General features: G+C 40.1%; 3 protein-coding genes across 3 annotated transcripts in view; 1 reads left to right on the forward strand and 2 right to left on the reverse strand.

The window, feature by feature from the left end:
• CNIH1 (cornichon family AMPA receptor auxiliary protein 1) overlaps window positions 1-4,938 on the reverse strand; it is a 14,227-nt gene extending 9,289 nt beyond the window's left edge. The window contains exon 1 of the mRNA XM_037503369.1: window positions 4,762-4,938. Within this exon, the coding sequence (XP_037359266.1) occupies window positions 4,762-4,842 (81 nt within the window). The 5' untranslated portion in view covers window positions 4,843-4,938. The remainder of the gene's footprint in view (window positions 1-4,761) is intronic.
• An 18,529-nt stretch (window positions 4,939-23,467) lies between these two features.
• GMFB (glia maturation factor beta) lies at window positions 23,468-34,788 on the reverse strand. The gene is made up of 7 exons (XM_037503370.1): window positions 34,690-34,788; window positions 30,010-30,106; window positions 28,573-28,622; window positions 27,852-27,901; window positions 27,312-27,394; window positions 26,100-26,173; window positions 23,468-24,498 (listed from the first exon to the last, which is right to left on the reverse strand). Exons 1-7 carry the CDS (start codon window positions 34,690-34,692, stop codon window positions 24,427-24,429), a joined length of 429 nt encoding a protein of 142 aa, XP_037359267.1. The 5' UTR covers window positions 34,693-34,788; the 3' UTR covers window positions 23,468-24,426.
• Window positions 34,789-41,444: 6,656 nt separating this feature from the next.
• CGRRF1 (cell growth regulator with ring finger domain 1) lies at window positions 41,445-60,556 on the forward strand. The gene is made up of 6 exons (XM_037503371.2): window positions 41,445-41,642; window positions 50,331-50,470; window positions 53,687-53,864; window positions 54,033-54,180; window positions 59,551-59,658; window positions 59,881-60,556. Exons 1-6 carry the CDS (start codon window positions 41,539-41,541, stop codon window positions 60,199-60,201), a joined length of 999 nt encoding a protein of 332 aa, XP_037359268.1. The 5' UTR covers window positions 41,445-41,538; the 3' UTR covers window positions 60,202-60,556.
• The last annotated feature ends 392 nt before the right edge of the window (window positions 60,557-60,948 follow it).

A 60,948-nucleotide genomic window follows, 5' to 3' on the forward strand; every position in this document is an offset into this window, starting at 1 on the left:
GAATAAAGTAAACAAAAGCAAAACTATACCAACATTTCATGCACCAATTTACAGTGACCTAAAGATGTGCTAGGATCAGATTTACTATTACTAAAATGATCTGATATCATTGTGATACTTTCATTTCCAATTTTCAATACCTCTACTTCAAGTTATTTTTCTCTACCCTTTCCCCCACCCACAACTATTTACCCAAACTACTCTTGATCCCTAAAAACCCTGTCCCTATGCCAACTCCTCTCTGTAGGCTTCCCCACTTCCCTTGAGCAGTAAAAAAACTATGTACCTGTCTAACCTCCATATGCCACAGGGCTTTACAATGTTGCCAATATGGCACTTCTCACCCTGGAGCAGCATATTTATGTAAGACTTGTATCCCCTACTAGATTGTGTGCCCCTCAGGGTGAGTGTCTGTCATCATTTGTGCATTGTTCAGTTACAATGTTCAGTGAGAAACTAGAGAAGCACTCTCATTCTTGTTTGCATACCAAACAGGTATTTCAAAGCCCTGCTTGAATTTGGAAATGGCAAGAAATGGTCTTAGAACAGAGGAACATTAAGTCATTCTTAGGCCCTTCACATAGGTAGGGCAGCTTCTGCAAAGGACAGAAGGCTAGGTGGGGCCCAATTTAGCCCGTGCTCCTGCTGCCAAGCAAAGCACCCTGGCCGGGGACCCTCTACCCTTGAAAGCCAGGTTCTGCACCCCAGGGGCCATTATCCAGTTAGGAGAGAGGATTTTTCTACCACAAAAGACATCGTGCTCTAATTCACCCATAGGTGCCATACAGGCAAGAGCAGCCCTGCTCAGGGCCACCATGAAAGTGATCAATCTGACCTCCTTTTGGGACCTAGCCAGATTTCAAGTGTGTTATTTCATTCAGTCACCATGCTAAAGACTGAGCAAGGTAAGCCCAGGGAAAGCCCTGCTTTTCATGGTGCGATGACTGATAGTTACAAATGTGGTAAGTAAAGAAAGATCCCATGCACTTGAAATCCAAGGCAAGAATGTTTTGGCCGACACACTAGAGAAACATGGTTTTAACATTTAGGGTCACAAAACACAATTTCAAAGTCTAAATGTACTAAAAATCAAATCATGGGGATCTACCACTTCATGGTATCAACATACAGAGGTGTCCAAGTAAGAAGCTAGAGGTAACAAGTCTGAGGACGAGCTATTTTATTTGCTCCCACTGGTCAACTAGGGGACAGAGAATTTAACCCATGCTTCCTCTGGTGGGTTAAGAATAGTATCTGTATATGTGAGCCAGTGTTACTCAGTATTACTAGTCATCAATGGAGTTACATATTTCTAGCTTTTAGTGTACTGGTTTATTTCATGTTAAAGGAAAAATCTTCATAAAAAGATTTTCTTTAATATCTAGTATTTTATAAAGCTCACCAATCCACTCCTCCCCCCCCAAAAAAAAACCTCAAAATAAGAATAGAAAGTAAATAATTAAACATTCAAAATATAAATTCCATGAGTGCAAAGATTTTTTTGCTGTGTTCATTATTATATCTAAAATAGTGCCAGGCACTGAGTTAAATGTTCCATCAATATTTATCGAACGGTACAGAGGGAAGAAAAAAGAAGGAATAAATAGACTAAAGCATATAAAACAAGTATGCTAGGGCAGGGGAGGAAGAGGGATCAAAACAGGGGAGAGATGAACACAAGAGTCTATGGTGATGGTTCACAGGTGAATTGGTGGTGACAATTTTACAGGAGCTAAACCTAAAAGGAGAAAGCATACAAGCATACATTGTACAAAAATGAACAATGATGTAAAATATGTATGTAAATTTTTTAAGAAGTATGGAACTGACTAGAAGTCATTTTCCTTTGCTAATGATGGCTACAAAAATGTTAAAAACATAAATATGCAATCAGAGGATGCTAATTTCTGATCATCTATGGATATTATTTGTCAGTTATCTGACATAATCTGTGATATATTCCCAATGCATTTTAGTAACAGAGTTGACAGGGATCACAAATGCAGTAATTACTTGCCTATGAAAAGACCCAGTTTAACAGCAGAGTACAAAACATGTTTTAAAACTAACATTTTCTTCAGGTGATTTCAAGGGATCTTTTAATCTCATTAAATGGGTTTCTGTCTGAGCTAATAAGCTAGTTTTTTCAAAACCCTCTGAAAAGAGTCTTAAAGCAATGGTTTTTAAATCTTTTGCAGTGTTCATTTAGAAGATGTTCAAATTTTCCACAAAAATGTAAAAAACAATAAAACATTAATTCCTAAAGATACCAACCTACGCAATTCAGGACACCTTCAAATTTGATGCATGATTTTAGGGAATAATTTTAACATTTTTAGCTTTTAAACAAATCAACACTTCCAACTCTGCCAACTCTGTTCTCCACAGATCATCAATCACATGAATCAGGATTAAGCTGACAGATGTAACCATCAGCATAGGAAGCAACCTCCACAACAAGGAACAATGTCAACAGGATTTCTGAAATTTATACACAAAATCTCTAATGAGTCTTCTGACATACTTAAACCTAAGAAAATAAAATGAAAACTATATGGATTTTAAATTCTACAATAGACTTCACAATTATCCACTTCACCTGGACACCTCCATTTCAAAGCTGAAACTAAACTACCAATTTTATTTTTAAGTGCAATTCAGGTTTTCCTTAAGCCAAACACAATGTAATTCAAATCATAAAAAGGCAATCTCAAGCTTTCTTCTAAGAATGCTCATGATGCCAGAAAACAAAGAGCAATCCTCACACAGGAAGTGACTTAAATACAAATCTAAAGATGGAAGGGAACCACCCACTTCAGTTTCATCAGAGACTTTATGGGAGGGGGGACTAGTTTGCATCCCAAAATACCTTATTTATTGTTCTTCCACCAAACAGGAGCCCATAAAATGCTTCTTGAGTTCCTGGTTCCAGACAAGGATGTTCAGGGACAAGTGAACTTCTGATGCAATTAACACCTATATAAGCATTCCCCACCACACACCCAGTTGGATTCTAAAATAATTATAAACACAGTCTTTAGCAAAAGGGAATGGACTTGTGTTATGGCTCTTCTTTTGAGACTTTTTTTTGCACAAGACATTGCTTCTATTTAAATCTCTCTGCCCCCTACCCGTATGTTCCATGATAAATCCTTGTTATGGGTATGATGAAACCTGAATGAAATGTACATCAGAGTGAACATGACCAATCATTCCCTTAAGACCAATATCCAGAATGTACTAAAATATGGGGATGGCAGAAGCAAATATGAGATACACTGTTAATGAAGGAGTATTTCCAGAAGGCTCTCGATGTTTCTAATGCTGTGCTAGAGAAACAGGAATCCTTAAAACCCTTACAATCTCTTCCAGAACTACGTCATAGGTAACTTACTTGTTCCTTACAGGGATCAATGAGGAGTGCTTCTATCCTGCAGCATGATGTGAGTAAAAGGAAAAAAAAAAGCTGCCCTGGAGAATCTTAAGATTTCTGAGCATTTTCAAAGTCAAATTTAAAATACATCTACTACAACAAGCTACCCAGAATACGGAGGTGGTCAGGAAGATAAGTCTCTCGAGAAACTGGCAAAGATTTAAGGGGAAAGTTCGAAGATGGAGTCAACAAAGTAATCAATCTACATCAAAGTTCAGCAGGAAACAAGAATCAAAAGGGGGGGGGGAGAGGAGGAGAGGAGAGTCCACTTGAAGAGCCTCCAACAAGTAGAGTTGAAAATTCATCTAAAGAAGATTATGACTATCTCATTTTGGCTATAGTCCTGCAGACACCGAAAAGAAAGGCAATTTGTATTAAATAATAATTGGGAAAACGTCCTTCCCGCTCGGCACGCAGCATGCCCCTCTGCGCTCTGAGACCCCCCAGGGGGATGTGCGCTGGGACACCCTGGGGGGGTGTGCGCCAAGACACCCTCCAGGGGGATGTGCGCCTGGACAACCTCCAGGGGGATGTGCGCCAGGACACCCTCCAGGAGGATGTGCGCAGGAACGCCCCTCCGGGGGGATGTGCGCCGGGACACCCTCTAGGAGGATGTGCGCCGGGACGCCCTGGGGGGGGGGTGTGCGCGGGACACCCTCCAGGGGGATGTGCGCAGGAACGCCCCTCCGGGGGGATGTGCGCCGGGACACCCTCTAGGAGGATGTGCGCCGGGATGCCCTCTAGGAGGATGTGCACCGGGGACACCCTCCGGGGGACGTGGGCCGGGACGCCGTCCGGGGGGTGAGCGCGGGACACCCTCTAGGAGGATGTGCGCCGGGGACACCCTCCAGGGGGATGTGCGCCGGGACACCCTCTAGGAGGATGTGCGCCGGGACGCCGTCCGGGGGGGATGTGCGCCGGGACGCCGTCCGGGGGGGATGTGCGCCGGGACGCCCTCTAGGAGGATGTGCGGCGGCGGGCGGGGTGCGGAGCGGGCTGGGGGCCCCGCCAGCGGAGCGCAGTCCGCGGGGCGCGCCAGGACGGCGGCGGCCCCACCCAGCGGGGGAGGAGTGGCGGCGCGAGCGGCCTGCGCCGGGACCCGGCGGGTGCATCCATCCGGCCAGCGCACGCCTCGGCTCCCCGGGGCCCCGCAGCCCGCGCCCCGCGCACGGAGGCCGCGCAGACCCCCCGCCGCGCGGCCCGCGCCGCCCCGGCCCGTCCCCGGGACGCGGCCCTCCAGGGGGGCCGTCGCCGCCCCGACCGCGGGCCCGGGGCGAGAAGAAGCAGCACGGCCTCCTCGCCCTCCTTCCCCGGCCCCGGCTACTCACGTGCCAGATGGCGAAGAAGATGAGCGCGGCGGTGAGCAGCAGCGCCAGCATGTAGCAGAAGGCCGCGAACGTGAACGCCATGGCCGGGGAGGAGCGGGGAGCGGCGCCCGGGCCGGCGGAGAAAGGCGGCGCACGGCCCTCTGGGTAAAACCATTCACTTCCCCCGGCCACAGCCACGACCGCCGCCGCTGCCGCTGCCGCCGCCGCGGCGCCCCAGCTCCCAGCGCGCCTGCGCACTAGCTCGGGGGCGCGGGCGCCCTCTCGTGGCCGGCATGTGCGTTGCTCTGACTTTGTCTGCGCTGCTGATGGATTGATTTTTCCTTCCCTCCTGTTTGTCCTTACTGAAAGAGTGCTTCGTATGGCCCAGGTATTGGGCTTCCCCTTCGACATGCAAAAATGACTAAGGTAGTACTTGCAATGAGAGAACTTAGTATAGGGTCGGAAATAAACATTAAATAAATAAATCATTGCAGTGCTGTAACCCTGTTAGCGGATGTCTGTGCCATGTTAGTAAAGGTCAGAGAAGGGCACCCGTTTCGCACTGGAGCGTTCCTTAGGATTCTGCAGAAAATGTTTCCTAAACTGAGGCTTGCATGATGAATAGAAATTGTCCAGGCAAAAAGAAAGTAGAATCAGCAGTCCAGGAGGAGGATTCAGCATGAGCAAAGGCATAAAGATGAAAGGGGGGGAAAAAAAAACAGCTTAATGTCTTAAAGTGAAACTCCCAGCAGCTCTAAATTAGTAGAACATAGCCGGAGACAGTGCCGAGAGTTAGAAAGGGCTTCGCAAGGGCTCAGGTCAGAGAGGATCTTATTTATAAGCCTGGCTAAGGAGCTCTGACACCACGCCCCATAAGCTGTTTTTGCTCACTACATATAACTAGAAAGATTTTTTTTTTTACATTTCAATTCAGTGTAACATATAGACATTGAATTATAGAGAGAAGTACATCTAAACATGGAGACAAAGATACACAGATACAACTGGAAGAAAAGATTTCGCAAAACAAAACTAAAGATGTGTACTTTCCATTATTTTTTGCTTTTTTATTTTTAATGCTGGTTGCAACACAAAACTGATTCACCACCTACTATCTCATCACTGTTGCTGAAAGTGGAAATTATTGAAGGCTATTGAGTAAGAGAAGGACATGTTTAGATTTGTAGTAAAGATGGCTCACACAAGCAACTGGAGAGAGAATGGTTTAGAGGCAGAGTCTCTCCAGTGCTCCCCAGAATTTTATGCAGTGGTGGAAATTCTCTTCATCTGCTCTGTTCAGTGCAGCAGCCTTGGACACTGGCCATGTGACTAGTATCACTGAGGCTTGACCTTTAAAGTTTACATAATTTTAATTGATTAAAATTTAAATAGCCACACGTGGCTACTGACTATAGCATTAGACAGTCCAGTTCTATACCACCAGAATTATGTGACAGCTTTATGCAAATTACAAAGGTACACTCTCCAGAGTTCACACCAGAGCACAGAATATGTTAAAACATATTAACATAGCATAGGCTATGTTTTAGCCCCACTGACCTCCTTGACCAGCAATAAAAGCTGGGAAAGAACAGAGTAAACATATTTGATATTTTGGAAGAGAAGCTCAGCAGAATTTGATTGATTGTAGTGGGGAGAGAAAGAAAGGCATCAGAGAAGACTGATTCTGTACTACAGGCCACAGAAGCATAGGAAAATATGGTCATCCCCCCTTGGCCGCAGTTTTGCTTTCTCCATTACCAGAGGTCAACCATGACTACAAGTAATAGATGCAATAAGATATTTAGTGATGAGACCAGATTCACACAACTTTTATCACAGTATATTGTTATAATTGTCCTGTTTTATTATTTATTATTAATCTCTTACTTGCCTAATTCATAAATTAACTTTATCATAGATATGTATGTATAGGAAAAAACACAGTATGGACATAGTAAATATAAGATTCAGTACTGTCCACTGCAGGTCTTAGACTGTATCACCCATGGATAAGGAGATACAATTGAACAACACCGGGCAAATTTGTCCAGAAGGACTCACAATCCAATGAGAGGCAGATACAATTTCCTGGGCTTAGGAGAAACAGAGATTACAGGGAATTGTTCAAGTCAAACCATGAGAGCCAGGCCCCTCCTTATGAATGAATTCAGACTACATCTTAGGAAGTGATAGTTCATAACCATAAACCTCCAGGTCCTATCTTTTGCTCACAAGCTATTTTCTAGCTTCACTTGAAATGCAGCTTTTCCTTGGCTGGTCACTATGTCTAGAACCTATTCTCACAAAATGGAACTTTCTCCCAAAGACCCACCCTTTGTCCTAGAAGGGGCAACATGCATTTAGCCTGTGAAGAGGTGGAGGGAATTCATAACAGAATTTTGTCTGCCCAAAACCATGTTTGTGCTGTTACATAAAAGCCAAGTCCCCCCATTTCATCCTTAGGTAGCACACAGGTATTTCAACAAAGATTTATTGAGCGCCCATTCTGTGTCAGGGAGAACACCGATTCGCTCAGAAGCTGTGACAATATGGAGCACCTCCTCGTCTTGCCAGAGCACGGGCGACCTGAGACCTGTGTTGTCCAGTCCAAGAACCATTAGTCATCTGTGGCAATTTAAATACAAATTAAATACATTTAAATAAAACTAATAATTCAGTTCATCGGGTACACTCATCATATTTCAAGTGCTCAGTAGCCTTATGCGGCTAGTGGCTACTATATTGGACAGCATAGGTACAGAATGTTCCCATCATTGTAGAAAGTTCTCTTGGATAGTACTGTTTTAGACAATATTACGCAACTGTAAGCAGTTAGAGAACACGCCCATTTTAATGAGGACAAAGGGTTTATTAGATCAACCAGCCAATCACACGACAGTTAATGAGGAGAACCAGGAGTTTTCTTGACAGTTTGAGGTCCATTTTATGAGCAGTGAGTGATCTATAACCTCCACATTCAAAGTTTTCAGAATTCTTTGGAAGTAGCATTAACCCTTTCAGGCCATGGGATTACTTTTGTAGTACATACTGAATTAACTTCCTGCTTCTACTTGTTTGTACAGATGGACTGAATGTTAGTGCAAAAAAATTATTTTATGCTCTCTCACACTCCCACTCTCTCTTCAAGTTTCCTGTGTTCAAATTGTCTCTCCTTCAGTTTGCCTCCACTTCATCCAGTGCCCAAGCGCCCACCCAGACCGCTAGGCAGTCAGTCTCCAGAGAAAGCCCACAAATATAAAGCATGTCATTTACAGATAGGACCCCAAAATTTCAAATAGACATCTGAGAGAACTTTCCAGGCCCCCAAGTAAGATAAAGAAAACCTAGTGCTGAGGAGGGGAAAATGGGAGGTTCTGAATTAGGAGACTATGGGCTCAAGAAAGCTACAACTGCCCCAGGAACAGGCACCACCCTGCAAACTCCAGGGAGCATCTCACAGAGAGCTTGAGTCTCTTTTTTAGTCGGTGTGTGTTTAGGACTGTGATGACAACAGGCTGTCTTCATGTGCACCAGCCAAGTGGATATGACACTTTTCACATGGCTTGTACCCCTTCCAGCCCACGCTAAGGAAGCAATGCTTCTTTGGCCCAGGAGGCTGATAAATTGCATACCCCCTTTTATGGGGAGGGAGGGAGTAGGATACTTGAAGTCTTGATGGTAATGTTATAGGACAGGGAGAGGGGCAGCCCAAACCCCACAAACCTGCCTATTCTAAATGGGTTCTGCCATCCGCCGCATCAACACAAAACATATGAGACTTTAATGGGAAGGAACTTTAATAAAACTAGGAAACAATACAGGTAAGGCAAAGAGTCTAGTTTCTAAGTGAAGCACCCAAAGTTACCCTTCCCCTCGTGGGTAAAAGTCCATCCAAATGGGATTGGCCCAGAGCAAGGCCCCAAAGCCTGCCACAAGTCTAAAGCATCTTCCAGTGGGGACCCACAGCAAAGGGTCAGAAACAAGCAGACAAGCCCGGAAGGAAAAGAGCAAAATCAACATCAAGATAAAAGCTGCCATTGTCACCTCCCCATGGGTCTCACCCACATCTGTGTCACCCAGTCCACGACCAAAAGACAAGCGCAGTTTCTTCACGTGTCTCTAGGCTCCATGCGCCTCTTCCTGGTCTCCTGGCTCCATCCTGCTTCCTTCCTCAGTCTCTTCTGCAGCTTTTCCTCCTCCTGCTCAGCTCCACCCTGACATAAAAGAGAAATCTGTTACAGTAACATAAAAGAGAAATCTCTTGAACTATTGTAAATTTTCTCTCAACCAATACAATGTCTCCCACAAATGGGGATCCTGTGATACCAGTTATATAAACCAGGAGGCACCCATGACCCTTTGGGAAGGTATGGACCCTTGCCTTGGAAAATGGGGCACTTCCAGGAGGAAAGAACCTTGAGCACAGAACATGATAGACAAGCAGCTTCCAATCTCTCAGAAGAGGTTTGTATATTTGAGGGGAAAGCAATTTCACTTGGTGGCTGTGGATGACACATGGATCTGGACATGTGAATGAGACCTGCCTTGGGAAAGGAAAGCTATGGAGCTGGGAAGAATGGGAAGTGTAGCAGAAAGTATTGGTTGCTCCCAAAGTCACCCCCACCTCTTTCTTGGCAGAACTCAGAGTACATGCAAGAGTTCATGGCCCCTACACCATGTATTTGAAGGAGAAACCCTTCCCCCTGCCTAAGGTTTTGGCAAAAAGCAGCTCCGACCTCTCTAGAATGATGTCTGACTCCCAGTTGGTCTCTGCATGTAGCAGAGGTGGTGACAAATTGTGTTATTTTCTGTTCACAGTGTACATTTCTGAAACACTGGGTTAAGACTGCACACAGTAGAAAGCACTGAGCTGCCCAGCATGAGGTTGGACAGCAGGTTGAATTGAGGTTTCTCAATCGGTGGCTGTGTCATCCACCTTGCCCTTTGCTCTAGGAGTACTTGTTACACAACCATTACTATACAAATTAACATAAAGAAATGACTCACTCAGTAATCTCGTGTATAAGAATGTCTCTTCATTATTATCGCTCTTTTTTAATGCATGTGTGTATTTTCAGAAAATCACATAAAGGTAATATTTACAGATAGTGGAAAGCACAGATTTTAAGTATATATGGAGTTTTGAGAATATGTACACCCACATAACAACCACCACCAAATAAGACAGAGGACGTTGCCTCCACACCACAAAGTTTCCTCATGGCCCACCCCATAGGCAACAACTGTTCTGTGTTCTAGTGCCACAAACTTGTTGTACCTGTTTTGGATTTTATTAAATGGAATCATATGATGTGTATTCTATATGTCTGACTTTTTTGGCTCAGTATAATGTTTTGGGATTTTCTCTTTAAGATTGTGGGCATTGATGCATGTAGTAGTAGTTCATTCATTTAAAAAATCATTTTAACAGGTGTGAGGCGATTTGCATTTCCCTGGTGATTACTGTTGAGATCCTTTCATCTACCTGCTGGCCATTTGTATGTCATCTCTGGAGGAGTGTCTATTCTTTGCCCAATCTTTAATCCGTTTGTTTTGTTTTTGCTGTTGGGTTATATGAGTTCTCCATATATTTTGGATTTATTAACTTCCCATTAGATAGTATGCAAATATTTTCTCCCATTCCGTAGGTTACCTTTTCATTTTGCTGATCATTCCTTTTGCTGTACAGAAACTTTTAGATGTAGTCCCACTTGTTTGTTTATGCCTTTATTGCTTGCACTTTTGGTGTCATACCCAAAAAACGATTTGCCAAGATGAAGGTCAAGGAGCTTTGTCCTTATTTTTCCACCCCCAGGCATTCCATTGTTTCAGGACTTACATTTAAGTCTTTAAATCTATCTCAACTTAATTTTTGTGAGTGGTGTAAGATAGTGGTCCAATTTCATTCTTTTGTATGTATGATGGAGGACAAGAATAGAAAGACTGGAAAGGAGGTGCCCCAAGACCATAACCTGACTCACAAGGAAGTGGGGGTTGAGGGGAATAATTCGACCATTAACCGAGCTGTAGAGGTCGTGACCCTCAGGCACAAGTGCCTTATCACAAGGCATGAGACCCAAGCAAGATCAGATGCTACAGGGAGTGGAGCACAGACCTGAGGGTAAAGAGATGGAGATTGGGCCCACCCTAGAATCTCTGGTCCCTTCCTGGTTTTGCCTAGTTATCCCCAGTAAGCAACAAATGGGCCACTCCACAGAGGAGTGACCCCTCCCAAACAGAGGAGTCTCTGCACAGGCTCGGGGCAGCACTGGGTCTGCCCACCTTTGACTATGCAGGTGCCTTTTCACCAACTCTCTCCCTCTGCAGGGCAGCAACCTCTTGCCTGCCCATGACCTGCCCAGACTTCTCTTCACTGACCTCCCTCAGCAGAGGCCACTCTCCTCAAGGCCGCCTGCCTGCAACCATGCAGGCCTCTCTCAGCAAACCTGTCCCTTTCCTTTTCCCTAATAAACCTGCTCTTTAAATATAACTAAAGTCTCTGCCTCATGGAAAAACTCACCATGTGTCACCGAAATGGGAGCTCTGGTGAAACCTTTCCCAGAGTGAACCCAAGGACCCCACAACTCTACAAAACCCCGTCAAGTATCCATGTTACTGAGACAGGGCAAGCTAGGGTTATTAGGCAGTTTTTAGGGACAGTGCAGGAGGGGACCTCTGAAGAATTCAGGAAGGCTTCAGAGATAAGGACGAACAAGGAAATGAAACCAATTCCACTGGGAAAAACAAACATCCTAGCACTACAGATAATCTTGTTAAGGATGGTCCTGGTTTTCTTCAGATAATAAGATAAAGTGTAAAGGTGCTCACCGGGAGGGCTAGACCATAAAGATAAAGATATAACAAATGGGGAAAGACAGACCTGTTAGATAAGGAATGTAAAGATCTCCCACTCAGTAGCAAATTAAGTAAAACAGCCAAAAACTGACCAATCACAAAGAGACTGGTAGAGCTTTAGAATAATCAGGGAAAGAAAGTATATATTTCCTGAGACAGGACTTCACTTTGGCTTCCTTGCCCCTCCCAGGCCTGGTTCCCTGGCCTGGGAGTCCCACTTTATTTCTGTTCTTTTTTTTCTCAATAAACTTTTTCTAAACAAACCTGCCCTGCCTCTTCTCGCTTGCTTGCCTGAGCGTCTGCGAAGTTCCTGCTGCGGCTTCGTGAGACACCAACCCGTGGGGGGTCTAGCGGCTGGGGCTCAGCGCTGCCCTGCAGCCTGGAATCCGTTCCTGGCTGGGAGACTAGGCCTGACAATTCCAGTATCATTACAACGAAACAACTGATTCAAGGACCTACTATAGTGTGGTTTACATATAAACCCTAGGCCTTCCTTGCACAGCTTCATTGCTTGCACAGCCCTAACTGCAACAATACAAGAGCTCCCTTGCAGGGTATAGTGCACCTGTGGAGAAAAAGAGCCCTCTTGCTCTCCACCATCCCTTCTCATGTGCTATACGAACTGCATGAGGTAACCACCATCCCTGGTGTCTCTCGCCTCATACACAAAGCAGCTCCATGGAGTAAGATTACATTGGGTTACGAAAGAAATACAGCTCTTGTCAACTTAAGGAAGGAATATGTATTTTTATTATGGCAATGTAACAGGGTGGTGCCCAGGAACAGGGAGGTTCCAGTTTCCCTGCCCCACCCAAGGAAGGGTGGAGCTGAGCAGGGAGCAGAAGAAGCTGGAGAGAAGACTGGAGAAGGAGGCAGGGCAGAGAACCCGGAGACCTGGAAGAGGCACAAGAAGCAGCGACATGTGAAAAAGCTGCACTTGCTTCTTGGTCCTGGACCCGGTGAAACAGATGTGGGTGAGGGACCCTTGGGGAGGTTAACAATGGCAGCTTTTATCTTGATTTTAATTTTGCTCTTTTTCTCCCAGACTTCTCTGGCTGTTTCTAACCCTTTTCTATGATTTCCTGCTGGAAGGTATTTTAGGCTTGTGGCAGGCTTTTGGGCCTTGCTTTGGGCCAGCCCCGTTTGGCTGGACATTCACCCATGAGGGGATGGTTAATCTTGGGTGCTTGATTTAGAAAGTATATTCTTTGTCTTTTCTGTATTGTTCACTAATTGTATTAAAGTTCCTTTCTGGCCTCCCTGGTGGCGCAAGGGGTTAAGCACCGCACTATGAAACAATCCACAGCCTCTCCAGCATGAGTTCCATTCCCTGGGCTGGGGAGAAACCCACATGGTGCAGCAGACCTCTCCTGTCTCACCCGCTGCTCCCCTCAGCAGTGTATTTCAGTCAGTCTGCCTGTTCCGATTCCTGCTCTGTCTCTGGTAGACACTCTCACCCCCAGCATCTCTGGCCATCTTTTGTATGCATAAATAAAGAAATCTTTAAAAAAAATAAAGTTCTTTTCCATTAAAGATCTTGATGTGGCAGCTGGCAGAACCTATTTAGAGTGGCAGATTTGTGGGTTCTGGGGTACCCCTCTCCCTGCCCTGTAACAGAAATTAGATTTATTATGCAGAATGTTTTGGAAAAATTCTTCCTTTCCCTCCCCCCACCAACAACTGGCCAATCTTTTGAGATCTATATCAAAATGAGAGAACAATCTGAAGGAAAGTATATTCTATTTTGACTTTTCTTTTTTTCCCCATAAAAGAAGAATGCAAATTATCAGATCCCACCCGAGATCTACCTTACAAACTCTGGAGCTGAATCAAAATCTGCCATATAACAAGACTTCCAGGTGATTCTGATGCAAGCTAAAGGATGTGAACCATTGATCTAACAGTTACTAGAAAAAAGGAAAACTGGTTCCAACTAGATCTAAGTCAGAATCTTTTCAGACTTTAATTCACAACCTCCAAGAAATTACATTCCTGATAAAACAGTTCAGCGATTTTCTGATGAACTATAATGGCATTAAGACTTATTGTTAATCTACCACATTGGCCTTCAGTTAACTGAGAACCAAGAGTGTTTTCACCAGACTTCCTTTTTATGTTGTTTCTAGACTAACAATGTCTCCCTGGCCATATTTATGGAGCTCCTACTTATGACTGTTAGTCACTGGGCACGTAATAAGTCCTCAATATATGGTATTTAAAAACAGAAGAATCCACATATTTCCTCTCTACTTCAGTGGAAACATTCCAAGTTTTGGATTGTTTGCCTTAAGACATTTGACAATGACAATATTCCAAGGTAAATCAAGATAACTTTAACATCCTGGAAAAAAAAGGTTTAAGAAGCAATCTCCAGTAGCAGAGATCCAGAAATACATTTGATGGGCCAAGTTCATGGAACCTGACATACTACCAGAGATCAATACTAGATTTTTAAAAAGCAATGTGGTTTCCAGAATAAGGGTGACACCAGTCTGGGAGCTGATTTGGCCCTCAACTCTCAGCCCTATTTTTTTGTAGACTACTTAGGTTTATCGGGCTATTGATCCAATATTAAGTTTGGAAATTGACTAATAGCTGAAAATCATAAGTTAATTTTAGGCTGATTTTCTGTATCAATCAGAATCCCACTAGGAAAATAGAGACCATTCTGAATGTAAACCATGGAATTGAATACAGGGAAATGGCAGGTCCTGGCCAATGACAAAAATGGATGTCAGGAACAGTAATAAGTAACTACTGTTTCTAAGACTCTTTCTACAATGGCCAGAATCCAAAGGTCAGCATCACCTGTTGGGACCACACTGGGCGTAGACAGGTGGGGAATATGCTGACGTTTCCCTTCCTCCCATACCTACTCCTGTTGATTGAAGCCAGCTGATGCAAATCCCAGGCACCATCTCCTCCCTGCTCCTTCCAGATATATATACCCTGTGGGGAAATTAAACTAGAAAAGGAACTTCAGGACATAGTCATATCTTTTTAAAAATTTATTCATAAAATATTTTACTATAAAGATGCTGTGAGCTGCCTATTCCAAGATAAAAGTTTTGTTGAAATATAAATGCATATTTGAAATATTTTGAGCTATGAAAAAAATTTAATTATTAATCCTAATAATGTAACCTTGTTAATTCTTACTAATAAAACTTGCATGGCTTTTATACATACAACTGAAACTTTTAAATAAGTGTGTTGGAAGAAATTGTTGAAGCAGGTCTCCAGGATGCAAACAAATAAAACATAGATGTGGACAATAGAAAAGATAAGTTTAGAGAATCAATGTAAGTGGAGCAACACCCAAAATCACTAAGAGTTTTAGAAAGAGCAAAAACATGGAGGTTATCCAACATATACTGATAAACACTGAAAAAAAATTTCCTTGACCTAAAGATTGTGAATCTCCAGATTCAAATGATCCATCAAATATATAGCAGTGCATTAAACAAGATCTATACCAAGTCTCATCACCGAGACATTTCACAGTATCAAAACCAATGTGAAAAATCCAAAGAGCTTTCAGAAAGGAAAAAAAAAATGTACTTTTTGAAAGAATTGCAGTCAAACTGGCATCAGACTCCTTACCAATATCATGAAACTGGACTAATGATTTTAAAATTCTAGGGGAAAATGACTTAATACCCAGGAGAGAGATGGAGCACTCAAATTTCAATAATTTAAGGGGAACTTGACACAGGGCTAGTATTAAAAACTAGAAGGGAACTGAAGTCCTCTAAATTCAGCTGTTTGCATCATTGTAGAAGCAGGAAGGGGCACAGTGCAGGATCTTATGACCCTATGCAGACAGGTCAAGGAGAGAGAGAGTCCTGGAGCCCTCAGTGTGTTTTGTAGGTTTTTATTGGGATTTACCAGGCATACAGCAGGCTGGGGTGCTGAGGGGCCGGGAGGCTGGCAGGCCTCCCAGCCCCCAGCAAGTCTTCACTCTTTCTGGGCTCTCGGCTTCTGCAGGCATCCCTATGACGCCATCCTTAAAAGCCCAGTCTTAGCCCAGTCTATTCCAGGTGCCCACCATCAGGCATGCATTCAGGACCACAGGGTTCTGTCATCTGTCCTGATGGCGAGAGGGCAGAAAAGCCTGATACTTTTTACCTTACTCTACAGTCCACCACCTCAGGGTTTTCTGCCATACAGTCTATATGTTTCTCTTAGTCTTATAAACACTGCAGCCATGGCCCACAAAAATTAATATACATCACAATAGAACAACGAAATACAACAGAACACAAATAAGTCCAGGCAGGGCACCAACCTAGTGGCAAAAGACAATTATTGGCACTAGCAGATAATCCACCACTTCTGCTGCCAAAGGCACTGCTCATGCGAGGGGGGGGCTCCACTCAAGACATCTACAGTCACACACCAGGAGCCGTCCAGCTTCCTGGCCTTCTCTGGCTCTAGTCTTGGCTACAAGCCACACACAGCATCCACCCCCAGGATACACTCACTCTGGGACTGGCGATTCTACTCTGTTGGGGGTAATCGCCAACCCTCAGGGTTTCTGTCTGCGGTCGCTCCAACACTCAGCCTTCATAGCCACCAATGCAACACGCAGACCCCTCCACTCAGGCCAACCCATTGCACAAGCACATGGGTCGGAGATCCAAACTCTACCTGCGGCCTCTCTTGGGACCCCTCTTCGGCCTGGGCTCCACCCCAAGCCATGTTCCCCACCTGCCCCCCAAGGACGGGTTCCTCAGCTCCTCACCCTTGCTCGAGAATGAGCAGGGCATCACCCCCAGATGATTTTAAGAGACTCACTGGTTTTCAGCATACTTAGGCTGCTTAACAGCTGCTCAGAGCTTCTCAACTTAGCACCAGCTTTTGCCTTCTCAAAATTGGCTTTTTTCCTCTGCCTAGCTGCTGGGCATACACAGGCTGCTTTTGGCCACCAAGGCCCACTGGCCACCCCAAAATTCCCATCTCCTGCAGTGTACAAACAATAGCATCCTCCTCCAGGGTCCCAAACTTAATTTGCCAAAGTTCCTCCACCTTCTGGCGGGATTGTCAGTCCAAGTCCATTAGGCCTCTCCCTGCCATCAGCACTGGCGCACTCCGAATCGGTCCTCTCTTCCCTGATGATTCTTGCTGCCTCAGGGGTCGATGGCTGGTCCTCTCGGGCATCTCCTCCTCCAGGTGTGGTCTTATCCCGTAGCTCCCGGACCTTGTCCACCTGCTGTGCTGCCATGGCGCCTCCAGCACTGTCACAGGCTCAGTCTGCTACTCCTGCAGTCTTCGGAGGGCTCCTCCATACCCATCTGCATGGATCATCTTGCCGACTTACGCCAATTGTAAGGGCAGGAAGAGGCACAGTGCAGGATCTCTATGACTCTATGCAGACGGGTCAAGGAGAGAGTGAGTCCTGGAGCCCTCGGTGGGTTTTGCAAGCTTTTATTGGGATTACCAGGCATACAGCAGGCAGGGGTGCTGAGGGGCTGGGAGGCTGGCAGGCCTCCCAGCCCCCAGCAAGTCTTCACTCTTTCTGGGCTCTCCGGCATTCTCTCTGTTTCTCTTGGCTTCTGCTGGCGTCCCCGTGACGCCATCCTTAAAAGCCCAGTCTTAGCTCAGGTGAATCCCATCTACATATGCCCACACCCTACTCCAGGTGCCCGCCATCAGACATGCATTCGGGACCACAGGGTTCCATCATCTATCCTGATGGCGAGAGGGCAGAAAAGCCTGATACTTTTACCTTACCCTACAATCATTAAGCCTAAGGAGGCAATGGTTACGAGATTCAGAAGCAACAGGTCATGTCTCAGTGAGCTGTCTTAGTTGGGGAGAGCCTTTCAATGGAGGACTATTGCCTGGCAAGGAAGCCCTAGAGATGTGCTCCACTCTCCCTGGAGATGGGCTGAATTAGACAGCAAAGGAGCCTGTTGATGTATTTCCTAAAGGTGAGTTTCCTGGGGCCAGGGACCAGTTACAGTGGTTCTGGAGAGGTAAACCAAGGATATCCACACATCTACTGTGAACATGGAGTGAATGCTTTCAAAAATACAAAACCTCTCCTGCCACATACACGAGCTTCAGCAAAATAAATAGTTAACAAGATGGAGAATCCATGGGATCTGAGGAACTCCAATGAAGAAGCCAATGAGGGAAGTTTCAGGACGACAGCTGAGCTTCATGCCTATAGAGCACTCAGGACAGATTTTTGAGGGAGGAACACAGGCAGTCAAGGAGGGCTCCAAGGAGAAAAAGGGAACTGACAGATTTTCTGAGGTTTTGAAGCATTTGGAAAAATTGGTAGGCATCTGAGTAATCTGATGGGGTCCTTGTGGAAAAAATAGCAATGAATACATTGAAAGCTAAGAAAACAATGATCATTATTAATTCAATACTTCCTTCGTCCTGAAACTCATGGCCAAGAGAGGCAATGACATCCAAAAGAGTTGCAATCTACTTCCCGGCAATATATGGATGCACAAGAGAGAAACTGATCCAGGAAAAGACAATCAACGTGCCCTGGGGTCACACCAGCCAGCATCTTTTCTGTTTTCTTCCTCCCCTCCCAACACCAGAGGGAAAAACCAGAGTGGTTGTGCACAGGAGCTGGACATGAGGACTCGCTCAGCTGGCAGACTTTTGAATCAAATATGAGATTGAACCTTTTAAATGAACAGAACTGAATCTTAGTAACAACCAAGTAACTGACATCTTATGGAAATACTATGTTATCTAAGAAGCTTTCTTACCAGAGAGGGAAAAAAGAGGTGTGACCAGGCACAGAGGTAGCCTTTTTTGAAAATTGATCAAAAAATTGCCTCTGCATATTCTGTTTGAGTCCTTAAGCAGACCAGTTACATAAATCAGGTGAGCTCAGATCTGTGAAAGAATATCAGGTGGTGGTACTTACCATGCAAAGAATTCAAACAGGTACGATATGATGGTAAATGTGTTGCTACCTTAGAATGGATGATCAGGGAAAAAGCCTCTGTGGGAGGCAACATTTAAGATCAATTCAGAAGGAAAACAAGCATAGGAATATAGGATTGGGGAGATGAATACACAGTCGTCCCAGGAAGAACTTACTGATAATAAAAAGGCTTCAGTTAGGTGTGGTCCCACATGGTGCAGCAGACCTCTCCTGTAGTGCCCCCTGCTCCCTTCAGCAGTGTGTTTTGGTCCATCTGCCTGTTCCGTTCCCTGCTGTCTCTGGTGAATCCTCTCACCCTCCCGCGCATCTGGCCTGTACCCCTGTACTTGTATAAAATAAATAAATCTTAAAAAAAAAAAATAAAAAGAAGCCCAGCATAGCTCAGGTGTAGTTAGGTGTAGCCTGCTAGGAGAGGACAAAACAGATCTGAGCTCTCTGATGGCAGAGACGGAGTTGTACCCTCCCAGAGGGCAGCAAGGCAGGGGTGCATGTTTCTTGTGACCCCAATATGGCTGAACTGGATCTAGCCATAGGAGACAAGATGCAAGTCAAGGGACCTGTAGCCAAAGGCCCCAGAGGTAGAATATTGTAGGGTCAGGAAAGGCCACAGTGCAGGTTTTCTATGATCCAGCAGACCAGGTAAAGGAGGAGTCAGAGTCCTCAGTGGGTTTTGCAAGCTTTTTATTTAGATTACCAGGCATATGGCAGGTAAGGGTGCTGGGGGGCCAGAAGGCTGGCAGTCCTCCCAGCCCCCAGCAAGTCTTCACTCTATCTGGGATCTCTGGCCTTCTCTCAGCTTCTCTTTCGGCTTCTGCTGGCATCCCCATGATGCCGCCCTTAAAAGCCCAGTCTCAGCCCAGGTGAATCCCATCTACCTATGCCCACACCCTACTCCAGGTGCCCGCCATCAGGCATGCATTCAGGACTGCAGGGTTCCGTCATCTATCCTGATGGCGGGATGGCAGAAAAGCCTGATATTTTTTACCTTCCCCTACACTCCTCTTCCTCCAATCTCAGAGCTTCAAGATAACATGGTGGGGCAGGGGGAGGCAAGGGGCAGGCAGGATTACAGTAGGACACACCCCATTCCCACTTGACAACCTGAAGTGTACTTGAAGGAGGTGGAGGAAATGGAGAGATGAGGGAGGGAGCTTCAAAGCAAAGATGTTGAAGTTTTGACATTATACTAGACATTATACTAGACTGTAATATTTATTATCTGGAAAAAGTGAGCATAATTCCATAATTCTTACAAGTCAGCAGAAAATGATGGGGTCAGAGGATTCCTCCAGAAGCAGGGAGAGATATAATCAAGAATGTCACAAAAGATTTCTCAGGGTGCTAGAAATTTTCCTTCCTTTTGCTTATTTGTATTTTCTAATGATAATAGTTGTTTAATAATTTTTTTAAAGAGGGTGCTATATTTAGTTGAACAAACAACAGACTTCATGATTTAAATGGTCTTGGAGATGATTCTTAAAGCTTGTTGATCTGGCATGAACAGCAGCATAGGGAGGAGCTGTTTGTCAGTGTAGGGAGGCCGGGGGCATGTTTGTGTAAACATGACTGAAGTTAGTGGAAATGTAGGGAATAGAGGCAGAAAAATACTAGAGGTTGCTGATTAGGGGACTTCTGTATGCAAATAAGCAGCCATGTCCATATTAACATAAATAAGGGGTTTCTGGTTAAGGACAAACATAAGAGGAACCCAGAAAAAGCTGACCAACAGGCCTCAGAAGGAGACTGAAGGGTATCCATGGATCCTAGGAGGCTCCAGGAACCCTGGAGGTAGTTTGGCGTTCCACCTTTAACATGGTTCAGCTACTCTGCACACCTGCTTCATTCTCTACTGCCTGGCTGGCATCTCCTTCCCCTCTACTCCGTAGATGGCACATGGCCTCTTCTCTAGCTGATGGCATTCTTCTAAGGTTAGCTCTCCTAATTGCCTCATTCAGGGTAATGAGATCATATTTCCAATGGGAGGAATCAAACTCTAAAGTGCCAAAGTACCTTTCCCCAGTGTCAGGAATTGAGGTGTAAAGGTACCTGATAGACTGGCCCATTTCCTAGTCAGGCAATAACATCCAAGCTGGCTGCCCTTGGGTTCAACCAGTGGAGGCTAGAAGACAGAGCCTGTGTGTATTGAGGGTGGGGAGGGCAGGAACGTAGAGTCAGGTGAAGCAAGTTACAGCTGCCTAAAGACTTGCTCCCTCAGCAAGCAGCAATGACTAAGGCATTTCTAACAAAGGGCTGTGGCATATTTGGGCTTAGCTGTCCATCAGAGCTAAGGAGAGCAGTCGAGTAATAAATGAAAAGCTAGAACTCCTTTCATGTTAACATTTTATTTAAACCAATACAAGCACCATGCTTAACAGAAGACTGTCCAAAATAAACATGCAATATGAACTAGCAGAGACTGAAACCACAGCTTGGGAAGTTGTGCCAGTTGTTGATCTTGTTAAATGATGACAGGGAACTGTTAATATTCACAAGACTAAACCATTAATGTTTCAAGCCTCCTGTATGAGATAGCTTTGGACTTTCTAAATCAGCGGGAACTGTCTTGGCATGTTATTGATCCCAAACAATATTCAAGTAATTATATATGTGGATGAATTACATTAAAAAAGCAAGAGAACAGCTTCTATCACAATCATAATGGAGTTGTTTTAAATATTACAGGAACATGATCACTGATTGAAAATGTCAAAAGGCATAATAAGAAATAAATTTCTCAAGAATATTCAATGTGGGACCATTGATATTAAGTAGCCTAGAAGATTTACATTTTTCCAGAAATACAAAATAAGATTTGTCCAGAAATGTTTGAGATACTTGTTCACATAAATTTTAAAGGCTCACATTCTGTAGATTCCAGTATTATCCGTCTATTGAACAAATAGGGACAGCAACCATACTATGAATATCGGAACTGATAGAATACGAGTTACTCTCTACTTCCACCAAATATCAGCATTTAAGTTCTTATGAAAATATCTATTCATCACTAGTCCACATTATGGAATAATGACATTGTTTAGGTTTTAAAAGCAGTCCAAACGTTACTTTACATACTCCTTACTATGTACCTGGGTGGGGAATAAAGACAGCCAAATTTAATTTGGCAATAAACTCCTAACTGGAAATTTTTAAAGTGTCAGACGAGGATAGAGTTATGGCTACGCTTGACTCCTGAAAATAGGAGGTAAAAAGGGAGAGAAAAGTGCTGACAGACATTTTGCTACAAAGATTATTTAGCAATACAATAAAAATTTTAACACCATCCTCTTAACAAAAGTATATTTGACTTCATCAGGCATTTAGTAAACTTTTTAGAAATAGGTAATGTGAACCTTTATTTTATAAGTCAATTAAAAAGTCAAACCACCAATTTTTTTCCTAACACAATTGTTTTAATACCAGAACAAAATGAATACTATTCAAAACTCTGGTATTGTGGAATTTCAACATAGTAACCTGAGAACAATTTTCTTCATATGTCATTTATGTTGCCACCAAACCATTAAAAACATACTGTGATTACTAGTTGGATTTATTTTCACATTAGATGCTCTGCATAACTCATGCAAGGCCAACAATTTCAAAACTAGTGCTGACTTAGGAGACCATGAAGGAGATTCCCAGGAAAATAGCTGCTGTCAAAAAAGGAAAGATTATGGTTTAAGGTTGAATGGGAATGGTTGCACCCGAGAGATAAGGAATGTAAACACTGGAATTATGAAATCTGGAGTTACTCTTTGAGAGAAGGCAGAAAAAGAGATCAAGTAGAAAATATACTTGAAAAGAAGAATGCAAAATTTGATTAGTTGAAGGGGAAATTTATATATAAAAATCCAAGAGTATAGGATTTGTAAATCTCCCTATACAGGGATAAAACAGCAGAAGGGCAAAAAAATTCTACTGATAGCTAACTTCAATTTATTGGCTTGCAAAATACATGATAAGGAGTCAGACAAGCTCAAAAAAGTATGGTTTATCACCATTCTTTGCCCCTGGGCAAAGAACTCTCTGCATGTCATTATGAAGGACTTTCAAGTTTAAAAAAAAAACAAAAAGTAAAACATGCAAGCAAAATAAGGAATCTCATTCAAAAATACATTCTTGTAGCAACTAGTAATTTTCTCTTATTGCTGTGAACCAGGTAAAACAAAATCTCATGTCCTTCATTCAAAAACATTAAAAACACTCTAGTCACTTGGATTACATTTGCATTTCTGAAGAGTTATAAGCATTATTCTCCAATATCAAAATAGCTGCTTAAAGAATTCCTAAATTTCCTGGGTAAAGTTCTCTCACTCTCTCTGTGGCAATCTGAATGGAGAAAACTTCCCATTCATGAACCAAAACAAATACCCACTCTAGCACTTCATCTCCAACTAACTTCCCATTGCTTCCTATTTTCTAGATTAGTGAAGCCAAACAGTGTTGGGAACAGAAAATGCTCTATTCAGTATTATGAAAATTCCAACTATCTTTACCTCTGTATTAAAGTTGGCACAGGAACATCAAAGAAATGCAAAGAACAAAGGAATGGAAAATAAACCAACATAAAAAAATGCTTTGCTAGTTTTGAAATGATTGATATTCAATGTAAGAATTCACTCACCAAATCTGGTTAGTCTTTAGTTTTAAGACCTTTAGACAAATGAATGTTAAACAGTTACTTATGTTTGCTTTTAAAGTACACTGTGTATTAGAATCCTTGGGTTATGCCAAGGATGCCTTCCTCTAACAAGACAGGTGCCTAGTTTAGAATATCTGCTGATAGGATATAAGACGCAGTTTCTACTGATGTGTTAACGTTATTATTTATGGCCAAGGTATTAAGATAAGCAATTTTTTCCTGTGGCACAAAACTAACCACAACTATAGCCAAAATTGTAACTCTCAACTGCCTTATATTCACCAATGCAAGATAGTTGGAATTTTAAAAATATGAAGTTGATTTTATTACAAATTTCAGATACACACATTAGAAAACTGTTTTAATTGGACCCTTTACAAAAGTATTAATTTCACCAAGTCTGGAATACTGACAGTGTAAAAGTCTTAAACTAACGTTAAAGCTAACAAATAAAAGGCACAGTATTAACATATTTAAAATAACTAGTGTTCACAGGACAACAGTAAGAGGAGCTTTATAAATAAAGTATTATTAACCTAGATTGAAATTATCCAGAAATGACATGACCAGGAATAAGCCCTTGATTAGTTACAATCCATCATTTCTAAAACTAAGACGCTATTTTCCATAAAAAGAAAACCTAGCAGTCATAACTTTATTATGAAGTCTAATTCCCATACTTTAAGAATGAGCAACTGATGAAGAAAATTTCTGGACGTGATTAAATAGATACAGGAAATCAAAAAAGATATGGAATTGATGAGACTGTACCTAAAATGCAAGTTACACATAGTAAATTATTATTCATGGCTCAAAATTGGGTCACTCAAGTATTTTACCCCAAATTAATTTCAAAGATTTGACAAGTGATAATATGCTATTTTCATATATAAACTGCTAATATCCAGTATTTGTCAAAGGAGGCAACTGTTGTCTATCACAATCTAATACCCACTTTCCAATGGTGTCTGCAAATAGTAACAAATTCTGAACCATAAGTTATAGAAATTAGTCACAAGAGTGCAAAAAGTCCCTGGAGAGAAGTAGTCCACCTAACAATTACAAATATAAGGAAACACTTTACAAAGTTTCATTACTATGAAGATGATTTCCTCTTTGTTCAGACTTTGAACAAATGAAGAATTTTCTTTACTGCAGGAAACAAACTGTAAGTAACAGTGCATTTTTAGGCATAAATAAGTATTTATGTCTTGTTCCAGTATGGTCAGTTTAATACATAAATACTTCAGAAACACAGAAGTTCACATTAGTGGAAAAATCCAAGTTTCTCACGTAACCATTCTTCAGTTAGGTCTTCAGTATTTCTTATTTCAAATACCTGAAGAAAAAAAAAAAACAACCAACCTTAGGTCATATTTTGAGACTCTCCCAAAAAACCCTATATATCAAAAATATTTATATATATATTTGAGTATTAAATGCTGAGTTTTCCTTTCTTTCATATTGGTCATGACTAAATCTGTGTATATTAGATATGACTTTTGGGAGGTACTTTACTTTTTTTAAATGCTAAGTACTCAGATAAAAGTTTAGCAATCAAGATAGTCTAAAAGCAAAACTCTCTTAAAGAATAAATCTACAAATATTCTAAAAGAGCAGTTCTATAAATCTTATCCAGTGGTACTAAGTAATACACAACTAAAATCAATCTAGCTAGGAACTGGAAGCACACATGCTAATCTTTCATAGAGGAAATACCATGAACTATAAGTCCCAGCCACATACCTCCAGCAAGAACTAGAGTACCTGCAGGTCTAGAAAGTACAATGTCTATAAAGAGACAATATAATGAGAAACAAGAGCAGGGATGGGAATTTGAGGCCAGATGTGTTTGAATCCTAACTCTGTCATTTACTGTTATGCAGTCCTGGGCAAGTCATTCATCCTCTGGGCCTCAGTTTATCCATCTACCAACTAGGAATCCACCATCAATTCAGTGGGATTATTGGTAAAAGTAACTTATAAATTGTAAAGCCTTAACTCCAGCACTTTAGGGCAGGCCCAGGATTAGAAGAGACATGAGGTTGCCAACAGAACTCCTTCTTAGAGAAAATCCCCCTTTAGAGGAAATCCCCCTTAGAGCAAATCCAGGTGTTCTTATGCTACCGATGAGGAAAGTACTATTTTTGTCAGTTGGTGGTATCAATAACAACCATATGGTCTAAAAGAAAAATCACTTAAAGACAGTTGCTAAACTGAAGACTGCTAAGTACCCAATGCGAAAACACTGATGCTGGCTTTAAAACCAGAAACAAAATCTTGTTTAGTACTATTTTAATTATGTAATATTCTTCTTCAGAAGAACCTTAAATGTTTATACTTTTTCAACTCAACTATATGCGGAAGTTAAAGCTTGAGAGCAAGTATCCCTCTTACCTTCACCCTTCAAAACTCCATAAAACAATGAGAAATGTTAAAGCAAGTATCTCATATAAAAGATTCCAGCTAAATAAAGTTAATATTAGTAAATATTCTTAGCCATTTAGGACTAGATTTGGAAACAATAGTTGACTGCATAATATGAAATTCCTGTACAAAATATGATTCAGAGATGCCTCAATGCATAATTTTAATCATCAGAATTTACATTATGGAAGATAAAGAACTCTTAATAGATTGAATAGTTACAGTAGCTTTTCTAAAGCTGCCTCCATTTTGAATGTGATTTTTTCCTACTCATAACTACCATTCAAAAAAAGCAACCGTCACTTCAAAAAAAGCAACCATCGCTAAAGACTTCTATTACTTTATTTCCAAATAATAAAAAGCTTTAACTAATTTGTTGCTCTGTTACAACTTTCACCAATCTAAAAAAATACTTAAGTCTTTAGATTACTTACATGCCAAGGGGAAATAATGTCTCAACAAGCAGTACTATGTATAATCAGTAAATATTACATGTAAGTATATAAATATCACCTTGGTTAGTTCAGCTGTTTGGACAAGCTTATTCTTACTCCCAGCATACATCATCTGTTGTTCAGGCTTACATCCTGGAAAAGAGATTAGTGTAGAAATGAGACTTAGATTTTGAAGAAGTGATGCTTTTTATAACTTACTTTTTAAAAATGATACATTTAAGATTTCCGATGCTATCAACTTTACAGTAACTTCAGTCTAAATGTGTATGGGCTGCATTTTGAGTCTTACATTGCATACTGCCTGCACAAAGAGACACAATAGCTAAACTATAAGCAAAAATACATGAAATTAGACCTCTGTAGATCTTGATTTTTAGATTCTTGCAAGCACTTAAAAGCTCTGGCACTACCTTAATACTGAAAAACTTTTCATCACTACCTTAATTTTGATATTAAATATCAAAGTCAATTTAACAATGAATAAAACATGTAAGGTTTTGGGGTAGATAGGGTGCTGGAGTGGGAGATTTGTCCTAAAGAGAAGTTACAGTCTGCTTACATATTAAATTAAACATATATTTTACATTGTAAGCACTAAGCAAATGATACAAATAATATAGTTTAGAGAAGAAATCAGTGAGTAGAGACTCTACTGTGGGTTTGCATGGTGGTAGTGGGAATTCCGGTGATACTCGATACCTTAAATACCAATAAGTCATTTTAATATCCAATGTAAGTAATTCTAGAACTATTCTCAAAATTCTATCACTGATAACTGCTGTTTCAAGATAAACACAAATATTTCATTAGTATTACAACATGTGCAAACTTGTAAACAAAATTAAAATATATAAGAAAAGGTACTTTTGATATTTTATTTATTTATTTTATTTTATTTATTTCTTTTTTTTGTGGGACCCTCGCCGGTGGCTGGGGATCGAACTGGCGCTGCAGAGGTTGCGGGCAGCCTAGCAACCCAGCGCTCAACCGCTGTGCCGCCAGGGGAGGCCCTCTTTTGATATTTTAAAATGTGATTTGTTTCAAGTTCCTTAAAATGAGCACATGATTAGACCTAATGATTACATTTCTAGAATGTTCTCTTAAAAAAATAAGCATGTTCTATGAGGTAATGTTTTATAGTAATTTCTTTTGATGCATTCACATGCCTCAATTTAGGTTATTCAACAATTTTCATCTTTAAAAAAAGTATGAAATTTTTATAGTATAAAAATGATTTAATTAATGAGATCAAAACTAAATATTCACTTACCAACAGGACTGGAGAAAATGAAGCACAGAGGATATGAAACTCTTCCATCATCATGTTGATACTTATAACTATACACAATGAAGGTTTTTCTCAAGTTAAAGAAACTAAAATTATTGTTCCACTTCAAACAACTATTTACTAACAATGTTGTGAAAGAAAATATATACCCAAGGAGTTAGTAAGCAGTAAATTTCTACCAATTCTCTTAGGCCACAGCTTCATTATTCATATCTTAAAATGAAATTATCAGTGGGCCCCAAAGAGAAGTTATAAAATCATGTAATCACTCAAAAATAAATGTTAAGACTGTGTGTTTCTTATCTCGCTCTTGCAATTTTTATTGTAAATATTTAACAGTAAAGGGAATTTTTATAGGATGTAATTCATCCCACCAACACATCAATTTTTCATTTGTTAGTCTAAGACATGAATACATATTTTAGGTATACCTATCTTTAAAATATTGAACAAAGTGAACTTCATTAATAAAACCCTGACCGCTAAAGAAAACATCTTTTTAAAGCACTAAGAAAAGGATATCGAGGTTGTCGTTCAGGTAGTTCATCTTTAAGTTCATCAGGTGAAATGCCCTGACACCATAAAGAGAAATAACCTTTAAGCATTTTGTTAGTCCTAAGTCCTTGGAAATATACTGAGCATCTATTCTACAAATAGGTATGAATTAATAACTACATACCACAACATAAAATTTTATTTTACTAAATTGTATATAAGATCAGGTTATTAAACCCTCAATGCAATCAATACAAGCCCACTCAGTTTAGCTCCATTTAGTAGTCTATGCCTATGCTCCAATTTTTCAGGAAAGAAAGAATGAAATAAGCGAACCTCTCAGAGGAAACAACAGTGCCTGATATTTAGGGGAGAAAAACTCATTTCTTTTCACTCTAACTTTGTTACTTAATTTGATAAACTAAATACTTATGTTATAGGGTTTTGGTTTTCATTACCAGACAACCAATTCGGAAGCAACTTATAAAGTTGACTCAGCTTTTACTGGGCACATAGTCTTAATTTCTACCACTTACTACACTGGATTTCATTAATGTTCTAAAGATGGTGATTAAATTAGCAAGAAAATGTGATAGGCCATAATTAGCACATGCTTTTTATACATAATGAGCATGTATTTAAGGGGTTAGAACTTCAAAAGTACACACAACTAATATAGCATCTTTTGGGAAATAATGATTTTGAACAAATAGTAACTATAAAATTGCAATTAGCTGATCAAACAAACCTCAAGCTCTTCATCCAGTACCACCAGGCGTTTATCCTTATCAATCTTCACTAAAATAAAAATATAGTATGAGTAAACTAATGTGACCTTAATCTATACAAACCACAGAGTTTCAGCCCTTATTTTTGGGTTCGAAATTAAGACATCAAGAAACAAAAGCGTAGCACTCACTCAAAGTTTTGCTTTATGGTCTATCAGCTAATTCTGCTTTTTGAAGCAGTCAACATTAAAAAGCTTTTACCCACAATTCATAGAGCTTAATTTGCTTATTCAGAACTTTAATTCAACACCATACATCTACTGTGTATATGAAAAGCTTTGTAACTCAAATGCAACCTCCTATGATAAGAAAAACTCAGAGAGTGACTAACTGTGATTGAAATAGGTCTATGTAACATGGTTAGAACTACAAGAGAAAGTAGTTCAAATGATAAATATTATCCTGACTAGAGGTCAGGATAAAATAATTGCCAGATCCCCACATTTTAGTGTCAGGATTTCATGGTGCAATAGGATTATTCTGATAAAGCAGATTACCAAATACAGTGATATCTATTTTTCGAGCAGATGAAAAATAATCCAAAGCCAAATTGAAAAAATGTTAAGATAACCTATGCCTCTACTCTTTTCCCTTACTGTGAAAAGTTAGCCATTTTTGGCTTTTCAATTAATTTCATAGTAAATTTCCAATAGCTTTACTTTTTTGTGGCAAAATGATGCTGACACACATTTTTATTAAGAATGTGATGCAATGCCTACATTATTTATTTGTAAAAGAACTAGAAATTATGACAAGTTGTTAACAACTCTTTAATTCACATGTGACAGATGATCCTAAGTAATATGTTGAGTTTTACGTTCTCAGCCCCTCATCCTCCCTTCATCTTTTTATATTACTACCCACATATTAAATATTACCTAAGAATATAAAGGAAATCTTCATAAGATCAGACACGACTCACAATGGAAGAGATAATATGCAAGTTAATTTTCCACTGTCAGAAGTGAATAAACGCTTAAAAATACTCTTCATGAAACCAGAATTCAAGTCTAGAATTGAAATAAGTCCCAAAATCACTCTCAACACAATGTTGAGGTAGAGGCACAAGTTTCTGTTTGAATATATTGGCCAGGCTACTTTTACTCCACTGAGAAGTTAAAGCATAAATTAGATGGAGCACTACAAATGACCAAGTGACCAAGAACATCTTTCTCCAGAGCTGTGTAAGCAGCTAAGAGAAGAACTATGGAGGATACAGGACACTCCACCCCTGCTCTGAGAAGTTAGCTGTTACTTACCTTTTAAATAGATCTAAAAGGGGAGGGAGAGTTTAAAACAGGAGGAGACAAATACATTCTAAAGGTTCAGCTTACTCACTGTAGGTGTAGATAAAACAAACTAAGACCATGTAACTGAGGCAATCACTTTTAGCTTACTTATAATGGCAGCATTGTTTGTTTCTCTGCGAAAACGAAACTTTCTCAGCTTTTCCACTAAATCCTCAGCAACGTCACAAACCACCAAAGACTCACTCTAGAAAAGGAAAAAAAAAATCACAAATAAAATGCCATGACTTTGACATATTATAAAAATACCTTTAAAAAAGGTATACTGACATCTACAAATGTCACTTCTATGAAAGCATAAATGCAATACATGTGAATAATGAGTTTTTAAACCTACCAACCTTTGTAGCTACATTAATCATATAATTTCATCAGAACTGGAGAGAAGGGAAGAATATGGGGAAAAGTTAAGGGTCACTGTGTGCTACTAAAAAGTATGATACTTTTGCTCTTGCAGGAAAACAGGAAATCATCTTATTGTACTTAGAATTAATAAGACCTCAGTTCATTTTTAGTCTCACAACTATTAAAAAATACAAATACAGTATGAAAAATAAACCATAAGAGTAAAGATCAATAACATTTTATATTTTAATTATTATGGGGAATTTTAAAAAGGAGTTATTAACAATTATGAAAGAAAAACCAGAGGAAACAAATAGAAAAACTAAAAAAACCTTTTACAAATGACAAATATTACAGACTCCTCCTTGGATATTTGGCAAGAAAATGATCACAGCACTCTTATTTTAGTGTATAGTATGACTGATTGCAAACAAGAGGATATAATTTTTTTTTCTTGTAATAACCATAAAACTTTGAATACACACAAAAGTAGAGAATAGTGAGAACCCTATGTGCTTATCACTCAGCTTCAACCACTTTCAACATAGCCAGTTTTATTTTATCCAATACCCTCAACACTAGCCCCAGGGATTGCCATACAACCAAGGCCAGAAATCATTTCAACTGTGAATATTTTGGCATGTATCATTAAAAATAACAGTATGTGCCATTAAAAATATAAAGATAGTAATATCATCGCACATTAAAAAAAAACTAACAATTTCAGTATCACATATTCAGATAGAGTTCAAAGTCCCCTCACTGTTTTAAATTTTTTTTAAGCAAGATCTACATACTTGGATGTCTTTTAATATATAGTTTTTCCCCCTCCTTCTTCAAGGACCAATGCTGAGTATATGTGAGACCAATGCTGAACATATGTGTCCAGAAGAATTAAGTCTTCTGATTTTAAGTTAAAATAAAAATTTAATGAAAAAGTAATTTTTTGACCCTGTGCTGGTAAGTACACGTTCAAGTAGGAAATGACTATAATCTTTAAACTGAGAATACTGGTAATATATAAAGTGTGATATACCATAGATTACACCATTATGCAATTAAAAAGTACATCCCACCAACAGGTTCTATCCAATAACTAAGGCTCCTGCAGAAATCATATATGCCCATTCTCTTAGTTCTCTTTAGAGAAAGAGATGCTATAATTATATAGTGCTTCCTGAAGTCAGTATTCAACACTAATCCTTCTCCCCCATCTTTCAAGAAAGATACAGAAATCAGGAAACTAGAATTGCTATTATCTGTTCAACGATTGGTTTGCATAGTCCATTAGTGAAAACTCTCAAATATTTTAGATTTTTGGTTAAGCAAAGACCAATTTATTATGAGTCTTATCTTCCAGTTCTGACACCAGAGCTGTTTATGCAATCCTGACACTCTAAAGATCAGAGACTCAGTGAAAAATATACTGTGATTTAATTGACACAACTTTTGCATGTCATAATAAGGCCAATACCATAATAGGGCCAAACATTTCTTCCCATAAGAGAAAGGACAATTCTAATTACTAATAGTTAGGGTAAACATTTAAGAGTATATGCCTTGAAAACAACTATACATAGTAAATGTTAATGCACAAAGAAAGTTAAGTGGCAATTTGAGTTCAAGTGTTCATTTATTGGTTTATCATATAGTGAACATTTAATGAATGCTAGCACTATGTTAAGTGTTAGGGCTACAACATATAAAATAAATAAATAACATGGTTTGTCCTCAGGTCTAGTAGACAATAGACTTGTGTCAAATGATCAGGCAAAATGCATTTATAGCTTTATTTTTATTTTTATTTATTTATTTATTTATTTTTTAAATAGAGGCATGTTTTATTTATTTATTTATTTGTTTGTTTGTTTTTGTTTATACATGCACTGGGTACAGTCAGAAGCGCGGGAGGGTGAGAGAATTCGCCAGAGCCAGAGCGGGGAGCAGAGCAGGCAGAAGGACCGAAGTACACTGCTGAGGGGAGCAGCGGGCGGCAGGAGGGGTCTGCGCGCCATGTGGGACCCTCCTCTGGTGGCCGGGGGGCAGCCGGGGATCGAACCGGCGGCGCTCAACCGCTGCGCCACCGGAGAGGCCCTGCATTTATAGCTTTGATAGAGCTAGGAAGGAGAGGCGTTATCGATCTGATGCCTAGTGAGGAACAGCGCCGTCACAGACTATCTTCCTGATAAGAGGAATGTGAAGGACCAAAACTGCCTGTGCAAAGACCCTCTGATTAAGTGAGCATGACACATCCATGCTCAAGCACAGAGAATGAGCAAGAACCTGGAACATGATACAAGAGGAGGTTGGTAGGGTCCAGAGCACAAAGGACCCAGTTTGGTATTTTTCCTAGAGAACAAAGCGAAGCCACTAAAGTGTTTCAAGCAGGGTGCTGATAAGAAATGTGATCAAATTTGATTGTAGGGGACAGTCAGAGGGGTTGGATGAAAGGAGTGTGCAAGACTAGTTAACTGGCAAACTAGTAGTCCACGTGGGAGATGAAAAGTGGCTTAGACAGGTTGAGGAGGATAAAAAGAGCTAGGTGAATATTGCTAATAATAGTTAACATTGGGCCTCCCCTGGTGGCGCAGCGGTTGAGCGCTGGGCTGCGAAACTGCCCGCAGCACGTGGCACGCAGACCTCTCCTGCTGTGCCCGCTGCTCTCCTCAGCAGTGTATTTCATCGGTTTGCCTGTTCTGTTCCCTGCTCTGGCTCTGGTGAATTCTCTCACCATCCTGCACTTCTGACTATACCCAGTACTTGTATAAATAAATCTTAAAAAAAAAAAAATAGTTAACATGTCTTAATCACATAAAAGAAACACTGCTATACCCTTTATATGGATCCCCCCTCATACTCAAAAGAACCCATGCAATGGGTTGTGATTTAGAAGAAAGTAAGGTTTAGAGAAGCTAAGTACCTTTCCCAAAGTTACATAACTAATGCAGCCAGAATTGAACCCAGGCAGCCAGACCTCTACCTGCTTAACCCCTACAAAGGAGCTGGTGACAGAATGGAACTGAAAGGGAGATAGGTGGGTTAGGAAGTAGAATTACTAAGATGAATCCCAGATTTCTCACTTGTGTAACAGACTGACATGCTACCTTTCACTAAATTAAGGAACAGTTAGACCAGGTTTGAGAAGAAAGATCGTAAGTTCAATTTTGGACAAAATGAGGTGCCTTTGAGACACCCAAGTGGTGAAAGCTTCCCAGGGATGTTATTTATATAGTGGAATATACAGATCTGAGCTGGTTCTCAAAAAACAAGGTCTGCAATACAAGATCACTAGTCATCTGCATATAGGTAGGTGGTAACTGAAGCCATGAGTGTAGGTAAGAAAAGAAGGAAATAGAATACAAAATGAAAAACAAAAGCAAACAAAAAAGATTAGTGGCGCCTAGGACTCCTACGTGAGATGTCCAGGGAAGAACAGTGTGCATGGGACACAGATGGACCAACAGGGCAAGCAGGGGGGAAAACCAGGAGTTCTGTATCCCAGAATTCAAGGGGGAAGCATGAAGCAAGAGAATGATTCCAAAAGAAGAGTGTCAATACTCAGAATGCAACTGAAAGGTCCGGAAAGATGAGAAAGAGAGCACTTAGATTTAGTGACCATGACCTTTAGATGGAGGATGGGCCCGTGAAATAAGTGGCAGGTCTGAGACAGGACATGGTGTGTGTTGGGGGGGGGGTAGTGAGAGAAAAGGAGAGTACTTTTTTTGTAATTAAAGAAACGAGCATATTTTAAAAGCCTATGCGGAAGATCCAGAACACCCTGCTTGGGCACACAATTTAATTCTCCACTTTATTTTGAGCGTGGAGTCCGTCCCCTAGGAGAAACGAAGCCATGGCCCCCACACCAGGCAACACTAAAGCTTCTGACTCACACTTTCAAGTTGCCAAAGCCTTGGGTCAAAAGGTTTCCAGCAGCCTCAATGCGAAGAAAGCAAAGCTCAAAGACATCCTTAGAGGCACACGGGGGAAGGAGACAGGCTGAAGAACGCCAGAAGAACGGGATCGGAAGTGGACCCCTCCCCAATCGCTTCCAGGCTCCAGGCGCTGGGCGCCCGCCCGCCCTTTAGGCCTGGCCCTGGCAGAGAACCCCGCGTCTGGGGAAGCCCTCTGCGGGGCCGAACTACTGGCCCCCCGACTCTTCATTTCAGGAGCGGGACCCCTCCATCAGCAGCCGCGCCAGAGTCCCAGAGCCCGCTGGGCGGGTCGCCGCTGGACGGGCCGGAGGATGCTGCCCTAGGCGGGGCGGCGGCTGGGGAGGCCACGTCTGGCAGTGCGCGCCCGCCACAGCCCGCGGAAGCGGCGCCGACCCACCCCGGGCACCGCCAGCCGAAAAGGGCTTGGGGAATCAGGAAAGCCCAGCAGGCTGGCCCAGCCCTCTGGCCCCCGCCCTCCCCCGCGGCAACTCACCATTTTCCTTCCGGCCGTCAGCAGCCTCTCGCCTTCCCTCGGGTCCCTTTAAGAATGGCGCGACCGCCGCCTCCCTTCCTTTCCCGGCGCCGGCGGAGCCACGCCCCCCGACGGACGCGGCGGGCGCGCACGTGACGCGGACGGCAGGAGGCGCGGCTCAAAATTAGCCTGAACGCCAGTGTCTGCGCTTCTGTCCCCCGAGGGGCGGGTGTTGGGACTGGTTTGAAGTGGGGACTAGGGCAAGATACACTGAGAAGTCAAGCCAATTCTCGGCTCCTTTTAACTTACCGCAAACTCTGAGAGCAATGTCATCACATGATTAAATCAATGTGTGTTGTCAGCAGCCTACCTTCCAAATCTGACCTTCCCCAACTCTATTGTAACACTTTCTACCTCTCCCTCCCAGGAATCTCACCTCCAAATCCCATCACCTACCAGGACTTGGCTAATATATTTATTTCATCAATAGCATTCATTAACTGAAGTATGGTTGAGTAACGATTAATGTTTAGATGATTGCTATTGCACGCCATTACCTAATCATTCATTATAAATAAATTTTTGTGAGAGGAAGAGATTCGTTGGAGCAAGTCAGCATTTGAAGCTGTGAGAAAAGTTGTTTGGAAGAAGCAAAATGCAAACTCTAGAATTTAAAGGAGAAAACTGAGCAATATCTGTAATTATAATGAATATAGCAACCCTTTGACCCATCAATAACACTTAAAGGAAATTTATTATATATACATTCCTACCCACAGAAAACAATATAATTGCAGATTAACTGTCACAACATTGCTCCTCATAACAAAAGCCTTCTAACAACTATTACCAATAGAGAATTATATTAAGTCTGTGATTTCTATATCTGGTATACTATGCAGCCTTCAAAAAGTATAAGTAAGGGGCCTCCCCAGTGGCACAGCGGTTGAGTGCTGGGTTGCGAAGCTGCCCGCAGCCTCTGCAGCGCCAGTTCGATCCCCGGATGCTCTCTGGCCACCGGAGGAGGATCCCACATGGCGCACAGACCTCTCCTGCCGCCCGCTGCTCCCCTCGGCAGTGTACTTCGGTCCCTCTGCCTGCTCTGCTCCCCGCTCTGGCTCTGGTGGCTCTGGTGAATTCTTTCACCCTCCCGCGCTTCTGACTGTACCCAGTGCTTGTATAAATAAATAAATAAATAAATAAATCTTAAAAAAAAAAAAAAGTATAAGTAACATTCTGTGTGCTGAGTTGGAACAATTGCCAAAACCTATTGGCCAGAGACTAAAGTACCTTGCAGGACAACTATTGATTTTTATATATATTCTTAAAAAATATAGAAAGAGACAAAAAAGAACTGGCATCATCAAAGAGGCTATCCAGACCGCCAATAAGTGCATGGAAAATGTTCATCATCACTCTTAATAAGGGAGACATAGGCCAAAACCCCAAAGAGTTATCATCTGACACTCAAGAGAACTGCATACCTAATAAAGACCCCCAGAAACAGTGCTGGAGAAGATGTGGAGAAAGAAGAACCATAATTCACACTGTTGGTGGGAATGTAAACTGGTGCAGCCATTTTGCAAGGTGATCTGGGTTTACCTTAAAAAAATTAAAAATGGAAATATCTTCTGACCTAGCAATCCCACTCTTGGGCTTCTATCTGAAGTACATGAAACCAGAATAGTAAAGACTCTGAAAATTGAGCTACATACTGTGTCTTGTTTGTGGTGATGAACTCTACATATTTGTTAAAACTTACAGAACTGTAAACAGGATTGTTGAATTTTACTGCATATAAATTGAAAATTAAGATTTAAAATAGTGTGAAAAAAGAAAGAAACAACTGTGGGAAGTGGAGACGCAAGCAAGGACACCATTCAGCAAGGAGGAAAGGCCTTGCCTTTGCCTCTTCTAGAAGATGAAACTGATGGTTGGAACCGCGTTGGCATCTTAGCAATAAGGCTACATGGTGGGGCAAAACGGATGTTTGATAGCCATCCAGGGAAGATAGGACCTGGAAAAGAGGAAAGAGTGATTTGTGAGAAATTCCCAGAAACCATAGAATATTCTGTACCATAATTTATCAACCTCCCCAATATTGATATTTGGAATCAGATCATTCTTTTTGTGGGTGGCTGTGCATGCATTATAGGGTGTTTAGCAGCATCCCTGTCCTCTACCTACTAGAGGGTAGAAGCATCTGCCTAATTGTGACAACCAAAATAAGTCCAGAATTTGTCCTGTTATTATAGGGGGAAGCTGGAGCAGGAAGGTGGCGGATCCCCCCCAGTTGAGAATGAGAACTGTTCTGGATAAATGACTTACGCTTTGGGCCACAGACCAAGTACCACACATATTGTCAGTGTTGCTCAGTTAGAGCAGTTTTCTGATAACCTCTTGCCTCTTAGAATATTTAGATAACAGTAGCCCAACATTTCAGACCAGGAGAGTTTTTACTAGAGGGACTTGGAACTTCAGTGAGCTACAAAGGGTTAGGCTGTTAGGTCTACCAAGGTATTATAAGATTTTTCACAACTTAGGTCATCTGTGGCATCCCATGCAAACTGTATATTGATGTAATTCTATTGTGTAGTGATTATCTCAAAGATGGATACTCACAGTTATGACACTTATTAATTCCTATTGTTGTCTTCAAAATAGAAAAAATTTGCCCTTACAGGTAATAATGTAGGATAAAGAAAGTTCATATAAAGTAGATGAAAGGGTTGGCAGCTTCAAGAAAACTGTATAATGGAGATAACAAGTTTTGAAAACAGTGACTTTTTTTTTTTTAATTTCTCTTATGAGACCCTCTCCTTGGTTGACTAGAAACATCTGTCAGTGTCAAAGGATGAACAGAAATATGATGTCAGGAAACAAAAAGGAAGAAAGCAGCTTTGCCAACTAAAATAGGATCTCTGACTCCCCAGAAGCACTGTAATCTTGAAAACGCCACGCACTACTAAAAGTAAGTTGTTGTGTTTTTTTTTTAATAAAATTGTAAGTCTTCAATAACATTTCAAAATCCAGACCTTGGCAAAGTTAAAAGTGGCATTTAATATATGCCATATTGTAGAGAAAAGTGAGACTATGACATAAGGAAAGTACCTGCTGAGTGGGAAGGAGGGAGTCTTTCCCTTCTGGCCTGGTGGAGTGTAGGAAGGAGAAGGGGCTAGAGTAAGGGCAGCAGACAGTCAAACTTAACCTGCTCAGGCTGGCGTCTCAGAGGTGGAGGCGGGAAGGGGTTTGGTAAAGCATCCAAGTAGGGGTGGTATTGGAAAATCTGAAGAGATTTGGATTGGAAGTTGCTTTCCCTCTGAGCAAGGAGGAAAGGCCTTGCCTTTGGCTGGCCTGATGGCTGGAACTGCATTGGCATCTTAGCAATAAGGCTACCTGATGGAGAAAACGGATGCCTGGTTGCCTTGCACGGTGGATCACTGTATCAGACCTGCATTACTTTCTTCTGGACTTTCACTGAAAGAGAAATAAGCTTCTATCTAAAGTATTTATTAATTGTGTCCTTCATAAGATGACTCATTTCTAATTAATCATCCACCTTATTGCAAGTCCTCATCCCTCTCCTAATAAGAGTTACCAATATTTCTTGCCTGGACTTTTGAAAGAGTATATTAATTGATATGATATGGAGATATTGACTCATATCCATCCCAGCATCCTTCCAATGAGCTCCACAATAGTCAAAGTGATTAATTCAAAATGCAACTAGCTGTCATGCCCTATATTAGTTTGCCCAGGTTGCTCTAGTGGAATACCACAGACTGAGGGCTAAAACAAAACAGATTTATATTCTCACAATTCTAGAGGCTGGAAATCCAAGGTGCCAGCAGACTTTTTAGTGGGCCTTTCTCCATGAGTTGCAGATGGACACTTCAGAGTGTCCTCCCATAATCTTTTCTCTGTACCCATACACAGAAAGAGAGCTATCTCTGGTCTCTTTCTAACAAGAATACCAGTCCTGTTGGATTAGGGTTCTACATTTAAGAACCCATTTAACCATAATTACCTCTTTAAAAGCCCTATTTCCAAATATAGTCACATTGTGGGTAAGATCTTCAACATATGAATTCCAGGTTGGAGAGAGGGAACACAATTTGGTACATAATATTCTTCTTCAATAACAACAGTGACTTCTCTTAGGGGAAAATCGAGTAGTTAAAATGGCAAGATTCCAGTGTGGTCTGGACCCTAGTTGTCTCCCCATTTTTATTTCACATTTTCATTCTCCACAACTTAACCATCCCAACCTTTCATTTTCACAGGTATCCTACGATTTCTTAACCTGATTTCTCAGCCTTTGCCCAAGCTGTGGCTGCTGTATTAAATGTCCTTCCTACCCTCCTGTCTCTTTGCCTGGTATTCCTCTATCTATCTGCTTTCAACTTGATCATCTGTTTTTGAAGAAAGCCTTCCCTGATCTATGTTATTTCTCCATTCCTGTATTGTATGTTCTCATAGCTCCATGTACCTCTTTTTAATGGTACTTACTGTAATTTTGCTTTTTTGTTTTGTTTAAAATCTTTGGTTAATGTTTGTCTTTCCCATTAGATAATAAACTTCATGAGAACAGTTATGTGCCATTTTTTTTATTGTGTTCTTAATGCTTTCTACAGTGTCTGGCATATTCAGAATGAATAAGTATGAAATATGTGGAGCCAGGTCATGTAGAGATGCATAGGCCAGATAAGGAACTTGGGATTTTATCTTCAAAGATATTTAGTATGAGAATCAAGAATTTTCAGCAGTGGAGTGAGATAGATATGTGTTTAAAAAAATAAGATGTGTTAAAAATCATTTTTCCAACACTGTACAAAATGTATTAGAGAGAATCTATTTTAGAAGTAAAGTGACAAGGTTTGATGATTGTAGCAGATATCCAAATGGCAATAAGAGTTTGAATTGAATTCATGCTAATTCCTGTTCTTTTTTGAGAATTTTGCAGTGTAAACTAGGTTAGTCTCAGTTTTCTCCACTGCTGGTTTAGGATTTGGCTTTCAAGATCTGGTTGGTGAATTATCCTTCTTCATCTGTTTTCCATCTTTCATTATATTGCTTCTGCTATTTTATTTCCTGTTCTTGTTTTTGCTTATTTAAAAAACCTTTTACTATAGTCTTAGTGGAGTTTGGGGAAGAAGCAAAATTATAGGCATATGTTTAACATACTAATTTAACCTGAAGTTCCCGACATTTTTGTTTTCATTATGAAAATATTTATTGTTTAGTGCAATAAAATTACTTTTCATATTGGCCAAGATTTTTGTCATTACAATAAGAAATGGTGGGAAAAACAAGGATGAAGGGGTAGGAGCATAAACTGGCACAGTTCTGGAAAGCAGTGTTTCTCCAATTAGCATTGCCAATGGAATGTTGCTCTGAATGAATAAGAGACATGTGGGTTCAAAATTATGTACATAATTTTGGAACCATAAGTTCCACCTATACGAATTTATTTTAAGAAATTATATAATTTTAAGAATGTTCATTGTGTTGTTCTTATAATAAAAATTTTTCCAACTGAGTGCTAATTAAACAGCTGTAAATCAAATATGTAGTCATTAAAAATTATGTTGTTGAAATAAGCTTCTCACACAGCACAGTTCCAAAACAGACAGAATATATGGTCATTCGCCAAGGAATACGTGAAGCCATAGAACAAATTTAGCCTGTTTTTCTCCAATACTAATTTTAATGGTGACGTGGTAGTCTTGAACCACATCATGGCTAGCCATCCTTTGTCCCTTTCTTCCTTGAAACAAAACCCTGATTTGTAGCAGAGTATGTTGCCGCTCAGAATAAGACTACATTTTCCTCTCTCTTTGGTAGCTAGATGTGGCCATGGGACTAAACGCAAACAAACAAAATACCTGTGAAAATGTTGTGAGAGACTCCCAGCTAGGCTACCTTGACAGAGCTGACTGCTGGGAATGAGGAGAGGGGGGTGAGCACTTTCTGCTTCTTTCTTGTACTTAGAAGCTCTGCTTTTACCTCAATTAATCCATTTAAGGAAGTCAGTTACATTTTTAAAATTATTAAAGTTAAAATTAACACCAAAATGTGAAAATATCTAGTTTTAATTTGCAGGGTGTGGTGGAAGAAGAAAAACAAGGGACAGAGGACAATTCACTTTTTTTCCTGAGAATATTCCCTTCCCAATGTTAATTTTCCTCTATCATTAAATTCCAGTTGAAAGAGCTGACAAGCACCTTATAGACTGCTGCGGGACTCCTGGTGTTTTGCACAGTGCCAATTTGCAAGTCTTCCAGATAAAACAAGAGCAGATGCGGTTATTTCACTTTGCAGAACCCAAGATGCCCACTTCCCTCTTCCTCTCCCTCCTTATCCTCCCAAATTTGCCTAGGATCCAATATGCAGAGTTTCAGGATTTAGAATCTGGGACGTGGATTTCGGACTGTACCTCCTCTCTCTGGCATCAGATAACGTTGCTTTAGCGCTGAACGGACTGGCCCCAATTTCGATTTAGAATTTGCCGCAGAAAAGCCAGACCCGCTAGGACAGACAGGAGGAGGAGACGCCTGTGGCACCAATCCCGCGGGGCGGGGGGCGGTGCTAGCGGAAGCCCCGCCCCTCCACGATGTCTCTATCTTGGGTTGCGCGCGGGAGGGGCGGGGCGAGCGCTGCAGGGAACGTGGTGATTGGCCCGCTGCCTCCCGCAGCCAGCGAGGCTGCCCGGACGTCTAGCCTACGAGAACCTCCAGCGAGTGCGGGCCTGCGAAGTTTGTCTGCTGCGGGGCACCGTAGTAGCCGTCCCCGGACCGGGCGGGCTGGGCTAGGCTGGCTTGGCTTAGGTTGAGCTGGGCTGCTGAGCCCAGCTCAGCCTGGGAGACCCTGATGGCTGCGGTGTTTCTAGTAACGCTCTATGAGTATTCGCCGCTTTTCTACATCGCAGTGGTCTTTACCTGCTTCGTCGTGACCACTGGCCTGGTCTTGGGATGGTAAGTGCCCCAGGGCCAGAGGCAAGCATCCAAGGGGCAGACAGCTGGGGAGTGGGGTCGTGGCAAGCAGCAGGGGACAGTGGAGCTAGGGGACTGCAAGACGGGGATACCTGGAGGTGCCGCGGAGTCCGTGCCCCCGGCCACGGCTGACTCCGGGAGGAAAACAAGGTGTACACCGCACACTGCATCACTGTCCTGTCCCCGTCGCAGAGGACATCTGGTGATGGTGCCGGGTTGAAAGCTATTTTGCCCAGCTTTGTTTCTAGGTAATAAAGCAGTCAGGAAGACCCTGGTCTTGGTGTTGGGATAGAATGCTTGTCCAACAGGCGTCTGTGTCTGATTGGGGTCTACTGTGTGCCCAGCGTGAATCCGTCACTGTGGGCAGCGCTCAGATGTAGGCAGTAAACAAGGTTAATTGTTTTTCTCATCTAAACTGAGAACTCGGCCACTTATCTTTCAGCATAATTTATAAATGAACACTATTGTCGTTGAGGATTTAATGGTTTCTGCACACATTCCACACCTTTTTGAAGTAATGTTTAGTTGGAAAAACTATAAAGTCCTAATTTTAGAGCTGAAAGAGACCTTAGAGATAAGTGGCACTGAGGGAGAGAGGAAGTTTACCTGTTGGAGACAAGGAGAATGGAGTGTTAGATAATCCCTGAGCAATTCTTCTACCCTGAGATTCTAAAATTTCTCTCTTGAGGAGATGCAATTGTATCATGTTTAGAGAAGCCTTTTAAATATAACTACATGAAACCATCTTATCATTCTGTCAGATGGGGACAGAGACATGAGCTGGATTTTGAGAATGAGTATTTTGAAAACTGAGTCGAGTTAAATGGGTCTTGTAGAGAAAAGAAGGCCTTTCAGGTAACATAACATTCACAGAGCTGCAGAGGAGATGTGTTAGTGAGTTGAGCAAGCTGTGCAAAGGGAGGTTAAAAATATCCTTTGGATGGCTCATATATGTCATTACTTTAAAGAAAGGACACAAGCCCTTGTTAGTTTCTGCAACTGTATGGCAACTTTAGGAACTAAACAGTTGTAAACTTTTCACACTGTTCTCCACCTGGCCAGCAATATCTGGCCACATAAAATTGGAACATAAAATTCCTTGTTGTGGTGGAGGAAGATTAAGAACAATCTTAGAATTAGTTGTTCTTGGCCCATCAGATTTTATCAATGTTGTTCATTTCAAGGTACTTTGTAATTGGAATTAGGAAAATATTGCTCAAGTAAGTAAAATAATCTTAACACAAGATTTTTTAATGACTGTAATATTAGTGTTCCCCTAATAAAATGAATTTTCCTTCACTAAGGAAAATAGGTAACTATTTGATAATGGATTATATCCTTACATTTTTATTTTAAATAAGCCAACTAGTTAGATATCTTAGATATCTATCTTTAGTAATGGGAAGAGGAAAATGAGTGAACACCCAATTAATAAGGTGGGTGGCATCTGTGGGTAAAGGGCAGTCAGGAAATTTGTTTGTAGTGATTAAGAGACAGACTTTAGAGTCAAGCAGACCCAGATTCCAGTCTTGGCACTACCAAATTTAAGACTTGGTGTGAAATCTTAATGATTGCCTGACCACCCTAATTAGGTATGACTTTTACAAAGATGGAATCCCAGGTAACTGTAGAACTTCTAGAAGTCTTGGCTAAGCATGGCTGAAATTCCAAGACCTTGTAAGTGCCAGTCATTTCCATTTTGATTTGGGCCTAAAAGTCACCTTAAGCCTAACCCAATCATTCCATGTGGGTTAGCTTTGCTCACATAGATAAACTTTTTACTAGTGTTCATTTGCTAACTTAAGACCACAGATTCATCAACTAGAAATAATGAAAACACAATCTAGATCTCATAAAAACAACTTCTAATAGAATCCCAAGCTCAAAGTAAACCCATTAACCCACTTGTCATCTTTTTTTTAACCTCCTAAAACATAATCCCTATTGGTCATCTGTCCTCTCTGTCATGGCTTTTATCTCTGTACTACTCTGAGTTTCTTTCTGCTGCTCTCCTTGTCCACCTGTGTTGTGTGGCCAGGGAGAGTCAGAGTGCTTGATAATGAAATCTCAATAGCAATAACAAAGAATCATGGAACTGTTCATGAATTTTTATTTAAGTATGTGGTGGTTGCTGAACTCTAGTAACTCACAACTCAAATTTACTGTCGTTGCTATTTGCCAAGCACTGTGCAAAAAAGGAGACCAAAATGCCATGTACATCTTTTTTTGTAATGGTTGCAAATAACCCAGCACCCTGACTTGGTAGCTCCTCTTTGCTTATTCCTGACTACAGGTTATTAAACTATCCTCTCAGCTTCTTGTCTACTCTGCTTTGTGAATCTGGGGCAGGATCTCTTAACCACATTTCTTTTCTAGCTGGCTGCCTATGAGGCTTGCCACCTGGGGAGGGAAATTGAAGGCTGGAAAAGGATGAAAGGACTTACTGCTTCCTGTTTTGTTCTTTTTCTTGTCTGGCTCACAACAGCAGTAGCCCATCACTTTGGCAGTTGGGTCCCATTTTTTTGCAAGTTACAGTTTTCTACCCTCTTAGAACCAACCTCATTTGTACCTTTTCAAAGATATCACCCTTTCCTCACATTTGAGTTCAAGCTCCACGGCCAGCTCCAGATTTCTAAACTGTAGTATTTCTCTGTCCTCTGTTCCTGTTCTAGAAGTGATAGCTGCTTCCTACTCTTACTGCTTCTTTGATACTCAGTATCAGCTTTTTGCATTTTTCAGTTCTTCAATATCTGTTAAGTTATTTTTATATATTTAAATTCTCCATTGAAGTAACTGGTGTGGCTTTAGTCTCTTTACTGGATTAATATGGGTATTGATAAAAAATTATTACTAAGAATAGGATGAAGAAGATGAAGCCCCAAAAAAGGTATTTGGAAATTGGTTTGGTCTTTATAGGTCCTTGACAATGAAAAATAAGATTCTAGTAATCTATAGCATGCACTGGTATCATAATTAATCAGATTACTACTTTTAATTGATTGTGATAATATGCTATCTGAATTAAGTGCCTTGGGGCAGCAAGTGGCTAAAACACTTGACAACTATGACAGTAAGACAGTGGGAAGGACTGAGGAAGAAGTGGGATGGTTGCTTCTGAGTTCACTGGAGTACTTACCGAAAGAGAATGACAAATCAGATCTTAAAACTCTCAGATCAAGTCAAGAGAATCAGAGTTCCTATGGTTCTAAAGCACTTTATTTCTTACAGCCATAGAGCTAAAAATTGAACACTGGTAATAGAAACCATACCCTTGTCAATATCTCATTTGGAACACTGGTTGGTACGAAGCCCTGAGTCTTAAAATGGGACTATCTAAGTAGACTTGAACAAAACTTCAGAATCTTGAAAACCCAGCTGCTCCCTTGTTGATGGAAGCAGCCTGCTTTCTGTGTCTGGGAAACTAGTCTTCCCTTGTTTGAAGATCCTGTTATAACCTCGTCTTGGGCAATTGCTTTGCATAGGGCGACTAGACTCAAGACTTATCTCTATTACTGTTTGTCCTGAACCCATATTCTCATTATGCTCCTAGAGCAGGGACAAAATCTAACTGTTTGGAAATAGCCTTTGCTAGTTTCTCTCAGTGGGAACTTCAGGGGTATGTGTGAGAATAGGTGGTAAGTATGTTAGGCTATGGAAGGTAGAATGTAATACTAGATCAGATCGAATTTGTTGATTGGGTATAGTTTCCAGAAATTCTGATATTAACGAGTTAATTCATTCTTGGTTGACTGAAACTAGGACTCAGAGGTGACCTATATTTAATAAGGTTGAGGTGCCAGAACTTTACTGGCATTATGAGGAAAGAATCTGAAGGTTTAGGGAGACAGGAATATTAGACCGGATTTATTATGTGCAACATGTACACCCATTCCCTGCTGTATCTTTCAAGAGAAGATAGAAGACACACCTTTCACTGAAAAATGTATTACAGAGAAAAACCTGGTTTCCTTGAATATCTCTGGCATCTGTCCTCTCTAGGCTGTTTATGATGGTGGAACTTCATTAGGGTGGATTTCATCAGTTGAGGTCCACTGGCGCCACATAACCATAGGAGTTAAGGTGGATGTAGGGTGATAAGGATGTGTTAGCCTGCAGGGCTCTTTGACAGTGGCTAATGGGTTAGAAATAAAAAAAATAGTTGGTCTACCAAATGTTACATGAACTACATAGAAGGAAAAATTCTAGGTCTCAATCCTGAAACCTGAACTGAGCCACAATAATGGAGAGTTATGTACTTTTACCCAGTTTCCAGAACTATACCAATCCTTAGTTTTGGAACCTTGGATTGAAGGGGAGGTCAGGTTCCCTTGAGGACGGACTCCGAATCCTGTAGCATTATGCCATGGACATACTGAATCACCATCCTGATCTTCATCTCTGTACTACAAACACACTGTTAGAGACTCGGCTTTGTGATTCAGGGGTTGAGACTTTGCAGACCCTATTTCTCTTGTATTAGTTTGCTCCCTTTTTTGGCTCTATCAATAGAGTGCTCGAAAGAAACTGAAATGCTTAAGGAGGAAAATGGATTTCCTCTTAGTGGTTTGCTTCCTTTTGCTGGTCTGCATTCCCACAGCACTGGCTTACCCTGGCAGGGACCATTGGCAGAGTAAAGCAGTTAGTTTTTGGTTTATAATTTTTCCTTATGCCTAGAAAAGTCTTATCATACTCCTTCAGAGATATCAGCTCAGCCTGCCAACACTCCTACCACAAAGGTCGGCGTCCCAGCTCTGGGGGAGCCCTTCTCCAAGTGTAATAACCCACTTTTCCTTTTGTTTCCCCAGCCCTAGGAGTGATAACTACTTTCTGCTAGGATATCTCAGTTTCCCCCTCTTGCCTTTTCAATTTTCCTGTCATGGTTTACAATTCTTAATATTAAATTCTTTCTGTTTAAATAATTCATGTGATTTCTGTCTCCTGCTGACCCTGCCTGACACAATGACATTGACTATTCCTCATTTCACTTGTTGAGTGCAATAGGTTGTGTCTGTGATGGGGTACAGATCCCTTTTAAGAAAAAGAATATTACTTTAGTTTGTACTTGCATTGGGTACAAAATCTATGACACATGGATTGGCAAGAATTTACTTGGAACAATCCAGAAGAAGAAAGGACTGTTAGAAATGGCATCTCAGACCTTAGTAGGACCTTAAGATCACTTAGTCTAACTCTTTTTACAATGAAGGCACAGAATTCTAGAAGATTGATTCACTTTCTCAAAGTCAAAAAAACATAGCAATTCCCTCAGACATAACCCTCCTCTTCTACCAATCATTTCCCCATGAATGGTTTTTTTATATGCTGACCTCATCTCAGTATCTGCTTAACCAAGTGAGAGCAGCCTGGGGAGACTACATAGGAGAGAAGCCCTCCCCCCCTACCCCCACCTTAACAATTGCCTGTGTGTTTTCTAATTGACGTTATGGCTCAAGGCTGAAGGGGTGATAAAAGCCGTAAGCTTCTGAGGTCAAAATTTTAGCCTCAAAGTAACCTTTGTTCATGAGAGACTCCAGGAGACGCTAGACACAAGGAAAGGAGGTCAGATCCTATTTATCAGCTACTGATAAGCTTCAGAAGGGTGTGCAGAGCAAGAGACTATGGGCATATGAAAAACTGAAGTTAGAATTAGCTGTCTGCAAGTTACTGCTGTGCTGAAGTTTAAGCAGTATGGATTTAGAAATGGAAAACAATTTAGAAATGGAGAAAGGGGGCTATATAGAAGAGAAGGAATTTTAAGAAACATTTATTTCATTTGTATTTCATACTAACAGTGTCCAAAAAGACTGAGTGAACAAAGATGGGACTTGATTGAAATGAAAATTGATCACTTTTCAATTTTACTCTTCCTTCTACTATCACCTCAGTATAATCTAATACATAAAACATCAATGTTTTTATTCAAGTTTTTGATTAAAAATGTGGAAAAAGCCAGATGTAAGGATGGAGACCAGAAATGTATTACTGGGTCTGCTTACCAGTATTTTACAGAGCCATTTGTCAGCACCAGTTAGGGATTGCTATCCATCCAGTGTCCAGTTTTTACCCTACTCCAAATCATTTCTGCATATTATTTATTCTGCTTTTGAGTAGTACATTAAAGTTAGAACTATTGGTCTACATCAAATAAGTTGAAACTGTGAGGGTTGTGGATTTTTATGCAAAAATGAGCAAGTTCATGCTGGGTAAATGTAAAAAGGTGTCAAATTATACTAGGCTGAAAGCTCAAGGTGAGTCATCAGTGTGTCAGCTGCCAAAAAGTACAACTTACGTGATCTAGATTACATTACACATAAGACAAGGGGTGTGGCCAGCCTATGATGTCACTCTATTACAGTGAATTCTCCCCTCTCCTTTTTTCTCTCCAAATCATGAGGATGGCAGGGGAATAGGACTGGCAACATCCACGCTGGACCCAGAGCCTTGACTAAGTAAGCACTGGCTGCTTTAGAACTGCTTGGCTGACTCCTTTAAGAGGTCAAGAATACAAAAATTTCTAAGATGGTAATTAAGACTGTAGCAGTGTTCGGACATAAATTAGATAAGGCAGTAATGAGAAAAGCTAGAGCAAAAGTATTAACCTTAAAGGAAAAAGTTAATAACTTTGTGTTAAAATTAAGAACTATGTTCACTAAAAGATATGAAAAGAGTATGAAAAACACAAGCTGTAGAAAGACTGAAGATATATTTAAACAAAAGTCACATTAATATTTCTATAAAGAAGTAAAAATTGCAGATTAGTAGAAAAACTGGAAAAGTACTTGAAAGGGGCTTTCATAAAAGAGCCTATTCAAGTAGCAACAGACATAAGAAAAAGAGCTCAACCTCATTAATATCAGGAAAATAGAAATTAAAACTACAACAATGCAGTGTCACCTACTAGGATGGCAGCATTGTTTTTGGCAAAGCTCTGGATTGAGGGGGACACGCCATCATTGCTGGTAAGCAGTGCTCTAGTGGTTTACTTTGGACTGTAAATTGATACGATGACATGGAATTGTTAGTATTATCCACTGAAATCAAAGAACTTCAGGCCTTACAGCTAAGAAATTCCATTTTCTGGCATGTACCCAGTAGAAATGCATGCACATGTACATGCACTTGAGAGCTTTGTATGAAAACATTCATGTACATGCTATTTACAATGACCAAAGTGAGGACAACTTAAGTGGCCATTAAGAATAGAATGAGGGGGGCCTCCCTAGTGGCCAAGGGGTTAAGCACCGCACTATGAAGCAATCCGCAGCCTCTGCAGCATGAGTTCTATCCCCAGCCGGCCAGGGAGCAACCCACATGGTGCAACAGACCTCTCCTGACTCGCCCGCTGCTCCCTTCAGCAGTGTATTTCAGTCAGTCTGCCTGTTCTGTTCCCCACTCTGTCTCTGGTGAATCATTCTCACCCCCTGCATCTCTGGCCTGTATCCCAGCTCTTGTATGCATACATAAATAAATCTTTAAAAAAAAAAAAGAATAGCATCAGTAGGGGCCTCCCTGGTGGCGCAGGGGATTAAGATGCAACCTATGAAGCTGTCCACAGTCACTGCAGTATAAGTTCGATACCTGGCCAGGGAGCTATGCACATGGTGCAGCAGACCTCTCCTGTCTCTCCCGCTGCTCCCCTCAGCAGTGTATTTCAGTCATTCTGCCTGTTTTGCTCCCCACTCTGTCTCTGGTGAATCCTCTCACCCTCTGCACCTCTGGCCTGTACCCCAGTTCTTATGTGCATAAATAAATAAATCTTTAAAAAAATAGAATGAGTAAACAAGTTATGGCAGTTTTATACAACAGAATACTATATAGCCACAAAAAAATTACCTAACTATTGTACATGGAAAACTTCAAAGATAATGTTGTATAGTAGCAAATAAAACTACCTTACAACATATCCCTGCTTCTGTCAGATTTGGTCTTATTGGGTGCTGGGTGTTTTTGCATTCAGGAAAATATTCTTGACTTTGTTTTGGAATACAGTTAACTTACTTAGAAACACTTTGATCTACAAGAGGCTTTGTTTTCCAGTTTTTTGGGGGCAGCACCCAAGCAGCCTTATCTAACCTTTGTATAAAACTAAATTCATCTAGAGTAAAATTTTATCCCATTTGTTAATTTTTTGGCTTTCTCTTGGCCTTAGATTTTTTCATGTGTTTTGAGATTTTTATTTGCAACCTAAATTTTAATAGGAGGTTCCCCCCACTTTATATTATATCGTTACATTTTTATATGAAATTTAAAAGTGAACATTTATTTTGTAAACATATATGGTATTTGAAAGTTGTCCCATAAATCAAAACAGTTAATATATTAAATATATTTGTTTTCCACATCATTTTAAAAATTCAATAATTCAATCATGTTTTTGCTTTGTATAAGATATAATTTATCTATAATCAATTGGCTTCTGCAATATTCAATTATATCAACACTAGAATTGTTTTCAAGAGTATGTTGATTGAATCAACTGAACAATATATTGCAGTTCTGTGGGATATCTGATCTTGTCAGTCCAAATTAATTTTGCAATATAATGTAAACTGGGAAATAATCTTTTTCTGATACTTATGTTAAAAGGACTAATTAATGAAGCACAATATTCTTTACCTATTACATTTTTAGCATCTGTTAAGATTATGCTTTATTTTTATCTTTCTTCAGGTTTGGTTGGGATGTTCCAGTAATTCTGAGAAATTCAGAAGAGACCCAGTTCAACACAAGAGTTTTCAAAAAGCAAATGAGACAAGTCAAGAATCCTTTCGGCTTAGAGATCACTAATCCATCTTCAGCTTCACTTACAAGTTGGTGGCTATTTTCCAAAATTTTCTCTTTGTATACACATTAGAGAAATACTAAGTTGTTTGTTAAGGGTAAAATACAGTAGTACAGGCAAGAGAGTACAGATTCAGGAAGATGCAGTTTCCTTGCCTGTGTCCCTCACAGACAGATCCTTTTTCTGAGATCAGGAATGCAAGAGGAAGAGCAGGTTGGAGAAGAAAGGTAGTGAATTTAGTTTTGAACTTAGGGACCTTGAAATGCTTCTGTGTGTTGAGTACAGATGTAGATTAGGTGGTTCTAGGTGTAGTATAGATATAATCTGCAGAGATTTCTGGGCTGAGAACCTATCACCTTTTATACATGCTCACATTTCTGTTCTCTTAAAAATAAACAACCCAAAACTTTCTCAGCTTTTTATCTTATTCTAGCTAATGTTCTATTCTCCTATCTTGCTTCACTTTTGCTCCCCAGAGCAGCGCAGTCTAACTTTTGCCTGTGTTCCTTTATTGAAATGGCTTTTCACTAATTACCACTTCTGCTTCCTATTTCTAACCCCAAGCAGGTTTAAATTCCAGTGGACACTTCTCAGCCTGAATTAGTGCTAGCTCTTCAGTACTTAATGGACTTGACCAGTCTTCTTTCTTAACACCCAGCTCCCTTAGTACCTGTGACCATTCTTGTTTACTTGTCTTTCTGTCTCTGACTTCCAGAATCGCTTGTCAAGTATCAGTATACTTAGTCCATAGGGATTGTTAATCTTAACTAAATATTGATTTACTAGGAAAAAGTAAACAATTTCTTATGCTTCTTTAGCTGTAAATCTTACACTATTACCTTGTGAATTGAAAAGAGCAAAGGGTCTTTTGTTTTTTTTAAAACCAGTGGTGTATAAGAGGGTTCATTCTGACGTTTTTCACTTTGGAGGACCAAATTTCAAGATATGACAGAGAAAACTACCTTGTTTAGAGGACTTGCCTGATTAAAATATATAGAATAATGGTGATTCTAAGACCTCTGACCTGTGTGACCATGCATTTGGACCTACTATTTGTCATATCTTGCTGAGCAGAACTGCCAATAAAAAAATCTACCAGTTCAAAGCTGTGCTTCCTGCTATACAGCTTGGAAATGCTGAAAAAGTAAGAACTGATACACTGTGAGCAAACAAACAGGAAACATGTTAAGCACTGAGTGTGAGGGATACCTCATTCTGCCTGTCAGGTAGAAATAGTCTCAAATAGAGCCTGCCTGTAAATGTTAGAAGCAAAGAATAAGACACCCAGTAAGTAGAAGACCTCTCAGCAATACCCAATACACTAAGTGGTCACCATAGTAGCATTAAAAATGCACATTATTCATTATCTTTCTCCTATTGGGAAATAAGAATAATTTTGGTGGGAATTGTATTTGGCAAAATAAAATTTAATTTGTTCATTCATAGTGTCATTAAAGATAGCTAATTCAGTCATTGAAATAATATTCTGAGCAACAACTGTGACATTTGAAAAGGTTATTTCATTTGTAGTTTAAAACACAAGATGCTTGCCACATAGGGGAGATAAGATGAACAATCTGGAGACCTGATTTCCTCAAAAATATACCAGAGAATTAATCTTAGTCACTGATTTCTTTTTACTGGGGGTGGGTTGTTGGGATTTTTGTTGTTGTCATGTAATGATACTCTATTTGGATTTATGATGTTTCCATCATAAATATAGAGGCTTTAGTGAAATTAAAAGATGATACTCAGTGTATTAGTTGAATTAATTTGGTTGAGGAATTCCACTGTCCTTGCTATATAACCAAGATGAAAACGCATACTTTGTACAAAAATGGAAAATGATGTAAAAAATAAAAAAAAAATTGACAAATCAAGGGGGAAAAAGGAAATTCTGCTGTCCTTTATGAATAGCTTCCTTGGTTTGTGACTTACTCACCCTGTGAGAAATAACATAAAGCAAAAGGTTTGGGCAAAGTAACACAGATAGCATTTTTGGAGGACTGTATGAATCGCTACAGCATGCAACCTAAAATTTTCATCTTCAACTTCAGTTTCGTTATCCTCATACAAGTTCTCCTTGTACACTATCTCTTTCCTCATTGGAATTCTTCAGGAAGGTTTGTGACTTTTCTGTCCCATTGTTTTTCCTTTCTTAATGGTTTGACTCATTTGAGTATGGTTTTTAATGTAAAAAATGTTTTTGCAAGAGTGTCTCTTATATTGTGGGTAACGGCAGATTGAGAGCTATCACCCATTACTGCTGTGCTTAATTTGGATTCTGAATTTCCCAGTGTATGGCTATATTCTAATTCTGTTAGTGCTGTTTATCAAAGATGACACTGTGCGTGCCCTGAATTTTGGAAGACTAAGAAAATATAAGAATGGCAACTCTATTTGCAAAGAAGTGAGAAATACTGAAGAGAGAACAAATATAGCTATTTGAGCAGTGTAAATCAGTACTTTCTTTTCTCAGTCTCTAGAGTAGACAAGTTTATGAAAGATTGTGGTGAATAGATTTTTACATATTCTGTGTTATCCACTTAGACTGGTTTATTCAAATTGTATTATCTTTTAATACACTGAAAGCAAACAAATAAATGAGGACATGGCTCATGTCCTCCATATTTTAGAATCTTCACTCTTTCCTCAGGATATATTACATATTACACGGGACATTAACTGTGGGACAAAAGTGTATATGAATGTCAATTTATATGCTACTATTAGTAAAGCTCAAATTTCTCTTTAATATTTTTCCTATCCCAGTGATCATCTTGTAGCCCCCGGGTTGCATGTGTCCCCTCCTGGAGGTAGCGCTGCCGTTTCTAATGACTGCAAGGTTGTGTGTACCCACTCTTAAGAGACACCTCTACTGTTTGTTGTAGTTAGAATTACATACACTATTAGAGTGGTCCGTTATCAATAGTGAACTGTATTTCAGTATTTAAAATTTATGTGGGAAAAGTTTTAAAGTCATTGGAAAAAAATTGCTAATTTCCAAGCTTAAATATATAAATAATAAGAAAGTTTATTGATAGCACTTCAAATTGTGTAGACATTGAGGTTTTTATGTGTCTTATTTTAAGAGACCAGATCCTTCACTTATAGGCACATATCCTTTAATGAGTTCCTTTAACTGCCATCAGCCTGGCCAGCGTCCAAAAGGAAGCTTTTGTTATTCACTATGTATAATTGTATTAGGTAATTTTCTTGTCTTTGTCTCATTTGTTTTCTACAGCTGGCATAACTTTGACAACAGATTGCCTTGAAGATAGCCTCCTAACATGCTACTGGGGATGCAGTGTTCAAAAATTATATGAAGCTCTACAGAAGCACTTTTATTGCTTCCGAATAAGCACTCCACAAGCATTGGAAGATGCGCTATATAGCGAATATCTCTATCAAGAACAGTATTTGTATCCTTTTATCTGATATATCCATTAGCACTTAAAAAATTTAGACATTTTATCTGCTATATCCATTAGCACGTGAATAAAATAAAGTGTTGCTAAGTTATTTGTCATCTTTGGTATATGCCTACATATCTGGTTATAGTGGCAATTTACCTTTACATTTTCAAAAAGTATTAAAAAAGACAGCAAAGAAGAAATATATTGCCAGTTACCAAGAGATACTAAAATTGAAGACTTTGGTACAGTGCCCAGATCACGCTATCCATTGGTAGCTCTGTTGACCTTAGCAGATGAGGATGACCGAGAAATTTATGATATTGTAAGTAATTTTAAATTCCAGAAGCACTACCTTTTTGTTATTTGGATGATGGGGCTTAATTATTTGGGGAAATAGGGAAAATTTTTCTCTCATTCCTGTGGACATACTTTTGGCCTAGATACATTTTCCTTGAAAAGTGAATACTTGGGATGTATACCTGTATAATTTTTATACATTTAACAGCTTCTTCAGAGTCTGACTTGTTTTTGCAAGAGTGTCTCTTACATTGTTGCAAGAATGTGGGTTACAAGACTATGATTTTATTTAGGAAATATAAAAACAGGTTATAATTGAATTATGTTAGTATCATCATTCTATTTTCTATCATGTTTGCTATATAGAAAAAGTCGGTTGGATAGTCTTTATGATTTACATTTTTAGCATTGACTAAACATTGTAATAATCTAAAGTGCTTAGTTTTCACAGGGGATCTGCTCTTTCCTTTGCACACTTGCAGTCATCCTGTTTCCATCATAGCCCCTGTTGCACCTACATCTTCTATATGTTTGTTTCCTATATTTTCAGTGATTATGATAATCTTCTTGTCTCATTATATGTTAATTATCTCTTTAGTCTGGTAGTTTATCCCTATTAGGAAGATAAAATCATCTTAGAGATGTAAGAGGACCTGAACCTTGACATTCCTCTAAGTATGGTAGAAGTTTATACATGAAATAAGCTTTTGGTGCAATCATATCATGGTAAGAATACCCTTCTATACAATTTACTATTTTCTGAAGTGCATGATGTAGATTTGTTCATTAATAGAGATAGGATAAATTTTTATGATATTTTGTAATATACAAGTATATTCACTAACACTAACTTATTTATTCCCTACAACAACCTTGTAAGTTAAGGCAGATCGCCTTGCAAAGACTGAAATAAGTCAGAAGGAAAACCCCAGTCAGTCAGGAAGTGAGAGATGGAACTAGGTTTTGGCTCTGAGCCCTCCTAGTCCTATATCATACGCCTTTGTAAAATAAAACAGAAATATCTCCTCCAAGCAATGTCTGATGAGCTGTGGAGGGTTCAGACCCTTTTTGGGAAATCTAGACCCTGCTCATACACATTTAAGCATCTCTAGTTTTTTAGCTTTTGATCTAATCAAACTGAATTTCATGGAACTGATGTCAGCTTGCTTTCTCCAAATAAAACTCATACTAACAACAGTGTATTTCCAGAATCTAGCATAGTGTCTGAAACACAGTGGGTACTCAACAGATTTGATAAGTGAAAAAATCATACCCAGCAATGCTGGCAAGCCTCATAGAGCTGGCCACAAAAACTCTTACTTGATTGCGTGTACATGAGATCTTCTGCTTCCCCCCTCTCCTTCCCTCCCTTTTCAACTAAAGATAAATAAAACCTGTTAAGTTGGTGTTTCATATTTCCAGCCTCTCCCTTCTTTACCCTGCCTACCTGGGCAAAGTAAACTTTCTCTCATCACTATGTCCCCCAATTCTCCAAAGAACCCCTATTTTCTTTCATTCAAAACTAAAAAGGTCAGATCTCAAGTCACCTCCTTCCCAGCTTCCCCCTTTGGTTCCTCTTCCCTCGCTGACAGTGCACTCTACCTGCTTGAGGTGTTCAGAGTCTTGCTTGGTTTTTTAACTTAATCACTCTATCTAAAGAGAGAGGATTATGTAGTATGGTTATATATATATATATATATATATATATATATATAAAAGATTTGCCATTTTAACCACCTTCTAGTGTAGGTTCAACTGCATTGTGAATGGGAAAAGACTTGTTGGCAGGTTCCTGATTCAAGTGGCTATAGTTGTGGGAAACGTATCACACCCCCCCACCCCCCCCCCACCCTCGGCCCCCTGCCCCATGGAGCTTGATCCCAGGCTCTCAATAGCCAAACAGCCATTTTTGCTTTTCCTTTATATTCCCTCCCTGAATGGGCCCTTCTCTATATCTTTTGTTCTTCTTTTCAGCTGATCCTCTCTTTTTCTCCTGTTACTCTTTGCTTCCCTGTCTCTTCCTTCTCAGATTGGACCTAACGTTAGAAATACAGCATATTTATTAATATATTTTGTGTTAATGTTCTCTGTCCTTAATTTGAAAAGTAAATTGAGCATTTCATAATGTTTTAATATGTGGCTTGTCAATATTTTTTCTGGGGATGAGGGGCTCTAAATCTTAAAAAGCCATAAGCAGTTCTGGTCCCTAGACTGCCTGTCTGTTAATATCTGACCAGGACAGGTTCTAGTTCAGATACTGCATTTGTCATGTATCTTGAGCTTCCTATATTCTGAAACTTCCACAACTTTTTCTTTTATGACATTTGTGTTTTGTTGTTTGTTTTTTTTTTTTTAAAGATTGATTTATTTATGCATACAAGAGCTGGGGTACAGGCCAGAGGCTGGGGGGGGGGGGGAGAGGATTCACCAGAGACAGGGTGGGAAACAGAACAGGCAGATTGACCAAAGTACACTGCTGAGGGGAGCAGTGGGTGAGTCAGGAGAGGTTTGCTGTGTCATGTGAGTTCCTGGCTGGCCAGGAATTGAACTCATGTTGCAGAGGCTGCGGATAGCTCATAGGTTGCGTCTTAACCCTTGCGCCACCAGAAAGGCCTGACATTAGTGTTTTTGAAGCCGCAGTCTCATACACACCTTTTTTTTGTAAAATAAAACATGCCCTTTTTTAAATTTTTAATTTATTTTTGTGTAGAAGAATTGGGGTGTAGGCCAGATGTACAGGGGGTGAAAGGATTCAACAGAGACAGAGTGGGAAGCAGAACAGGCGGATCCACTGAAATACACTGCTGAGGGGAGCAGCGGGAGAGACAGCAGAGGTCTGCTGCCATGTGGGTTAGCTCTCTGGCCGGGGATCAAACTCGGGTTGTATCAGTGATAGCACTGAGACTTAACCCCTAGGCCACCAGGGAGGCCCCAAACATGCCTTACTTTATTGTCTGACTAGATTGGAATTGATTTGTTTACCATGACTAGATTACAGTTAAGCATTTTCAGCCAGTGTACTACACAAATGATGGTGTGCTTTTCAGGGCATCCCCTCTAGGCACATGGGATTCTTTACCTTCCTTAATGATGTTAATTTTGATCACTCAGTCAAAGTGTTATTTCTCCACTGTTTCATATTTTCCCTCCCTAGCAAATAATCAGTAGCTGGGGGAGGCACTTTAAGACCATGCAAATAGCCACTCTTTATCAAAATTTACCCCTGGAATTAATAGCCTTCAATTCTTTCCAGATTTTATATGTATCTTAGTAGCTATAAAACTATGATTCTCCAACTCCAGCCTCCCAGTTAACCCTGAGCACTCTACTACAGCAAGAGACTTCCCATTTGTTCATCTGTTTGTCATCTGAATGACCTCTTGAATTCCTTTTTTTTCTCTAGTGCTTTATAATTCATTTTTGAACGTAATTATTTTAGTGCTCAAACTGCTCATTCTCTTCTTCCTGCCCACAACTGAGAGTTCAAACTCTGCATCCATAATTATTTGGATTAGTTCTCCCAAAAGTCAAGCCACTATATAAAGAAGTACACTCAGATGTTCTCTTCCACATCCCCATTCCTATGCACCCTAATCCTTATAGATAACCAAGTTTATTTTCTAGTTTCCCCTTGTAGTGATAAGATACAGAGACCTAGATTTATATCTTCTCATTTTCCCCTCTTACACAAAAGGTAGTATATTTTATAAAGCTCTACATGTTCTTGCTTTTTCCACTTCATAATACTCCCTATGATTTGCTGCAAATCAGTTCAAAGAGGTCTCCCTCACATTTTTTCCGCAGCCACGTAGCACTCTGTTGTATGTAGGGTGTGCGTGCACAGTTATTTAGCCAGTCTCCTGTGTCTGGACTTTCAAGTAGTTTCCAGTATTTTGCAGTAGCAAATAATCTTGCTCTGAATAATCTGTCCACATGTGTTTAATATTGTTGAAGTTGAATAGTATAAAGGTAAATGCATGTCATTTAGTTATACATAATCAAATTCTTTTCATGGGGGTTGTTACTTTTGTAGTTGTACCTTTTTTCTATACATTTCCACCAGCAATATATGAGAATGACTGTTTCTCAACAGAGTGCTTTGACAAGCTTTTGAATTTTACTTCACCTGATGAATGAGAAGTGATACCTCATTGAAGTTTTAATTTACATTTATCATATTGAGAGTGAAATTGAACATCTTTTAATATTGCTCAGGGCCATGTTTAATATTGGTGAATTGTCTCTTCAGATCTTTTGCCCATTTTTTAAAGAGGATTTTCATCAATTTGTAAAAGCTTTAAGTTTAGAGATATTAACCTTTGGTCTATGGTATATATTGAGAATATTTTATTCATTTTGTCATATGTGTTTTGACTTTGCATATGGTGGTACTTGTTGTGCAAGTCAAGATTTTTATGCAGTCAAGTTTATCTGCCTTAGGGTTTGAGTAAGAGAAGGCTTTTCCCTTCACAGAGACTAGTAAGAAATTAGCCATTTACTTCTTTTTTTTAATAATTAGATCTCTTAATGCTTTGGAGTTTATTTTTATCTATGGTGTGAAGAATGCATCTTATTTTATCACATAACTATTCAGTGTTCCAATACTGCTTATTAAAAAGACTCTCTTGGGCCTCCTTGATGGTACAGTGGTTAAAGTCTCAGTGCTGTCAAGCTATAGCCAGCCGCTGCAGCATGAGTTCAATCCTCAGGCAGGGAGCCAACCCACATGCTGTAGCAGACCTCTCCTGTCCTGCCTGCTGCTCCTCTTAGCAGTGTATTTCAGTAGGTGCACCTGTTCTGCTCCCCACTCTGTCTCTGGTGAATCCTCTCATCTTCTCCCCTCAACTTTGCACCTCTGGCCTACACCCCAATTCTTGTATACATAAATAAATAAAAATAAATCATTTTTTAAAAAAAGATTCTCTTTACCTGGTGATTTGAGATGTCCCCTTTACCATGTTGTATATGTAGTTTGAGTGTGCTTCTAGGCTGTTTATTCTCTACTGTCCATCTGTGTGTTCCTGTTTTTAATTTTAGAGGTTTTTTAATATGTTTTAATATCTGACTGGGCTAACCTCCTCATAGCTTTCTTTTCAGTATTGTCCTAACTAATTTAATGTATTATTTTTCCATGTGGGAATTTTGGAGTCAAATCATGCAGCTCTCTAAAAAAAAATCTCATTGGTATTTTTGTTGGCTTCGCAGTAAATTTGTAAATTTGATAATTAAAATAACTCTGGTAAAAATATCACAGTAATTGTTTCCTCTTTAGTGACTGTGATTTAAATAGTTATAAGCTTTTAAATTTACCAAAGTCTTAATTATATTTGAGAAGCATTTCTGTGAAATAATATAAGGAGGTTAAGTACTGACCAGTATTCAAATTTTATTTTAGATTTCCATGGTGTCAGTAATTCATATTCCTGATAAGACTTACAAACTTTCCTGCAGAATATTATATCAATATTTACTCCTGGCTCAAGGTCAATTTCATGACCTTAAGGTAAGTTGTACCTTTCAATCTTAATCTCTGTCTCTTTTGTTTGTAGTTTCAAAGAATGAACATTTGTAAAGAGATAATAGTTTTCACTTAATTATCATAGAAGTTAGCTATTATTTTCTAGTGGTTAGCTAGCTCATAAACTTTGAACATCTCTACTGACCCCAGATTTAAAGAATAATTGTAATTTGTAATTATCTTTAAATTTATTTCTTTGACTTACAGCAACTTTTCATGTCTGCAAATAATAATTCCACTCCCTCCAACAATTCCTCACAAGAAGAAAGAAACATAGACCGAAGTTTGTTAGAAAAAGCTGGACTATCTGAAAGTGAAGCAGAGCCTCCTGAGGAGAATACCAAGGACTGTGTTGTTTGTCAAAATGGAACTGTGAACTGGGTACTCTTGCCGTGTAGACACACGTGCTTGTGTGATGGCTGTGTTAAGTATTTTCAGCAGTGCCCAATGTGCAGGCAGTTTGTTCAGGAATCTTTTGCACTTTGCAGTCAAAAGGAACAAGATAAAGATAAACTGAAAACTCATTGAGGATGTTGTTACAACTGAAGAATACACCTTCCACTGAAGAGGCAGAAATTTGTGTTCTTGGAATTAATCATAACATGGAATCTACAATATTGACTGTCGGTGTTTTAATGCATATTTGTGTGGTATACAAAAATTAATTATTCCTTTTCTGTTCAGTGTGGTACATACTGAAATGCCATCTGTATTAATATATAAAAATCCACTCAGCTCTTGAGAAGGATGCTTTATCAGCTAAAAGAGTTCATATAATGTAGATTAGAAAAATTCTGAAAAACAATCCATCTAAAATTTGAGGAGGTAAAAGTCTTAAGATTTCTGAATGTTTTTCTTTTGACATAATCTGGAGTGCAATTGGGAAAAATAGAATTATTCTTAAAGTAATTCTATGTTCCTGCTTTTCAATGGAGATGGAAAGGGCTTGTAACTTTAAATCCTTCCCAGAATAACAGGTTTTTTATATATATAAATAACCATCTGTTTGGTTTCTAATTTTCCTTATAATCATAGTCATATAAATACAAGTCTTAATTTTTAAATATAGTTTCTTAAATTATAAATACAAAATACAATTCTGCACTGTGCACAACATATCAGATTAAAATGATGCTCATCTATGGGAGACATACATACAAAGTGGATAATAAAATTTCTTGGATAATTTATTGTCAAATATGATTAGTCAATGTTCTCTGCCAGCAAGCATCTGTGATACTCTTAATGCCTTACCTTTGATTTTCTCCTGCAAAT

This window comes from Talpa occidentalis, unplaced genomic scaffold (genome assembly GCF_014898055.3).
Source record: "Talpa occidentalis isolate TD23 unplaced genomic scaffold, MPIMG_talOcc4v2.1 talOcc4.11, whole genome shotgun sequence".
NCBI classification, from domain to species: Eukaryota; Metazoa; Chordata; class Mammalia; order Eulipotyphla; family Talpidae; genus Talpa; species Talpa occidentalis.

Coding starts and splice junctions, on each gene's coding strand:
- GMFB (XM_037503370.1), bottom strand. Junction 27,902..28,572: donor TACTGGATGAAGAGCTTGAG/GTTTGTTTGATC, acceptor TTATGGTGTCAG/GGCATTTCACCTGATGAACT. Junction 26,174..27,311: donor CATTTTCTCCAGTCCTGTTG/GTAAGTGAATAT, acceptor TCTCTTTTCCAG/GATGTAAGCCTGAACAACAG.
- CGRRF1 (XM_037503371.2), top strand. CDS start 41,539: ATGGCTGCGGTGTTTCTAGTAACGCTCTATGAGTATTCGCCGCTTTTC. Junction 41,643..50,330: donor ACTGGCCTGGTCTTGGGATG/GTAAGTGCCCCA, acceptor ATCTTTCTTCAG/GTTTGGTTGGGATGTTCCAG. Junction 54,181..59,550: donor ACCGAGAAATTTATGATATT/GTAAGTAATTTT, acceptor ATTTTATTTTAG/ATTTCCATGGTGTCAGTAAT.